We start from the raw sequence: 59,918 nt of genomic DNA, 5'->3' as shown, positions 1-59,918 counted from the left end.
TATCAAATGACCAAGTTCTCCAAAAAATATGACGTAGTGGTCATGGGAGATTTCAACTATCCAGACATTTGTTGGGAATCTCTGTCAAGTAAAACTAACAGGTCAAGCAAATTCTTATCCTCTCTTGCTGAAAACTTTATCTTGTAGGGGAGAAAACAAGTGGATCTGCTACTTTGGATCTAATCCTTATAAACAGGGAGGAAATGGTTGAGGAGGTAAAGGTGGCTGGGACCCTAGGAGGCAGCGATCATGCTATTATAGAATTTTGGATAACTAGAGGAGGAAGACATGTGAAGACTCAAACTTCAAGGTTAGATTTTAGAAAGGCAGATTTTAAGAGACTCAGAAAGAGAATAGGAGGGATCCAATGGCTGGATGTCCTTAAGGACAAAAATGTCCAGGAAGGATGGGAAATTTTTAAAAATGAGATTCTCAAAGCACAATCGTTAACAATCCCGAAAAGTAGGAAGAATGGGAAGCATTTAAGGAAACCAGGATGGATGAACACAGAACTTAAACACATGCTAAAAAGAAAGAAAGAAATGTTTATTAAATGGAAAGAGGGAGGCATATCTAAAGAAGATTATAATGCAGTCTGCAGATCCAGTAGGGCACGTATCAGGTTAGCTAAAGCTGACAATGAGTTAAGGCTTGTAAGAGATGTCAAAAGCAATAAAAAAGGATTTTGGGGGTATGTCAAAAGTAAAAGAAAAGTCAAAGATGCTATAGGATTTTTACAGGATGAAAATGGAGAAATGGTAAGAGAGGATGTTGAGAAGGCCGAACGTTTTAATTCTTATTTTGCATCTGTTTTCTCTCAGAAAGAAAATGTAACATCAACTGATCTCCACTGTCCTTTTAAAGGAATAGAGGAATCCAAGTTATCTGTAAACAGAAAGATTGAGAGGGAATAAAATGATATAACATAAATGAGTTCAAGTCTCCAGGTCCAGATGAATTACACCCCAGAGTACTGAAGGAGATCGTAGAAGAAATTTTAGAACCACTCTCCATAATCTTTGAAAATTCTTGGAGAACAGGAGAAGTCCCAGAAGACTGGAGAAGAGCAAATGTTGTTCCTATCTTCAAAAAGGGGAAGAAGGTGGACCCAGGGAACTATAGGCCGGTGAGTCTGACTTCTATACCAGGAAAGATCTTTGAACAAATTATTAAACAACATGTATGTAAGTACATGGATAAGAATGAAGTGATTAAACAGAGTCAGCATGGGTTTGTAACTAACAAGTCATGTCAGACTAACTTAATTTCCTTCTATGACAGAATCACTGACTGGGTGGATCAGGGAAATGCTGTAGATATAGTATATCTTGACTTCAGCAAAGCATTTGACAAAGTATCTCACACCATCCTTATTGAAAAAATGACCAAGTATGCAATGGACCAGGCAACTGTTAGGTGGATTCATAACTGGCTTAGTGATCGGACTCAAAGGGTGGTTGTAAATGGCTTCACATACAGCTGGATGAATGTCTCAAGTGGGGTACCACAGGGCTCCGTCCTGGGACCTGTATTGTTCAACATCTTTATCAATGATTTAGATGAAGGAATTGAGGGTAAACTGATTAAATTTGCTGATGACACAAAGCTAGGAGGGATAGCTAATACTAGAGAAGAGAGAGAGAGGATTCAAAAAGACCTAAATAAACTGGAGCAGTGGGCAGCAACCAACAGAATGGTTTTTAACAGGGAAAAATGCAAAGTACTACATCTGGGCAATAAAAAATGAAAAAAGCATATACAGAATGGGAGGAATAGAGCTAAGCAACAGTACATGTGAAAAAGACTTAGGTATACTAATAGATCATAGACTGAACATGAGTCAACAGTGTGATGCAGCAGCAAAAAAGGCAAATACAATTCTGGGATGTATTAACAGAAGCATACAGTCTAGATCACGTGAAGTCATTATCGGTCTTTACTCCTCTTTGGTCAGACCTCATCTGGAATAATGTGTACAGTTTTGGGCACCACATTTTAAAAAAGACATAGACAAACTGGAGCAAGTTCAGAGAAGAGCGACCAGAATGGTGACTGGTCTGCAAACCATGTCCTATGAGGAACGGTTGCAGGATTTGGGAATGTTTAGCTTGCAGAAAAGAAGACTGAGAGGAGACTTAATAGCTGTCTACAAATATGTCAAGGGCTGTCACATTGTAGAAGGATCATCTTTATTCTCATTTGCACAAGGAAAGACTAGAAGCAATGGGATGAAAGTAAATGGGAGGAGACACAGATTAGATATTAGAAAAAGCTTTTTGACAGTTAGGGTGATTAATGAGTGGAACAGGCTGCCACGAGAGGTGGTGAGTTCCCCTTCAATGGACGTCTTCAAACAGAGGCTGGACAGACATCTGTCTGAGATGATCTAGTGAATCCTGCTTTGAGCAGGGGGTTGGACCAGATGACCAGGAGGTCCCTTCCAACTCTACCATTCTATGATTCTATGATTCTATTTCTTTGAATATTCCCCAAGTACATATTATATAATATGAGAGTAAGTCACTGGAATTTCAGACACTTGAAAAAACTCTTGTCTTAGATTCTTTTTTCACTGGCTGCCCGGTCTTAAGTTACATCAGTTGAAAATAGAATGAATGGGATCCTATACTATTAGCTCAAAGTTCAAAGGCCACAGCTGTCACACGTCATGCTGTAAAGATACTTTAATTTGCACGAACACTTCATGCACAGAAAATATTAGCAACACAAAAGAATTAATAAGTATTACATATATATTATAGTTCAACTAGATATATTGTTATTATTTTAAAATGTTATACACATAAAATCATGAATTTTTTCACTTCCTGTGTGAATAAAGAAATAAATCCATTTTAGAGTTCTTTGATCAAATCCTGCTTTGGAATGAAAACTCTAAGGAAATATAAGAAAATAAAATTAAATATCAAATTCATACAGAAACAGAATTATTTAAATATCTTATACATATATTGGTTGGTTCTAATGTAATTCAAAATATTGCTACTTAAATTTATATATATGAAGTTCTAATTTATAAATTAATATATATATATATATTTTATAAACGTATATATAAATACAATTATACGCAATCTCTACTTAGACAAGTGTATATATATATATATATATATATATATATATATGAACTATTACAAACTATGTAACTACAATTTTACTGTATAAGATTATAAATAAATATTGAGACATTGTATTACATTTTGATACAACATTATAATTACAGTTTTTCCTTAGCCACTCCCTAAACCAAATCTTCTGTCTCTCTCAAATATCTCCAGGAACGCCCAATTTAGGAAAGACATTTTTCTATCCTTCAAAACCTCAGAGAACTGCCTGTTCTTCTGTCCATATTCCATGACGTCACTGTGAGTTGGTCGTCTCACCTGTCTCTGTCCATCAGTTTCAGCCATTTTCCTTTTTAGAGAATCACAGTTCTGACTGAGAATTAACTCATTCTGTGGAGAGATGGATCTTTGCACTGGCTGATATGGCTTATAACATATATGAAATCTTCTTCGTATTTGATAGAGTTCACTATGGGGATGACTCAGTCTAGGAGAGTTTGATATTGGCTTTTGGTAAGATTTTACCTTTCCTGGTTTTATAAATTTAGCTTGATTTATTTTCTTTTCACGATTCTCATGTTTTCTAACAAAATCCAGCATCTGCGCACATTCAAATAATGAATTTTTTTGTGATGCCATAACTTGGGAAACTGAATTTAGGAATTTGAATTTTTGTACAAAAGTTGTTATCATATGTTGTACTTTTCCATTTTTGATGAGAGCTTTGTACAACCGTTCAAATATGGACATGAATGTATATGTACATTCCTTCCTACCAATCCTTAGTTTCTGCAGATCTTCTATTTTGGGAAAATCCTTTGTGACACAATAAATCAAATATCTTAATCTGTCCGAATCATTTTCCCATCCATTAGGAGAGTCATTTTCACAGGGCATTAAATGTAAACGTCTGGACAATGTCACAGGAATCCATATTTTAAATAATTGATTCCTCTCCTCATTGGATAAATCAAACGTATCAGAGAAGCTCTCAAATGTCTCTGAATTTCTACAGGCATGGATTTTGACATCATATTTTGGCATGATTTTGTATAATTTCAGCAAATTTTTCCTCATTTTAATTTGGAGTTGAGCCTGGGTAATTCCAGAATTCTCTGATATTTTTAGTGGCTCTTTTACGTCCGTTCCTCCTACGTCACTCAAGTCTCCTCCCACATCACCTAGTATGTCGGTTTCTCGTATGTCAGTCATGTCTCCTCCCATGTCAGGTTTCTGTATGTCCGTCTCTTGGTCAGACCCAAGGTCACCTTCAGTTACAGACACGTGTCTTACTTCTTGTTCATTTTCCACATTACAGTCAGAATCAGTATCACCGTCTGACACTTCTACACTATTTTCCTGCTTAGAAATCTCTAACACAAGACTATGAAAAAAATCTACCAAATGTAGAATATTTCTCAATTTCTGTTTGTCTCTATTTACCAATTTAGAAGTTAACTGTAAATTCTGCAATTCACATTCTTTGTATAAACTGAGCCACAAAACTTCTATGTCATCTCCTATATTAACTTTGAAATTAATATTACTTTGTTTAGCAAAAGAAGAAATTATATCCATATTTTGCTTACCTTAAGATTCCTTGGCTTCTCTTTATCAGCACGTCCTGTCTTCAGTTTGTCTGATTCTTTTCCTGTGTGATTCTGTTCCTTGTTAGTACCTCTTTTTCCTGTCTTTCCTCAGTCTGTAGGTCCTTTATGCTTCTCGTGACAAACTAGTGAATTTACTGACACGTGAACAACAGCTGTTCAGCTCGTCAGGACTCCCCCCTTGTTCACGGAAGAAATTCACTTACTTAATTTAAAAAACAAAAAAACAGGACTGGCTGGCTCACCATTGTAAAATAATACTCTTCCTGTATTATTTTTTTCTACTGAGGACTTCTCAAAGTATCAATATCACGATATTCTTATAAAAAAGTGTATCTATTTATTCTTGGATTGTCCATTAAAAAGAATCAGATTGCAGCAGGTACATACAATAATTAGTTATAAAGTAATTGTCCATTTGTCCATAATTAGCTTAATTGTTGAGATTCACCCATCTTTGATTGGATCCTGGCTGGTAAATCATGTCTTTGTCCAGCATGTGTCCAGACCTACATGTCATCTGCTTCTCAGCATGAAGATTCTGTGTCTTGTGGGGTGGGCAGAGCAAGAGAGCCCCCCCTTTCTGTACCATGGGCTTTTATAGCCAGTCGTATGGACACCTGTTCTACATATGGTAGTGAACCAAAAATACACACACAAATATCGCATGTCAACTAGACACGATGGCTGAGGCATAGAACTCAGAAAAATGATTATCGATTAACATTCCAAATGAATTTCCATAATTAACCATTTAACAGAGACCGCCTGGGAATACCAGGTGCTGTAGGCTTTTGCTTTTTCCTTCCTTCCACCAGCAGGGGGCACTCTCTTCTATGCCTTTTTTCCATTCCCTTTCACAAGTGCACACATTCATTCTCTTTTCTTTTTTTCATTTGCTTTCTCTCTTGCGCTATTTCATCTCTGCAAAATACCAGCATCCTTCTGATCACCGTGGGCCTCCAGCATTGTTGCTTATTTACTTTTAATACTAGGCTCCTTTTCACCAGGACCAGCATCTCCCGGGTGGCTGGAGGCAACCACTGGTAACCCCAAGCAGAAGACCTTTGCAAGCAACACGACCCTCCCCCCTGAAGAGCAGCTCAAAGTCACTGGCAACCATCTCACCCTCTTCCTTCATTCACCCCTGGACGTCTCGCTCCACCCCCAAGTTACGGGTCCATCTTGCTCTTTCTGTCACATTACCGCGATGAAGGGTTTAGCCTGCAGGAGACCCTGCGCCGAGCCATTTTTGAAGACACCTGATGCGGCGGGTGAATCACTGCTAAACAAACCACACCTGTAGGGACGGCACAGCCTTTGCATGGACCCTTCGGAGCCCGCCCCGTCACGGCCAGAATGCTCTCCACCAAGCGTGTTACAACTCTCCTGTTAGGTTTTTTTTAGTTTGCTGGTCACATGACCATTTTGCCTATTTAATCCGGCTCCGCCCTCCTGGACTTCATTTGTATTTACTACTGTTGAGCTAGCTTGTTGCTCTGTTGCCGTTCTCTGTTAGTTTTGCTAGGTCTTCTGACCCCTATGCCTTTTTGTTGTGTGTTTGTCTTTGACTGCTACTATTTCTGCTAGGAGGTGTCCAACTTTTCCCAGTCCCTAGATCTTGTAGGGATCCCTCCCTCACATCTATATGTCTGCGTTCAGACTAGCCGAGGACTTTAGCGGTTCTGATCGCAGGATCAGGTTCCCCGTTACATCGTAGGGATCTAGTTTAGTTCTATTGTAGGGATAGATCTCCTTTCTTTCCTTAGTCTCTGTAGCAGATCATAACAGTAATTCCAGCAATAAAAAAAAAAAAAAAAAAAAAAAATTCTCTAAGGAAAGACCTCCAGTTTTCCATCATGGTCTCGGTGCAAGATTTGGCTCAACGCTTGCAGGGACTCTCTCTGGAGGTGACCAAGCTCCAACAACACGTGAGCAGCTGTTCTGGAGCGCATTTTGTGGAACCTAAGGTACGTCTGCCTGATCTATTTTTTGGCAAACAACAAGATTTTTTTTCTTTTAAAAATGCTTGTCTATTATATTTTCGTTTGAGACCCGGATCCTCTGGTGATGAATCACAGCGCATAGGGATCATAATGTCACTTTTGCGCAAAGATCCTCAGGGATGGGCTTTCTCTCTCCAACCTAGCGATCCGTGCTTTAGATCAGTGGATTGTTTTTTTTCTGCTTTGGGTTTGTTGTACGATGATCCTGATCGTGTCTCATCTGCTGAGTCTGAATTAAGACGTTTGAGGCAGGGATCAGGTAATGTGGAAAAATATTGTTCTCACTTCCGTCGGTGGTCTGCCCAGGTGGGGTGGAACGATTCTGCTTTGAAAAGCTTGTTTCTTGCAGGGCTATGTGAAAGGGTAAAGGATTTACTGATTGCTTATCCCACACCTGGAAACTTGCAGGAGGCAATGCAATTAGCTATACGGGTGGACAGGAGACTGCGTGAAAGGTTTAATGAGAGCAAATCCTCTGCTATGTCAGCTTCGAGTCCTGAGAGGTTCTGTGCTGAGAATGGAGAGCCGATGGAAATTGGGGCGATGGCACCCCGCTCTCAGAAAAAAGACCGCCGACTTTCTGAAGGCTTGTGTTTCTATTGCGGAAATTCTGGTCATTTTATTAAGAGCTGTGTGCTTCGTAAGAAGAAAGAAATAAAATGGTCAGTCATGCTCGTATTGCCTGTTTAAATTCTAAGGGAGTATTCCTATCTGCCACTACTGCTGCTCAGGATGAATTAATTGAATTTCGGGTATTTGTGGATTGTGGATCTACTCTGAATGTGATTGATGGGGGATTCTTGGAAAAACTTAGATTAGAACCTAAAACTTTGTCATCCCCTATTGCTGTGGTTTCTGTCGATGGCTCTCCCTTGAAGAGTGTTACTCACAAGGTCTGTGAATTTCCCCTCACTATTAATGGTATTCATCAAGAGAATTTGGATTTGGTGGTATTGGATAATTTGCCTTCTCCAGTAATATTGGGGTTACCCTGGTTAAAATTGCACAATCCTGTACTGGATTGGTCTACCAATGAAATTAAGTCCTGGAGCCCTAAGTGTTATGACAAGTGTTGTAATGGGAACAATACTGCTGTGGCTAGAGGGGAATTGCCTGTACCTATTCAGGATTTTTGGAGAGTTTTTTCTGAGGAGGAGTCGCAGGTTTTGCCTCCCCATAGAGACTATGATTGTACCATTGAATTTGTCCCTGGCGCGACTCTTCCTAAGAGTCGTTTATTTAATCTTACTATTCCTGAAAGAAAGGCTTTGGAAGAATACATACAGACAAGCTTGGCCGCCGGTCACATTAGGCCTTCCAAGTCTCCTGTGGCTGTTGGATTTTTTTTTGTAAAAAAAAAAGATGGCGGTTTACGTCCTTGTCTGGACTTTCGTGAGATTAATAAAATTACTGTACGCAATCCTTACCCACTGCCATTGATTCCTGATTTATTTAACCAGTTAGTGGGGGCCAAGTGGTTTTCTAAAATTGATCTCCGGGGGGCATACAATTTGTTGCGCATGAAGGAGGGTGATGAATGGAAGACTGCTTTTAACACTCCTGTGGGTCATTTTGAGAATCTGGTTATGCCTTTTGGTCTCACCAATGCTCCAGCATTTTTTCAGAATCTTATTAATGATATCCTTAGACCTTTAATCGGCAAAAATGTGGTTGTGTATTTGGATGACATTTTGATTTATTCGCCGGATCTGGAGTCTCATTGGCGGAGCGTACGTGAGGTATTACAGTTATTAATGGACAATTCGCTTTTTGCTAAGCTGGAGAAATGTGAGTTCGCTGTACAGAGAATTAGTTTTTTGGGCTACATTATCTCCAGTGAAGGTTTTGAGATGGACCCGGTTAAAGTTCAAGCTGTGCAGGAATGGCCTAGGCCTATTGGTTTGAAATCGATACAGAGGTTTTTGGGTTTCGCCAATTATTACAGAAAATTCATAAAAAAATTTTCTATTATTGTCAAACCGCTGACCGATCTCACCAGGAAAGGTGCTAATGCGGTTCAGTGGACTTCTGAGGCCATTGAAGCTTTTGTGTTTCTAAAGGAGAGGTTCACCTCTGTTCCCATCCTTATGCAGCCTGATGTGACTAAGCCGTTTTTGGTTGAGGTTGATGCTTCTTCGGTGGGGGTTGGTGCGGTGTTGTCTCAGGAAAACAAGGATGGAGTACATCCCTGTGCCTTTTTTCAAAAAAATTTTCCGAGACTGAACTTAATTACGATATTGATAATCGGGAATTGCTGGCGATTAAACTCGCATTTGAACACTGGCGTCATCTCTTGGAAGGTGCTGAATTTCCCATTCAGGTTTTCACTGATCATAAAAATCTGATCTATCTTGATGCTGCCAAGCGCTTGAATGCCCGTCAGGCTAGGTGGGCACTTTTTTTCTCGCGGTTTAATTTTTCCGTTACTTACATCCCGGGTACCAAGAATGTTAAAGCGGATGCTTTGTCTCGCAGCTTTTCTCCCATGGTCGGTGTTGAGGAGGAAGAGGAGACCATTTTACAAGAAGGTGTTGTGATTGCTGCTTTGGACTCCGTTTTGGAGGATGAGATTCTTAAAGCACAGGAGAATGCCCCATCTAACACTCCCCATGGGAGGTTGTTTGTGCCTAGGACCTTTAGGAGAGATTTGTTTGTTGAGTGTCATGAGTCTCGGTTGGCAGGTCATCCAGGAATTTCTGAGACCAAGAGACTTGTGGGTCAGAGTTTTTGGTGGCCTGGATTGCAGAAGGAAGTCATTAAGTGGGTGCGCCAATGTACTGTGTGTGCAAGATCCAAGTCTTCGCATGCTCCTGCTGCGGGGTTGCTTTGCCCTCTGGAGGTTCCTAGTGCACCTTGGACACATCTGGCTATGGACTTTATTACTGACCTTCCTCCCTCTGAAGGTTTCACGGTCATCTGGGTGGTTGTGGACCATTTTAGCAAGATCTGTCACTTGGTTCCCTTCATCAAACTGCCTTGCGCTAAGACACTCGCTAAGGCCTTTGTCAAGGGGATTGTCAGACTACATGGTGTTCCTACTGACATTATTTCTGATAGGGGACCTCAGTTCGTGGCTCGTTTTTGGCGTGCCTTTTGTGACAGGTTGGGAGTTCATTTGTCGTTTTCATCCGGATATCATCCTGAGTCTAATGGCCAGACAGAAAGGAAGAACCAGGATGTTGAGCAGTTCTTGCGTTGTTTTGTGGCAGACAATCAAGAGGGGTGGTCTGAGTTTCTGCCACTTGCTGAATTTGCTCTTAACAACCTTACATCCTCTTCTGCTAGGTGTTCGCCTTTTTTTTGTTGTTCTGGGAGACATCCGTCTTTTGGGTCATTTTCCAAATTGGTTTCGGCTGTGCCTGAGGAGGAGAGTTTTTCCGGTGATTTGGAGAGAGTTTGGACGGATGTGCGTGGTAATCTTCAGGAGGCTAACAAAAAATCTAAGAGGTACTTTGATAGGAAACGGCAAGAGATTTTGTTTGCGGTTGGTGACATGGTTTGGTTGTCCTCTAAGAATCTGCGATTGAGGATTCCTTCTAAAAAATTGGGTCCCAAGTTCGTAGGGCCCTTTAAGGTACTTCAGATAGTTAACCAATCTGCTGTTAGGCTGGAGGTTCATACGTCCTGGAGGATTAATCCGGTGTTTCATGTTTCTCTGTTGAAAAAAGCTGATGTGTCGGATGGTGACGCCTCTGCCACTGTTCCTCCGGTGGTGGAGGACGGGGAATATGAAATTTCCCGCATCCTAAATTCTAGACGGTATAGAGGGAGTTTGCAGTATCTCGTCGCTTGGAAGGGTTTCGGACCTGAGGATAACTCATGGGTGAGAGCGGATTATGTTTCTGCCCCCAGACTTGTCCAAGCGTTTCACAGCAGGTTTCCTGGTAAGCCTGGGCCTAGGGGATCCGGAGGATCCTCTTAGAAGAGGGGGTACTGTTACAACTCTCCTGTTAGTTTTTTTTTAGTTTGCTGGTCACATGACCATTTTGCCTATTTAATCCGGCTCCACCCACCTGGCTTTGCTGGACTTCATTTGTATTTACTACTGTTGAGCTAGCTTGTTGCTCTGTTGCCGTTCTCTGTTAGTTTTGCTAGGTCTTCTGACCCCTATGCCTTTTTGTTGTATGTTTGTCTTTGACTGCTACTATTTCTGCTAGGAGGTGTCCAACTTTTCCCAGTCCCTAGATCTTGTAGGGATCCCTCCCTCACATCTATAGGTCTGCGTTCAGACTAGCCGAGGACTTTAGCGGGTCTGATCGCAGGATCAGGTTCCCCGTTACATCGTAGGGATCTAGCTTAGTTCTATTGTAGGGATAGATCTCCTTTCTTTCCTTAGTCTCTGTAGCAGATCATAACAAAGCGATCCTGACAAAGGCTGGCCGGGCGATGGATCGAGCAGCGTCTACTGGCCATACCACCTTGGATGCGCCTGATCTCGTCTGATCTCAGAAGCAAAGCAGGGCTGGGCTCGAACTGTACTTGGATGGGATACCACCTGGGAACACCGGGTGCTGTAGACCATTTTGATGACGTTTTGCCCTACTGCCCAGCTCGGCTAGCATGGAATGGCGCCTTGCCGGACACCGACCTTAAGTAACTTAGATGATGGAAGCCCCAAGGTCTCTGAGCCAGTTGGCAGCTAAGTACGCTACCCCGCCGCCCTTCACGCAAGCCTGACACCGAGCTCCTTGCCCCGGCTAGGAGTGCTTATTGACTCCGCATCTCGCCGTGTGGAAATGATGGCTTTAAAAGCACCCGGGGCCGTGAAGGGGCAGGCTTTCAGCAGGTGCCCAGGGAAGGTTTTGGATGCCGGCCGCCTTGCGAGGGCCAGCAGAAGTAACATGTTTCTCTGCAAAGAAGCTTGTGTAACCAAGCCAGACGGCTGCCAAACAGCTAACCTCAGTGCAAGGAAGGCAAGGAAGGTGCGGAAGGAATTGGGGAGGGGGGGGTGATTCCTGCTAGGGCCCTGAAATCATAAAACAGGCAGGAGAGTCTGACGCATGGTGACGTAGAGGTTGTAGGGGCAGATAGGGGGTGTTGTCACGTGCGAGCACGTGTGCATGCTGGCTTGTGTGTGAGAGTGCGCTTCCTAGGTGTGGCGCGCTGCAGACAGTCAAAGGGATTGTTCCCTTTCATTAAAAGTTAATCCCCGGCTGCAGGCTATTAGAAAGCAACTAACCGCGCTCTACTCACCCTACCCAGGTCTACCGGTAAGTCTCGCCTCTGCTCCCGGCCTGTGGCATTGGCCGTGAAGCTGACGTTCCGTCGACAGCGCTGCAGCCGATCAGTGAGCTCAGCGGCTCTGAGTGGGGCGTTGTGTCTACAAGACCTTTTAAGGAAGCCAGCAAAAAAATTGAAGAGAAGGGAAAGCACAAAAAGACCTGGTCTTGCTGAGCACTGGAAAGGGCATCCGGCAGCCAGCATTCAAAGTAGAAGAGCAGAAAGTGAGACGCTTGTCTCTGCCTACGTCCACACCACCCTGAACACGCCCGATCTCGTCTGATCTCAGAAGCTAAGCAGAGTTGGGCCTGGTTAGTACTTGGATGGGAGACCACCTGGGAATACCAGGTGCTGTAGGCTTTTGCTTTTTCCATCTTTCCACCAGCAGGGGGCACTCTCTTCTATGCCTTTTTTCCATTCCCTTTCAAAAGTGCACACATTCATTCTCTTTTCTTTTTTTCATTTGCTTTCTCTCTTGCGCTATTTCATCTCTGCAAAATACCAGCATCCTTCTGATCACCGTAGGCCTCCAGCATTGTTGCTTCTTTACTTTTAATACTAGGCTCCTTTTCACCAGGACCAGCGTCTCCCAAGTGGCTGGAGGCAACCACCGGTAACCCCAAGCAGAAGACCTTTGCAGGCAACACGACCCTCCCCCCTGAAGAGCAGCTCAATGTCACTGGCAACCATCTCACCCTCTTCCTTCATTCACCCCTGGACGTCTCGCTCCGCCCCCAAGTAACGGGTCCAGCTTGCTCTTTCTGTCACATTACCCCAATTAAGGGTTTAGCCTGCAGGAGACCCTGCGCCAAGCCATTTTTGAAGACACCTGATGTGGCGGGTGAATCACTGCTAAACAAACCACACCTGTAGGGACGGCACAGCCTTTGCATGGACCCTTCGGAGCCCGCCCCGTCACGGCCAGATTGCTCGCCACCAAGCGATCCTGAGAAAGGCTGGCCGGGCGATGGATCAAGCAGTGTCTACTGGCCATACCACCTTGGATACGCCTGATCTCGTATGATCTTGGAAGCAAAGCAGGGCTGGGCTTGGACAGTACTTGGATGGGAGACCTCCTGGGAACACCAGGTGCTGTAGACCATTTTGATGACGTTTTGCCCTACTGCCCAGCTCGGCTAGCATTCAACGGCACCTTGCCGGACACCGACCTTAAGTATCTTAGATGATGGAAGCCCCAAGGCCTCTGAGCCAGTTGGCAGCTAAGTACACTACCTCAGCGCCTTCACGCAGGGCTGACACCGAGCTCCTTGCCACGGCTAGGAGTGCTTATTGACTCTGCAGCTCGCCGTGTGGAAATGATGGCATTAACACTAGAACTACTGATGGAGTCATTTTGACTCCTTTCGTTTTTTATTTCTCTTCTGTGACTACATTTTTCAGAATTCCGGCTTGAAACTTGGTGACTTTTCCTCAAATATGATGTGAAAAAAGATTTTGTGAGAATAAATAATTTTGGTGAAAAACTTGCGCGTTTTTTTCAAAATTTACCAAGAACTACTGAAGGGAGTCATTTTGACTCCCTACTATATTTTGAGGTCCTTTTGGCACTAAATGTTGCTATAAAGTTTTGTGCATAATTTTTTCACTCTGTCTTATTTACCCTGATGTTCATATAGATGTAGTTCAATTTACATGTCAACTTTTCACATTTTCCTTGTGTTTTACCTGCTTGTATTACTGTGTAATGCTGAACAAAATAGCTTGTTTACTCTAGGCTCTTATCTTATGCTAATGAAGGGTGGTGTTTTTCTAAGGTCCTAGCAGGAGACAGTATTCTGGATAGTAACTTTACTTTCAGTTCAGCTGAAGAGACAAAGAGAACAGACGCAGACATACGAGCTCTGAAGACTCATACAGGTATGAATTGTTATGAAATAGTTTAGCTGTCTGTCAACTGATTCAGCCCACCTACTTTTGAAGGTGGCAGAACAGTTATTATTTCTTTTAGTTTTCATTTCATTTCTATTTTTCAGCAGGGAACTATATAGAATTATGGAATTTGTGAGGAATATGGAGAGAAGACGTTTGATAAAGCCTCAGGATATTCTGGCTACTTTGCAATCCATACCGGAGGATGAATGGGAATCCGAATTGCAGGAACATGTATTTGATTCTGACCGTGATGAAGATTTCATTCCTCAGAACATATCAAGTGAATCTGAAGACTCAGAAGGAACAAATCCAGAAGGTAAGTAGTTATGTGTATTTATTTGTTCTTCCACACACTGAGTTAGGGCCTGTGCACACTAGCAGAATTCTGGCTGAATAGCCATCTGGATATTCTTGCCGCAATACAGGCCGTACCTGCCCGCTCATGCCTGAAGCTCCGCTCCGAACCCCGGGCTGGAGCCGCTGTCAGGAAAAGAGCAGCGCTTGCTTACGCGCGAGCACGGCTCCGTCCCAGACAGCGGCTCCAGCCCGGGGTTCGGAGCGGAGCTTCAGGTATGAAACTCCGCTCTGTACCTGAGCGGGCAGGTACGGGCCGGATTGTGGTGTGAATATCCGGTCGGATATTCCGCCGCTAATCCAGCCAGTGTGCACGGACCCTTACAAAACAAAAATTCTAAATATTCGTCAACTTTTTTACAGATATTCCAAGCACATCAACTGGGAATCGGGCTCATGCAGTTATGTTGCCTCGTGACCATCCTCCTGGTCGTGGACAGAAAAAATCAGCAAAACGTCCCAGAAATGAAAGAACAACAGATAACGATGGCGGCGAAGGTAATGCAACAACAAACACCAGAGAAGGCGAATCTGAAGGAATACTAGTTTCAGCGGATGGTATTCAATGGAAACCTGTTGAAATTGGAGAACACTTGCCTGGTAGGCGTGACAGCCAAAATATTCTTCGAGAAGCACCTGGCCCTACAGGATACGCCAGAAGAAATATCATTATCGATAGTCCTTTGAGCGCATGGCGTTTATTTTTTGATTCATATATATTGACACATATAAAGAACTGTACGCTTGCAGAAGCATGCAGGAACAATAATTTACAGTTTACTCTATCTGATGAGGAGCTAGATGCATTCATTGCGATATTCTATGCTCGTGAAATATCTGGCACGAACCGTCACTCGATTAGCAGTATTTGGTGTAATGACTGGGGAATACCGTTTTGCAAAGCGACAATGTCTAGGGACCGCTTTGTTGAAATTATGAGGTTTCTCAGATTTGATGAGAAATCTACTCGATCGGAGAGACTGCAAACGGACAAGTTTGCTCTATTTTCTACTGTGTGGGACAGGTTTATTGAAAATTGTATTGCGTGTTACAAACCTGGCCCATACATAACGGTGGATGAGCAACTTTTCCCAAGCAAAACTAGGTGTCCATTCACGCAGTACATGCCTTCCAAACCAGATAAATATGGCCACAAATATTGGCTAGCTGTTGATAAGAGGAGCAAATATCTGGCAAATGGCTTCCCTTATCTAGGCAAAGATGACACACGCCGTGCTGAGGACCGTTTAGCTGACCATGTGGTAATGAAGTTATTGGACCCGTTTTTGAAAAAAGGTCTCAATGTTACAACCGATAATTATTTTACTTCAGTAAAATTAGCTAAACAGCTAAAAAGCAAAGGAACAACCATCGTGGGAACACTGAACAAGATAAGGCGAGAAGTGCCTAAAGAAATAAAATCCATGAAAGAGGAATTGTACAACACTAAAGTGTTTAGAAATGAAGACAATTTTACACTAACAGTATATCAAGGAAAACCCAACAAAAATGTTGTCATTTTGAGTTCCGTCCATCCAGATGTTGTTGTTGCGTCTGATTCTGCTAAAAAAACTCCAGAAACGGTAAAGTTTTACAATGAAACAAAATATGGAGTAGATGTAGTGGATCAGATGGCACGAAAATATAGCACACGAACATGCACAAGGAGATGGCCTGTTCATGCATTTGAAAATGCCTTAGACTTTGCGGGTATAAATGCATTGATAATATTCAAGGAGATTACCCACCAAAAAATGTCACGCAAGGCATTTTTGCAAACGCTTGTGAGAGAGTTGAGTGGTCCTTATGTCACAGATAGGGCAAAGGGTTCCACGTCCCAAGTTTCTACATGCTCAGAAGTGATGGTTCAAACAAAATTTTGCCAGATCAAAGAAAAGTGCAAGAAAAATAGATCTGTCGGAAATTGTAAGACTTGTGGTAAGTCTTTGTGTGGGCAATATACTGCCATAAATCAAAGGCAATGCCTAAAATGCGAAACACCAAATGTTTAGAAGGTGAATTCTGCGCCATATTTTCATTTTTATGCTCCTCCACCTACATTTTCTCTGCTTTTTGTTCTTCAGTTGTTGTTTATATGTGTGCAACGTCTATTATAATTATTGTTATTTTCTGTAGAAAAATAAGAAAAGCAGAAAAAAAACAATCAAAAGCATTACTGTTGGATCTCACAATAATAATACATTACAAAAAATATAATTATTAATAAATAACCACAAATGAAACTCTAAAAATAAACGAAAACAAGCAAGGAGTCAAAATGACTCCTTTCAGTAGTTCTAGGCGGGGTCACGAGTCCAGTAGTCCTAGTGTTAAAAGCACCCGGGGCCGTGAAGGGGCCAGGCTTTCAGCAGGTGCCCAGGGAAGGTTTTGGATGCCGGCCGCCTAGCGAGGGCCAGCAGAAGTAACATGTTTCTCTGCAAAGAAGCTTGTGTAACCAAGCCAGACGGCTGACAAAGAGCTAACCTCAGTGCAAGGAAGGCAAGGAAGGTGCGGAAGGAATTGGGGAGGGGGGGTGATTCCTGCTAGGGCCCTGAAATCATAAAACAGGCAGGAGTGTCTGACGCATGGTGACGGAGAGGTTGTAGGGGCAGATAGGGGGTGTTGTCACGTGCGAGCACGTGTGCATGCTGGCTTGTGTGTGAGAGTGCGCTTCCTAGGTGTGGCGCGCTGCAGACAGTCAAAGGGATTGTTCCCTTTCATTAAAAGTTAATCCCCGGCTGCAGCCTATTAGAAAGCAACTAACCGCGCTCTACTCACCCTACCCGGTTCTACCGGTGAGTCTCGACTCTGCTCCCGGCCTGTGGCATTGGCCGTGAAGCTGACGTTCCGTCGACAGCGCTGCAGCCGATCAGTGAGCTCAGCGGCTCTGAGTGGGGCGTTGTGTCTACAAGACCTTTTAAGGAAGCCAGCAAAAAAATTGAAGAGAAGGGCAAGCACAAAAGGACCTGGTCTTGCTGAGCACTGGAAAGGGCAGCTGGCAGCCAGACGTCAAAGTTGAAAAGCAGCAAGTGAGAGGCTTGTCTCTGCCTATGGCTACACCACCCTGAACACGTCCGATCTCATCTGATCTTGGAAGCTAAGCAGGGTCAGGCCTGGTTGGTACTTGAATGGGAGTCTGTAAAATAATACTCTTTTCCTGTATTACTTTTTTCTACTGAGGACTTCTCAAAGAATCAATATCACGATATTCTTATAAAAAATGTATCTATTTATTCTTGGATTGTCCATTAAAAAGAATCAGATTGCAGCAGGTACATACAATAATTAGTTATAAAGTAATTGTCCATTTGTCCATAATTAGCTTAATTGTTTAATTGTTGAGATTCACCCATCTTTCCTTGGATCCTGGCTGGTAAATCATGTCTTTTTCCAGCATGTGTCCAGGCCTACATGTCATCTGCTTCTCAGCATGAAGATTCTGTGTCTTGTGGGGTGGGCAGAGCAAGAGAGCCCCCCCTTTCTGTACCATGGGCTTTTATAGCCAGTCGTATGGACACCTGTTCTACATATGGTAGTGAACCAAAAATACACACATAAATAGCGCATGTCAACTAGACACGATGGCTGAGGCATAGAACTCAGAAAAATGATTATCGATTAACATTTCAAATGAATTTCCATAATTAACCATTTAACATTTCCCGCTTTTTTGAGAATAAAAGGACTTTAACTGAAATTTCTCAAAAGAAGATACATTCATCAATCATTTTTTCTTTCCTTCTTCCTTGGCAATATCATTAAATTTCCATAATAATAATAATAGTAATAATAGTATCAATATCGGATTATTGTTATATAATGATGTGAATTCATGTTATGGTAAGCATTGACTAATATTAATTTAATATGTATAATTATACTTCCCTATATCTAAATTGAAGCAATCGCGGGTTCAATCGTCATCATCTGATGTCATCGGGTCGTCGTCTCGTCTTCTTCTTGGTTCTTTTATAACACAGTCTTTAGATGAAAACTCTTTTGAAATAAATTACAGCATGTAGATATTGTACAGTCCATAATTGTGTTCATTATTGTTCAGTCCATAAACTGTACTCTTTATTAGAAAGATCATGTGTGTCAGTTGATAAGAAAACAAAGTCCATGGATGAAATGTAGCTTTAATATCTGTGCAGTGTCACCTGGACTTACGTTGGATCGTCTTTGGAATCTTCCGTGTGTCCGCACTGGTCTCGTGTCACTTTTGGAACAGATGTGACGTCTTTGGTCAGTAAAGCAAGGGTTAACTTGACACTTTCCTGCTTTATATAGCACCATAACCAGTACTCAGTCCTTTATATACAACACACATATGCCAGGTATTACCTGTTCACCAGCTTTCATTGAAGCGTTGCAGGTGATAAGAAACCACTGGAATGTGATGAAACTTGAACACAACACAGTACATATAGGATCATCGTCCTCTGCCGTCCTGGTGATCAGTGGTGTGAATTGTATTGTATGTAATGGACACAGTCTATTATAACACTCAGCATTCACACCTGTTACCTTCTAAGACGTCCGGATATCAGTTTCTTCTTCTTGTAACTTTTGAGAATCTCTTTGATTTATAAAAATTAAAAGTCTTTATTAAGATAGAATTCATAATTGCGATGTCTTGATTGAAGTCTTCATTCCCTAATCTGATACCAAATCTGGCAGTTTTTCCTAACCTATAATATCACAGCGTACCATAGCAATCAGTAATATCCATCTAATTATTATCAAAATATTAAAATAAATTATGTTTGGAATAATAAACAATAATAGATAATAATTCATTATCAATCAAGTTCTCCATATGATAGAACATTTTTATGTCATAGGTGTAATTACCTTTTCCAACCCATAGGTGTCAGTGTATTTTGAAAAAACAAGTTTTTATATCTATATTAAACCAATAATATCAAAGAATGTATACTCCTGAACCAAAATGAATAAATATATGAATGTATGAATGAATGAATGAATGAATAAATGAATGAATGAATTGTTGTGTTTACTCAGAAAATGTAAACATTTTTTTCCTTAGCAATATATATTTAATGAAGCAATACTCTTGTATTAGACATTACTTTATTAAATATTAATGTGTTTTCTCAATTGAGATATTGAACTCAAATAAAATCAAATGAGAATTAAAAAATGAAAAAATAGAAAAATAAGAAGTATAAAGTAAGAATAAAATTTTAAAAATGAAAAATAAAATTAAGAGTAAAAATAAGAATAAAAATAAAAATAAGGCCTTTAAATTTTAATGACAAATGCAGAGTAATTATATTCTCCATAAAAAATACCCTTATATCTCCATTATCTGGATGATTTCATATTTGTCATAACCTTGTACCACCAAAAATTATTAAATTATGCAACTTTGCATGTAATACCCTTCTTAATTATACCATAGTACCTTATTATTATTTCTTCTTTATTAAAATGTGTGGAAAATAAGTATTGATCAAAAGTGATTATGTAATCAGGATCAAAAACACATTTTCCCCCTTAATACCAAAAATATTATTTTATAAAATTTATGAATATATCAGAACCAAATTAAAAATAATTATTCTTCTAGAAATATTGTGCATAAATTTCATATCGATGAGTAGCATAGATTTGACTAAAGAGAGGTGTGTACGTATTTAGGTAACCATTAAAAATAATATTATAGTTATTCAAGAATATTATCATGTGGAAAATTATTCTAAATATAAATTTGCTTTGTAAACCATTTTGATGTGTAGTTGCCCTTATCCACTATTAGTTAAATCAAGAAATAATAATTATTAAAGAAATATAGAAATATATATATGTAGATAATACCTAATTATGTATTATAATTTCCTCAGAATTAAATATATTTTGTACCTTCACATAAAGAAACATTTTTTTTTTTCAAACATACAAACATACGAGGCCTCTGTCACATCAATCACACTTAGCAGCTGCTGATTTACTCATCTGTCACCTTCACTCTGACATTCACAGATCTGTTCAACTCAAACATTCCACATATGAAGTTTTAGATATATATATATATATATTTAACCCAAAATTGTTGTATCCCAATTTATTAATGCTCATTGCCATATCAATTGAATATCTTTATATTTCTTTGAATATTCCCCAAGTACATATTATATAATATGAGAGTAAGTCACTGGAATTTCAGACACTTGAAAAAACTCTTGTCTTAGATTCTTTTTTCACTGGCTGCCCGGTCTTAAGTTACATCAGTTGAAAATAGAATGAATGGGATCCTATACTATTAGCTCAAAGTTCAAAGGCCGCAGCTGTCACACGTCATGCTGTAAAGCTACTTTAATTTGCACGAACACTTCATGCACAGAAAATATTAGCAACACAAAAGAATTAATAAGTATTACATATATATTATAGTTCAACTAGATATATTGTTATTATTTTAAAATGTTATACACAAAAAAAAAATTCAATTTTTCACTTCCTGTGTGAATAAAGAAATAAATCCATTTTAGAGTTCTTTGATCAAATCCTGCTTTGGAATGAAAACTCTAAGGAAATATAAGAAAATAAAATTAAATATCAAATTCATACAGAAACAGAATTATTTAAATATCTTATACATATATTGGTTGGTTCTAATGTAATTCAAAATATTGCTACTTAAATTTATATATATGAAGTTCTAATTTATTAATTAATATATATATATATTTTATAAACGTATATATAAATACAATTACACGCAATCTCTACATAGACAAGTGTATATATATATATATATATATATATATATATATATATATATATATGAACTATTAGAAACTATGTACAGTACAGACCAAAAGTTTGGACACACCTTCTCATTTAAAGATTTTTCTGTATTTTCATGACTATGAAAATTGTACATTCACACTGAAGGCATCAAAACTATGAATTAACACATGTGGAATCATATACTTAACAAAAAAGTGTGAAACAACTGAAAATATGTCTTATATTCTAGGTTCTTCAAAGTAGCCACCTTTTGCTTTGATGACTGCTTTGCACACTCTTGGCAAGCTCTTGATGAGCTTCAAGAGGTAGTCACCGGAAATGGTTTTCACTTCACAGGTGTGCCCTGTCAGGTTTAATAAGTAGGATTTCTTGCCTTATAAATGGGGTTGGGACCATCAGTTGTGTTGTGCAGAAGTCAGGTGGATACACAGCTGATAGTCCTACTGAATAGACTGTTAGAATTTGTATTATGGCAAGAAAAAAGCAGCTAAGTAAAGAAAAACGAGTGGCCATCATTACTTTAAGAAATGAAGGTCAGTCAGTCCGAAAAATTTAGAAAACTTTGAAAGTCTCCCCAAGTGCAGTTGCAAAAACCATCAAGCGCTACAAAGAAACGGTCTCACATGAGTACCGCCCCAGGAAAGGAAGACCAAGAGTCACCTCTGCTTCTGAGAATAAGTTTATCCAAGTCACCAGCCTCAGAAATCGCAGGTTAACAGCAGCTCAGATTAGAGACCAGGTCAATGCCACACAGAGTTCTAGCATCAGACACATCTCTTCAACAACTGTTAAGAGGAGACTTTGTGCAGCAGGCCTTCATGGTAAAATAGCTGTAGGAAACCACTGCTAAGGACAGGCAACAAGCAGAAGGGACTTGTTTGGGCTAAAGAACACAAGGAATGGACATTAGACCAGTGGAAATCTGTGCTTTGGTCTGATGAGTCCAAATTTGAGATCTTTGGTTTCAACCACCGTGTCTTTGTGCGACGCAGAAAAGGTGAACGGATGGACTCTACATGCCTGGTTCCCACCGTGAAGCATGGAGAAGGAGGTGTGATGGTGTGGGGGTGCTTTGCTGGTGACACTGTTGGGGATTTATTCAAAATTGAAGGCATACTGAACCAGCATGGCTACCACAGCATCTTGCAGCGGCATGCTATTTCATCCGGTTTGCGTTTAGTTGGACCATCATTTATTTTTCAACAGGACAATGACCTCAAACACTCCTCCAGGCTGTGTAAGGGCTATTTGACCAAGAAGGAGAGTGATGGGGTGCTACCCCAGATGACCTGGCCTCCACAGTCACCAGACCTGAACCCAATCGAGATGGTTTGGGGTGAACGGGACCGCAGAGTGAAGGCAAAAGGGCCAACAAGTGCTAAGCATCTCTGGGAACTCCTTCAAGATTGTTGAAAGACCATTTCCGGTGACTACCTCTTGAAGCTCATCAAGAAAATGCCAAGAGTGTGCAAAGCAGTCATCAAAGCAAAAGGTGGCTACTTTGAAGAACCTAGAATATAAGACATATTTTCAGTTGTTTCACACTTTTTTGTTAAGTATATAATTCCACATGTGTTAATTCATAGTTTTGATGCCTTCAGTGTGAATGAACAATTTTCATAGTCATGAAAATACCGAAAAATCTTTAAATGAGAAGGTGTGTCCAAACTTTTGGTCTGTACTGTAACTACAATTTTACTGTATAAGATTATAAATAAATATTGAGACATTGTATTACATTTTGATACAACATTATAATTGCAGTTTTTCCTTAGCCACTCCCTAAACCAAATCTTCTGTCTCTCTCAAATATCCCCATTAACGCCCTATTTAGTAAAGACATTTTTCTATCCTTCAAAACCTCAGAGAACTGCCTGTTCTTCTGTCCAGATTCCATGACGTCACTGTGAGTTGGTCGTCTCACCTGTCTCTGTCCATCAGTTTCAGCCATTTTCCTTTTTAGAGAATCACAGTTCTGACTGAGAATTAACTCATTCTGTGGAGAGATGGATCTTTGCACTGGCTGATATGGCTTATAACATATATGAAATCTTCTGCGTATTTGATAGAGTTCACTATGGGGATGACTCAGTCTAGGAGAGTTTGATATTGGCTTTTGGTAAGATTTTACCTTTCCTGGTTTTATAAATTTAGCTTGATTTATTTTCTTTTCACGATTCTCATGTTTTCTAACAAAATCCAGCATCTGCGCACATTCAAATAATGAATTTTTTTGTGATGCCATAACTTGGGAAACTGAATTTAGGAATTTGAATTTTTGTACAAAAGTTGTTATCATATGTTGTACTTTTCCATTTTTGATGAGAGCTTTGTACAACCATTCAAATATGGACATGAATGTATATGTACATTCCTTCCTACCAATCCTTAGTTTCTGCAGATCTTCTATGTTGGGAAAATCCGTTGTGACACAATAAATCAAATATCTTAATCTGTCCGAATCATTTTCCCATCGATTAGGAGAGTCATTTTCACAGGGCATTAAATGTAAACGTCTGGACAATGTCACAGGAATCCACATTTTAAATAATTGATTCCTCTCCTCATTGGATAAATCAAACTTATCAGAGAAGCTCTCAAATGTCTCTGAATTTCTACAGGCATGGATTTTGACATCATATTTTGGCATGATTTTGTATAATTTCAGCAAATTTTTCCTCATTTTAATTTGGAGTTGAGCCTGGGTAATTCCAAAATTCTCTGATATTTTTAGTGGCTCTTGTACGTCCGTTCCTCCTACGTCACTCACGTCTCCTCCCACATCACCTAGTATTTCGGTTTCTCGTATGTCAGTCATGTCTCCTCCCATGTCAGGTTTCTGTATGTCCGTCTCTTGTTCAGACCCAAGGTCACCTTCAGTTACAGACACGTGTCTTACTTCTTGTTCATTTTCCACATTACAGTCAGAATCAGTATCACCGTCTGACACTTCTACACTATTTTCCTGCTTAGAAATCTCTAACACAAGACTATGAAAAAAATCTACCAAATGTAGAATATTTCTCAATTTCTGTTTGTCTCTATTTACCAATTTAGAAGTTAACTGTAAATTCTGCATTTCACATTCTTTGTATAAACTGAGCCACAAAACTTCTATGTCATCTCCTACATTAACTTTGAAATTAATATTACTTTGTTTAGCAAAAGAAGAAATTATATCCATATTTTGCTTACCTTAAGATTCCTTGGCTTCTCTTTATCAGCACGTCCTGTCTTCAGTTCGTCTGATTCTTTTGCTGTGTGATTCTGTTCCTTGATAGTACCTCTGCTTCCTGTCTTTCCTCAGTCTGTAGGTCTTTTCTGCTTCTCGTGACAAACTAGTGAATTTACTGACATGTGAACAACAGCTGTTCAGCTCGTCAGGACTCCCCCCTTGTTCACGGAAGAAATTCACTTACTTAATTTAAAAAACAAAAAAACAGGACTGGCTGGCTCACCATTGTAAAATAATACTCTTCCTGTATTATTTTTTTCTACTGAGGACTTTTCAAAGTATCAATATCACGATATTCTTATAAAAAAATGTATCTATTTATTCTTGGATTGTCCATTAAAAAGAATCAGATTGCAGCAGGTACATACAATAATTAGTTATAAAGTAATTGTCCATTTGTCCATAATTAGCTTAATTGTTGAGATTCACCCATCTTTCCTTGGATCCTGGCTGGTAAATCATGTCTTTGTCCAGCATGTGTCCAGGCCTACATGTCATCTGCTTCTCAGCATGAAGATTCTGTGTCTTGTGGGGTGGGCAGAGCAAGAGAGCCCCCCCTTTCTGTACCATGGGCTTTTATAGCCAGTCGTATGGACACCTGTTCTACATATGGTAGTGAACCAAAAGTACACACAAATAGCGCATGTCAACTAGACACGATGGCTGAGGCATAGAACTCAGAAAAAAGATTATAGATTAACATTCCAAATGAATTTCCATAATTAACCATTTAACAGAGACCGCCTGGGAATGCCAGGTGCTGTAGGCTTTTGCTTTTTCCTTCCTTCCACCAGCAGGGGGCACTCTCTTTTATGCCTTTTTTCCATTCCCTTTCACAAGTGCACACATTCATTCTCTTTTCTTTTTTTCATTTGCTTTCTCTCTTGCGCTATTTCATCTCTGCAAAATACCAGCATCCTTCTGATCACCGTGGGCCTCCAGCATTGTTGCTTATTTACTTTTAATACTAGGCTCCTTTTCACCAGGACCAGCGTCTCCCGGGTGGCTGGAGGCAACCACCGGTAACCCCAAGCAGAAGACCTTTGCAGGCAACACGACCCTCCCCCCTGAAGAGCAGCTCAAAGTCACTGGCAACCATCTCACCCTCTTCCTTCATTCACCCCTGGACGTCTCGCTCCGCCCCCAAGTTATGGGTCCAGCTTGCTCTTTCTGTCACATTACCGCGATGAAGGGTTTAGCCTGCAGGAGACCCTGCGCCGAGCCATTTTTGAAGAAACATGATGCGGCGGGTGAATCACTGCTAAACAAACCACACCTGTAGGGATGGCACAGCCTTTGCATGGACCCTTCGGAGCCCGCCCCATCACGGCCAGATTGCTCGCCATCAAGCGATTCTGAGAAAGGCTGGCCGGGCGATGGATCGAGCAGCGTCTACTGGCCATACCACCTTGGATACGCCCGATTTCGTCTGATCTCGGAAGCAAAGCAGGGCTGGGCTCAGACAGTACTTGAATGGGAGACCACCTGGGAACACCGGGTGCTGTAGACCATTTTGATGACGTTTTGCCCTACTGCCCAGCTCGGCTAGCATGGAACGGCGCCTTGCCGGACACCGACCTTAAGTACCTTAGATGATGGAAGCCCCAAGGCCTCTGAGTCAGTTGGCAGCTAAGTACGCTACCCCGCTGCCCTTCACGCAGGCCTGACACCGAGCTCCTTACCACGGCTAGGAGTGCTTATTGACTCCGCAGCTCGCCGTGTGGAAATGATGGCGTTAAAAGCACCCGGGGCCGTGAAGGGGCCAGGCTTTCAGCAGGTGCCCAGGGAAGGTTTTGGATGCCGGCCGCCTAGCGAGGGCCAGCAGAAGTAACATGTATCTCTGCAAAGAAGCTTGTGTAACCAAGCCAGACGACTGCCAAAAAGCTAACCTCAGTGCAAGGAAGGCAAGGAAGGTAAGGAAGGTGCGGAAGGAATTGGGGAGGGGTGGGTGATTCCTGCTAGGGCCCTGAAATCATAAAACAGGCAGGAGAGTCTGACGCATGGTGACGGAGCGGTTGAAGGGGCAGATAGGTGGTGTTGTCACGTGCGAGCACGTGTGCATGCTGGCTTGTGTGTGAGAGTGCGCTTCCTAGGTGTGGCGCGCTGCAGACAGTCAAGGGGATTGTTCCCTTTCATTAAAAGTTAATCCCCGGCTGCAGGCTATTAGAAAGCAACTAACCGCGCTCTACTCACCCTACCCGGGTCTACCGGTGAGTCTCGCCTCTGCTCCCGGCCTGTGGCATTGGCCGTGAAGCTGACGTTCCGTCGACAGTGCTGCAGCCGATCAGTGAGCTCAGCGGCTCTGAGTGGGGCGTTGTGTCTACAAGACCTTTTAAGGAAGCCAGCAAAAAAATTGAAGAGAAGGGAAAGCACAAAAGGACCTGGTCTTGCTGAGCACTGGAAAGGGCAGCCGGCAGCCAGACGTCAAAGTAGAAAAGCAGCAAGTGAGAGTCTTGTCTCAGGCTACGGCCACACCACCCTGAACATGCCCGATCTCGTCTGATCTCAGAAGCTAAGCAGGGCTGGGCCTGGTTAGTACTTGGATGGTAGACCGCCTGGGAATACCAGGTGCTGTAGGCTTTTGCTTTTTCCTTCCTTCCACCAGCAGGGGGCACTCTCTTCTATGCCTTTTTTCCATTCCCTTTCACAAGTGCACACATTCTTTCTCTTTTCTTTTTTTCATTTGCTTTCTCTCTTGCGCTATTTCATCTCTGCAAAATACCAGCATCCTTCTGATCACCGTGGGCCTCCAGCATTGTTGCTTCTTTACTTTTAATACTAGGACCAGCGTCTCCCGCGTGGCTGGAGGCAACCACCGGTAACCCCAAGCAGAAGACCTTTGCAGGCAACACGACCCTCCCCCCTGAAGAGCAGCTCAAAGTCACTGGCAACCATCTCACCCTCTTCCTTCATTCACCCCTGGACGTCTCGCTCCGCCCCCAAGTTACGGGTCCAGCTTGCTCTTTCTGTCACATTACCGCGATGAAGGGTTTAGCCTGCAGGAGACCCTGCGCCGAGACATTTTTGAAGACACCTGATGCGGCGGGTAAATCACTGCTAAACAAACCACACCTGTAGGGATGGCACAGCCTTTGCATGGACCCTTCGGAGCCCGCCCTGTCACGGCCAGATTGCTCGCCACCAAGCGATCCTGAGAAAGGCTGGCCGGGCGATGGATCGACCAAGGTCTACTGGCCATACCACCTTGGATAAGCCCGATGTCATCTGATCTCGGAAGCAAAGCAGGGCTGGGCTCAGACAGTACTTGGATGGGATACCTCCTGGGAACACCGGGTGCTGTAGACCATTTTGATGACGTTTTGCCCTACTGCCAAGCTCGGCTAGCATGGAACGGCGCCTTGCCGGACACCGACCTTAAGTAACTTAGATGATGGAAGCCCCAAGGCCTCTTAGCCAGTTGGCAGCTAAGTACGCTACCCTGCCGCCTTCACGCAGGCCTGACACCGAGCTCCTTGCCACGGCTAGGAGTGCTTATTGACTCCACAGCTCGCCGTGTGGAAATGATGGCGTTAAAAGCACTCAGGGCCGTGAAGGGGCCAGGCTTTCAGCAGGTGCCCAGGGAAGGTTTTGGATGCCGGCCGCCTAGCGAGGGCCAGCAGAAGTAACATGTTTCTCTGCAAACAAGCTTGTGTAACCAAGCCAGACGGCTGCCAAAGAGCTAACCTCAGTGCAAGGAAGGCAAGGAAGGTGCGGAAGGAATTGGGGAGGGGGGGTGATTCCTGCTAGGCCCCTGAAATCATAAAACAGGCAGGAGAGTTTGACACATGGTGACGGAGAGGTTGTAGGGGCAGATAGGGGGTGTTGTCACGTGCGAGCACGTGTGCATGCTGGCTTGTGTGTGAGAGTGCGCTTCCTAGGTGTGGCGCACTGCAGACAGTCAAAGGGATTGTTCCCTTTCATTAAAAGTTAATCCCCGGCTGCAAGCTATTAGAAAGCAACTAATCGCGCTCTACTCACCCTACCCGGGTCTACCGGTGAGTCTCGCCTCTGCTCCCGGCCTGTGGCATTGGCCGTGAAGCTGACGTTCCGTCGACAGCGCTGCAGCCGATCAGTGTCTACAAGACCTTTTAAGGAAGCCAGCAAAAAAATTGAAGAGAAGGGAAAGCACAAAAGGACCTGGTCTTGCTGAGCACTGGAAAGGGCAGCCGGCAGCCAGACGTCAAAGTAGAAAAGCAGCAAGTGAGAGACTTGTCTCTGTCTATGGCCACACCACCCTGAACATGCCTGATCTCATCTGATTTCGGAAGCTAAGCAGGGTCGGGCCTGGTTATTACTTGGATGGGAGACTGTAAAATAATACTCTTCCTGTATTATTTTTTTCTACTGAGGACTTCTCAAAGTATCAATATCACGATATTCTTATAAAAAAATGTATCTATTTATTCTTGGATTGTCCATTAAAAAGAATCAGATTGCAGCAGGTACATACAATAATTAGTTATAAAGTAATTGTCCATTTGTCCATAATTAGCTTAATTGTTGAGATTCACCCATCTTTCCTTGGATCCTGGCTGGTAAATCATGTCTTTGTCCAGCATGTGTCCAGGCCTACATGTCATCTGCTTCTCAGCATGAAGATTCTGTGTCTTGTGGGGTGGGCAGAGCAAGAGAGCCCCCCCTTTCTGTACCATGGGCTTTTATAGCCAGTCGTATGGCACACCTGTTCTACATATGGTAGTTGATATGGAATAACGTCTCAGTCTCCCAAAGGATGAGTGCACACACTATCTCTGCAGATTAAAGAAAGTTTTATTGTAGCCACAAGAGCTCTGATCAATATTAGAACAGAACTGCCTCCATTGTATTGGGGCACAATTCTTATAGTATAAATTGTGGGTTGTACATAGTAGGTGGGACATAGGAAGATTATAACATAACCAATCATCTTACAATATAAACAACTAGCATCCAATCATTAGTAATCAGGCGATTACATAAAATGCTTACCTATGTACTTATATAATTACTTGATGCAATGTACCTGTTTTGTTGGTCAATGTGCTTTCCCTAGATCAACCTGACCTCAAAAGGGCATTTTGACTAAGATAAGCAACCCCTGCAAATTCCACAGTGGCTTGGGTAAACTTTACATCTTTGCTTAGAGATTATTGATTAATCTTCTTATAATTTAGTTGTTTAAGCAGCATATTTTACTACATTGGTTTATAGGAGTGTTAAAGGGTTATATTAAAAGGGATTAATTGATATGGTATACTAATTTTCCTATCATTTTCCTCTCTCTGATAATAATATTATCACTTGTCACTTACACCTCTACATCAAAGTAATAGTATCTTCTGCCCTCTCTCCGAAAAGGAGGGGGAGGAGCAAGGAGAGGTATTTCAGAATTTTCATTTACCGGAAGGAGATGAACGTTTAAGACGTTCTTGGGTCTTCGGATTTTGTTTATGGCCCACTTACATAATTTTATGAGCAATATGATGATGAAAGCAAACAGACAAATTTGTAGGAACATGTGACCTACACCGACAATCCATCCTCCTATACCTTTAAACCAGTTAGCAGGGTTCAACCATTGTAACCAACTGCTAAAAATGGTTTCATCATCATGGGAATGTTCTTCTCTGAATCTTTCTTTTAATTCCATGGCTTTGGCGATGTGTTTATCTACTCTGACTGAAAAATTGGCATCTACATAGTTGCAACAGGCAGGACCGATTATCTGACACATACCTCCTTGACTGGCCGTTAAATAGTCTAATACTATAGTATGTTGATTTAGTACTTTTGCATGAAACCGTGTTTGATTGTTTAGTATTAGTATGGCATCGAATACTTCATCTGTGACATTATCAAACAATTCTGCTAATTGTTCAATGTTATGAGAATTGTGGATAGCCAATCCTGTAATTGTGAGAGTGAGTCCAAACTTTGTGTACCATGGAGTGTGTATCAAAGGCTGGGTTTTAGCTCTTCTCTTCTGCATCATATGTCTTGGCATCTGATCAAGGTCTATCTCATCATGGGCGATGGTCCATGTAGCTAGGGTCAATCTTGCTAGGGTACATGTACCAACTAGTGTTGAGCCACCCCCGTAGTGTTCGAGTTCGGTTCGGTTCGTCGAACACCCGTGTGTTCGCCGAACTGTTCGTCGAACTGTTCGTCGAACACCTTCGAACACCGTTAAAACCAATGGCAGGCAAACAAAAACACATAGAAACACATAGAAAACACCTTCAAAGGTGTCCAAAAGCTGACAAACTGCTCAGAAGACACAACTAACACATGGAAAAGTGACAAGTACATATAGTCATGCGAAAAGAAAAGAGGTGGAGGAGTAAAAGGAGGGGGAGACACAGATATAGGCATGTCATGCCCTTCTAAAATCCAAAAAGTGAGAAGCCGAGACGGCCAGTCCGCTCCTGCCCGTGCCACCTCCGTGTCGCCGGGTTTGTGCCAGAGCCGCGGTGAACCCTGACGGCCAGCCCCCCTCTCCCAATACTGGTGCCTGTCCGCTGGTGGGTCGAGAGAGCCCCCCTGTGGTGGAGGCAGCTCTAAGCTTTTTAATTTAAATTGTCCCTCTAATTTGAATGAATACACTTTAAATCCATTTACAAGGATCTATTGGAGGGCAAGTCTCATGCCAGCAGCCGCGTAATTCCAGCTCCAGTAGCGTCCACTAAAGCTGCTGCAGTTAAAAAGCTTTTATAAGGATCGAGTTCGGCTGTCCACCGCAAGGCATCCTAGTGCCAGTCCCAGCCCCTATGCCTTGGGGTGCCTCCTGATGCTCTTCACTGAGTATCCCGTGGTCCCGAAGCATTTCCTTTGAAAAAATTAAGTGTCCAAACTACAGGTGGTGTAGCTTGCTTAACAGCCGGGATAATCCGCTGACTAGCAGACACTGCTACTAGGCACAAAGTATTTCCTGGGCTAGATGCAGTTAAAAATTTGTAAGTAGATACTCTCGTTGGATGCTGAGAAAGCATTCCATAGAGTCTCCTGGCACGCCATATATGATTCTCTTAAAAAGCTTGGGGTAGGGGTCTAGGGGACCCTTTTATAGCCAAAATCACGGCCCTGTATCACAATACGTCACCTAGGCTGAAGATAAATGGAACTGTAGCACCGAGGGATCGGTTGCTACAGACGTATTGCACCTCACCCAGAGGTGTGATATCTCACTCTCAGATAAGGATGGAGTGTGGATCAGGACCCGACACCTGCATGCATTACACCACATTGCCGTGGGGCAGGGCGACCAATATACCCCTGAGATGGGCACGACAGTCCCTGTCCCTGGCTGGAGTGGGGGGAGGGAACACTGAGGAAGGGGAACCCTGCAGTGCAGGAGCAGGGAGGAAGCAGTTCCTGGGTGCATTGAGAAGGGAGTATAAAAGGTGGGCACCATCTTAGTTCAGTGCAGAGAAGTCTGAGCAGAAGTGGCAGGGAGCAGGGGCTCTGCATGAGCTCTGCTCCGGAGGCGGGCCTAGTAACAGAGGCCCAGGCCTGCAAGAGGGAGAAGGAAGGAAGAGGAGCGGAGAAGGCTCCAGGAACGAGGAATGAAGGGATCCCAGGGGTGCGGACGGGCGAGTCGCCACTGCACGCCCGAATCCACCTGCGTGGAGGGGTCAGGCCAAAGGGGGAGACCGGTCCCCGAACTAGTGGAGGCAGGAAACGACCCTCAGCTAGAAACCAGAGGCTCTGACATTTTATGTGGCGCAGCCCCTTGCTCCACCCGCTAGGAAGGCACCACATAGGGTCAGGGAAACTGGCGCCAAGTTTACCAAGAGGAGGCCCGAGGCAGCCGGACAGAAGTGTTGGTAAGAAAGGCCAGACAAAGGACACACAAAGGGGGTCCTGTGAAGCGCTCCAAAGTTATCTGGGAGTTGTCTGAGCCCCTCACCTGGTGAGCACAGTACGACGTGGGCAGCCGTTACCTGCAGACGTGGTCTGGATAATAAGAACTGTGAGTAAAGGCCCTGAACTGCATCACTGACTCCGTGTCGTTACTGCTGCTGCCCTGCACCATCACCCCCATCCTCCGCATACACTGCCCTGAGGCTATACTCCTCCCGTGGGGAGTTATGCTACGCTCTGCTGCACCCACAACACCAGCCTTAGCGGTCTGCCCAGTAGCGGCGGTTCACTCTGACCGCAATCCACGGGTGGCGTAGTCGGACATTTAAACATCAAAACCACATAAATAGTTCCGCCACTGGTTTGACCGCCCTGAGCCACAGAACCGGATCGCCGCCACGAAGACTACAACCACCAGCATCCACCAAAAAGGGTCCGGCTCCGGGTGTCCCAAGGCCCAGGGGGTGCGTCAGAACATTTTCATCACCTTTCACAATCACCAATGGGACAAGGCAGGGATGTCCTCTGTCCCCTCTCTTATACATCCTAGTGACGGAGCACCTGCTCTCATCAATTCGCCATAACCCCAATATTAGGTGGATTGAGGTGGGAGGCACCGAGTACAAGTGCTCTCTATTTGCTGATGATGTCCTAGTATATATCACTCAATCACATATATCCATCCCTGCTGTTATGGCTGAAATAGATCACTTTGTTACATGGTAAAATTTTAAAATCAATGCAGCGAAGTCTGAGGCCCTCGATGTCTCCCTCCCTAAATCCATATAGGATTCCATCCAGTCCAACTTTCCCTTTGCCTGGCCCTCACAGGGTATCAAATACTTAGGAATTCCTATTCATAGAGACCTCTCCCATCTATGTTATCTTAATTTTGGGCCCTTTATTGAACAATTCCATACAGACCACGGTTGGCAAGTTAGAACTGTAAGATTCACTACGTGAACCACTGGTGTTTTGTGGAAAAGCACATGTACACCGCGTTCCAAATTATTATGCAAAAAGTGTTTAGGAGTGATAAGGGAAGAATTTGTTTGTTTGTCAGTTAAACTCATTGATGGTGATGTGTGTCAGGGCTCTTTATATCACTGTAAGCAATTGCAGACACCTGTGCTAATTAGTTTGGCAGGTGTGTCCAATGAAAGGCAAGACTACTTAAGAAGGCTCTCTCACATTATTAAGCAGCCTACATTTTCTGCCAAAATGGGAAAGAAAAAGGATGTGTCGGCTGCTGAGAAGCAACAAATTGTGGAGTGTTTAGGTCAAGGCATGACTACAATCAACATTGTGCGATGATCAGGATGAAGTGTCTTGGCAATCAAGAAGTATGTAGCTGATTCACAGTACACACGTGTGCGTGCTGATAAGGGCAATTTGAGGACTCTTTCCTACAGGCAATTACGTCAGGTTGAAAGAGCAGCGGCAAAAAAGCCTTGTCATAGCAGCAGACAAGTTTTTGAAGCTGCTTGTGCCTCCAACGTCCCCCGAACAACAAGATGCAGGGTCCTTCAGAGGTTTGCAGCTGTGCATACGCCATCCTGTCGACCTCCTCTATCCACTTCACACAAGCAGAAACGGCTCCAGTGGGCCAAACATTACATGAAGACTGATTTCAAAACTGTTTTGTTCACGGATGAGTGCCGTGCAGCGCTCGATGGTCCAGATGAATGGAGTGGAGGATGGCTGGTTGATGGACACCCCACGCAAACACGGCTACAGCGCCAACAAGGAGGAGGTGGAGTAATGTTTTGGGCTGGAATCATGGGGAGAGAGATTGTCGGCCCCTTTAGGATCCCTGAAGGCGCTAAAGATGAACTCCATAATGTATGTGGATTTTCTCAAACAGCACTTCCTGCCATGGTTCAAGAAGAAGAACCGTGTATTTCACAGCAAGATCATTTTTCTGCATGATAATGCACCATCTCATGCTGCACATAAAACATCTGCATCTCTGGCTGATATGGGCATAAAAGGGGACAAACTTATGGTGTGACCCCCATGCTCCCCTGACCTCTACCCCATTCAGAACCTTTGGAGCATCATTAAAAGGAGTGTCTATGATGGCGGGAGGCAGTTCACATCTAAGCAATAGCTCTGGGAGGGTATTCTGTCCTCATGCAAAACAATTGAAGCAGAAACCATCCAAAACCTGACAAATTCAATGGACAAGAGAGTTCAGAAGCTCCTTTCGAACAAGGGGTCCTATGTGAAAATGTAACATCACCTAGAATAAAGTTTTGAGTTGAAAACTGTTTGATTTCAGTTTCTAACAACCTGCTAATGCTTATAATTTCAAAAATGACCATTTTTTTTGGTCTTTATTAAAATGAAAAGGTTGATCGAAAAGTTTGGGGGATCTAAGAGTGTGGCAACCCAGTAGTCATGATTACTTCGAATTCTGACAATATGAGGGTCATGCTGCAGGTAGTGCAGCAAGAAGGCACTTATGTGTCTTGCGCATCTCGGAGCCCCAAAATTATTTTCCGGGCTAGATGCAGCTAAAAATTATTTTTAATTTTAAATCTGGTGAATCTTATTATAGATGGCCTAATAGGATCAGTGCTGCACACTGCTACAAAGCCCAAATTATTTTCCAGTCAAGATACAGATAAACATGATTAGTAATTTGAAAGCTTAAAACGGTTGGTAGGGTGATTTTAACCAATCATCAAGCTTTTACTCTCCCCAGGATGACACAGGGGTAGAAAAGTCGTTTCGGATCCATGATTTGTTCATCTTTATGAACGTGAGTCTGTCTACATTATCAGTGGAGAGCCGCGTGCGCTTATCTGTCAGCACACCACCAGCAGCGCTGAACACACGTTCAGACCGAACGCTGGCTGCGGGGCATGACAAGATCTCCAAGGCGTAAGTGGCTAGCTCCGGCCATTTATCCAGATTGGAAGCCCAAAAAGAGCAAGGGTCCAGTGACACAGTCGTGGCTTCAATGTTTACTTGGAGATACTCCTGTACCATCGTCTCTAGGCGTTGACTATGTGTCAGACTTCTTGTCTCCTGTGGCCTTGCAAAGGATGGGCTAAAAAAGTGGTGAAATGATTCCGCAAAATTGATGTTACCAGCAGATACTGTGGTTCTGTTACGGTTTGAGTGCTGAACACTTGACGGTCCCACGGTTGGCAAGTTGGAACTGTGAGATTCACTACGTGCACCACTGGTATTTTGTGGAAAAGCACATGTAAGATTCTGCAACAGTCTCTGCTGATACTCCTGCATGCGTGCATCCCTTTCTATGGCAGGAATAATTTCTGCAAATTTACTTTTGTACCGGGGATCTAACAGTGTGGCAACCCAGTAGTCAGGATTATTTCTATTTCTCACAATTCGAGGGTCATGTTGCAGGTAGTGCAGCAAGAAGGCACTCATGTGTGTTGCGCATCCAGGAGCACCAAGTCCCTGTTGTGTTGGTGGCGAGGTAACAATCATGCTTCCTTCCTCTGTCCTCTCCCCCCAACCTCGCACAACAGAAATGTGATCAAGGTCTCCCTCATCTGATGAGTCTTCCATCAGTTCGTCCTCCACTTCTTCCTGGGCTCCTGCACCTTCCTCACTAGTTTGGCTGCTACCATGCGCCCTGGTAAAATCATCTCCCCCACCCTCACATGCCTGCCGCCTTGGTGCTGCCGACCGTCTGGACCTTGCAGATGTTAGCCCTTCCGCATACAACTCCTCCTCCTCTACTTCCTCCACCTCCTCTTGTGCCACCACCTGACTCCGAATTCTGTTTAACATGTGCTCCAGCATGTAAATCACCGGAATAGTCATGCTGATAATGGCATCGTCAGCACTAAACATCTTCGTCGCCATTTCAAAACTGTGCAGAAGGGTGCATAGGTCCCTGATCTGAGACCACTCCTCCAGCGTGATTTGCCCCACCTCTGAATCTCGTTGGCCCAGGCTATACGTCAGAACGTATTGCACCAGGGCTTGTCGGTGCTGCCACAGTCGCTGCAACATGTGCAGAGTTGAATTCCACCGGGTAGGCACATCGCATTTTAGCCGGTGAAGTGGCAGGCCCAACGACTTCTGTAGATATGTAAGTCGCTGAGCTGCGGGATGCGAACGGCGGAAGTGAGCACACAGCGACCGTGCCCTCTGCAGAAGGCCATCTAGTCTGGGATAGTGGGCTAAAAATTGCTGGACAACCAGGTTCAACACGTGAGCCATACAAGGCACGTGTGTGACATTGCCCCGGCGAATGGCCGCACCCAGGTTTGCAGCATTGTCGCACACGGCCTTCCCTGGTTTCAGGTCCAGTGGAGACAACCATTCATGAAATTGGTTCTCCAGAGCTGACCACAACTCCTCAGCTGTGTGACTCACATTTCCCAGACATTTCAATGTAAAAACCGCCTGATGACGTTGAGCCCTACTGCCAGCATAGTAAGGAGGTGTGCAGGATCCCTTCTGCGCAGTTAGAAAGCTTGTGGCATGACCAGACAGGCTTTGGGTGCAGGTGGAAGACCGAGAGGAGGTTGAGGAGGCAGAAGCAGTGGAGGAACTTTGACATAAAGAGGATTGATGCACAACTCGTGGGGACGGCAAGACTTGGACAGCAGCCCCTTGTCCTGCTGTCACCATAGTTACCCAGTGCCCAGTCAGCGACATGTAACGCCCCTGTCCATGCCTACTCGTCCAAGTGTCTGTGGTGAAATGCACCCTGTCACACACAGAGTTTCTCAAAGAAGCGGTGATGTTGTGTGCGACATGCTGGTGGAGCGCAGGCACACCTTTCTTTGAGAAGTAGTGCCGACTGGGCATCTGGTACTGGGGCACTGCGACGGACATAAGGTCTCGAAAATCCTCTGTGTCCACCAGGCGGAAAGGCAGCATTTCTGTAGCCAAGAGCTTGCAGATGGTGAAATTCAACCTCTTAGCTTTCTCATGGCTAGGAGGAAATGGTCTTTTACTTGTCCACATCTGAGGGACCGAGGGCTGGCTATTGTGCTTAGACGGGGTTGATAAGGGTGTCCCCGGCAAACTGCCGGTCTGTGAGGAAGATGCAGGCGGACATGTTAGGTTGCCTTGATCCAAAGGTGGTGCTATCGATGTCGGACAGCGCTCAAGACCAGCTGGTGTTACCACCTCCAAAGAAAATGATGATCTGCCAATCACGCTGGCTGTTGCGGGTAAAGAGGTGGCAGGTCTGCGCCCCAAAACAGGTGTGACTGCTGTCCCCCCAGTCACAGAGGATGAAGAGGCCGCGGATGCACAAGATATGGCAGACGGTGGTTGGCCCGGCCGGCTAGGCCGCATTGTAGCACACTGAGCTTCCCACTGCAACTTATGCTTCATGTCCATGTGCCGGTTCATGCATGAAGTACTCAAACTATGTATTTTTTGGCCTCTACTTAGCTTTTGCTGACAAATGTTACAGATAACACGAGTTGGGTCATCTTTATCGATCTGAAAAAATGCCCAGGCTATGCAAGGCTTAGCACCCATGCGACCTGAAGAGCCACCACGACTTGTGGTGAGAGGCAGAGTTGTGTTTGAGGATGCAGTTGTTGACGTGCTTCCAGTACTACGTCTCTGTCCAGGAAGGCGCAACCTGACCTCATCGTCACTAGCATCTTCCTCCACCTCCTCTGCTGACCTCATCTCTTGGCTGACTGTGGGTTGACAGTAAGTGGGATCTCCGACCTCATCATCATCACCCTGTGCGTTATCACACCCGTCGTCCTCAGAGCCAACCTGTTCCTGCCCTGACAAAAAACTAAAGTTGTCGCTCCAATCAGGTATTTGAGTCTTATCATCGTCTTCCTCATTGTCTCCACCAACAGGAGTTACAGTTTGGGAATGAGGGTCTACATTATGGTCAGAACCTTCTGCGTCTGGTCCTGGATCCGACTCATAAAGATTCTGGGCATCAGTGCAGATCATTTCCTCGTCTGGATTCACAGAAGCGCTGGAGTCGACCTCTGATTCCCAGGCTATAGTATGAGTAAACAGCTCTGCAGACTCAACCATCTGTTCTACTTCATACTCAGACGGGCAGCTGGAGATTTGGGAACTGTGAGGAAGCAAGTGCGATTTGGGTGACACCTTTGAGGACTGGAGTATTTGTGATGTTGAAGTTGATGTGGAGGAGAGCCCACTTAAAGGAGCACTTGATATCCGTTGAAGCACCTGCTGTTTTTGTGCCTCATCTGGAATTTGTAGCGATTGGCGTGGCCGTAAGAAAGGGATCTTATCACATTGTCCGCTAAAAGAACTAGACATTTTAGTTTGGCTGGAAGATGGTCTTTCTTCTGCACCTACCCCACGGACACAACCTTTTTTCCCCTTCCCAACACGCCTATTCCCCTTTCCACCAGCAGCAGGCCTTTTTCCACTCATTTTGGTGGTTAACTAATTCACAACTCTGGAGTTGTTTGCACAAAAAAACAATGGATGGTAACCGAGCAGAGCTGAGTGGCCAAACTGTGGTATTAGGCCAAAACTATTGGCTGGGTTAGATGCAGAAAAAAATTATTTTTAATTTGCAACCTGATGGAGGTCAGTATAGATGGACTAATAGACCAAGTCCCACACACCGCTAGAAGCCCAAATATTTTTTCAGAGCTAGATGCAGAAAATTTTTTTATTCAATTTGCAACCTGATGGAGGTCAGTATAGATGGACTAATAGACCAAGTCCCACACACTGCTAGAAGCCCAAATATTTTTTCAGAGCTAGATGCAGAAAAAAATTATTTTTAATTTGCAACCTGATGGAGGTCAGTATAGATGGACTAATAGACCAAGTCCCACACACCGCTAGAAGCCCAAATATTTTTTCAGAGCTAGATGCAGAAAAAAATTATATTCAATTTGCAACCTGCTGGAGGTCAGTATAGAAGGACTAATAGAACAAGTCCCACACACTGCTAGAAGCCCAAATATTTTTTCAGAGCTAGATGCAGAAATTTTTTTTATTCAATTTGCAACCTGATGGAGGTCAGTATAGATGGACTAATAGACCAAGTCCCACACACTGCTAGAAGCCCAAATATTTTTTCAGAGCTAGATGCAGAAAAAAATTATTTTTAATTTGCAACCTGATGGAGGTCAGTATAGATGGACAAATAGACCAAGTCCCACACACTGCTAGAAGCCCAAATATTTTTTCAGAGCTAGATGCAGAAAAAAATTATTTTTAATTTGCAACCTGATGGAGGTCAGTATAGATGGACTAATAGAACAAGTCCCACACGCTGCTAGAAGCCCAAATATTTTTTCAGAGATAAATGAAGAAAAAAATTATTTTTAATTTGCAACCTGATGGAGGTCAGTATAGATGGACTAATAGACCAAGTCCCACACACTGCTAGAAGCCCAAATATTTTTTCAGAGCTAGATGCAGAAAATTTTTTTATTCAATTTGCAACCTGATGGAGGTCAGTATAGATGGACTAATAGACCAAGTCCCACACACTGCTAGAAGCCCAAATATTTTTTCAGAGCTAGATGCAGAAAAAAATTATTTTTAATTTGCAACCTGATGGAGGTCAGTATAGATGGACTAATAGACCAAGTCCCACACACCGCTAGAAGCCCAAATATTTTTTCAGAGCTAGGTGCAGAAAAAAATTATATTCAATTTGCAACCTGCTGGAGGTCAGTATAGAAGGACTAATAGAACAAGTCCCACACACTGCTAGAAGCCCAAATATTTTTTCAGAGCTAAATGAAGAAAAAAATTATTTTTAATTTGCAACCTGATGGAGGTCAATATAGATGGACTAATAGACCAAGTCCCACACACTGCTAGAAGCCAAAATATTTTTTCAGAGCTAGATGCAGAAAAAAATTATTTTTAATTTGCAACCTGATGGAGGTCAGTATAGATGGACTAATAGACCAAGTCCCACACACTGCTAGAAGCCCAAATATTTTTTCAGAGCTAGATGCAGAAAAAAATTATTTTTAATTTGCAACCTGATGGAGGTCAGTATAGATGGACTAATAGACCAAGTCCCACACACCGCTAGAAGCCCAAATATTTTTTCAGAGCTAGATGCAGAAATTTTTTTTATTCAATTTGCAACCTGATGGAGGTCAGTATAGATGGACTAATAGACCAAGTCCCACACACTGCTAGAAGCCCAAATATTTTTTCAGAGCTAGATGCAGAAAAAAATTATTTTTAATTTGCAACCTGATGGAGGTCAGTATAGATGGACTAATAGACCAAGTCCCACACACTGCTAGAAGCCCAAATATTTTTTCAGAGCTAGATGCAGAAAAAAATTATTTTTAATTTGCAACCTGATGGAGGTCAGTATAGATGGACTAATAGAACAAGTCCCACACGCTGCTAGAAGCCCAAATATTTTTTCAGAGATAAATGAAGAAAAAAAATATTTTTAATTTGCAACCTGATGGAGGTCAGTATAGATGGACTAATAGACCAAGTCCCACACACTGCTAGAAGCCCAAATATTTTTTCAGAGCTAGATGCAGAAAAAAATTATTTTTAATTTGCAACCTGATGGAGGTCAGTATAGATGGACTAATAGACCAAGTCCCACACACCGCTAGATGCCCAAATATTTTTTCAGAGCTAGATGCAGAAAAAAATTATATTCAATTTGCAACCTGCTGGAGGTCAGTATAGAAGGACTAATAGAACAAGTCCCACACACTGCTAGAAGCCCAAATATTTTTTCAGAGCTAAATGAAGAAAAAAATTATTTTTAATTTGCAACCTGGTGGAGGTCAGTATAGATGGACTAATAGACCAAGTCCCACACACTGCTAGAAGCCCAAATATTTTTTCAGAGCTAGATGCAGAAAAAAATTATATTCAGTTTGCAACCTGATGGAGGTCAGTATAGATGGACTAATAGAATGATGCTATGCCCAAAAGATTTTACTTCACTAGGTGCAGTAAAAAAATTGGTATTCTATACACAGGTGGTATATCTTGCAACACAGATAGGCTACTCCACTGACTAACACACTCTGCAATAGGCCAAAAAGGATTACCTTTGCTAGATTCAGCCAAATGCTGTGAAAAAAACTTGCACAGCACTGGCACAGACCTGCCTGGCAAAAACTGATAGGAACTGATGTAACCTAGTCCTGAAAAGGACTCCAATTACAATTAGTCTTTACTCCCACAATCTATCTATTTAAGAGCACAGACCTGCTTGATAAAAGTCGTAGGAAATGCTGTAACCTAGTCCTTAAAAGGACTGCAATCACAACTATTCCCTACTCCCAAGCTATCTGTATATTTGTGCGAAAATTGGCTTGAAATTAACAAGGTATAGCGCACACAGCAACAGCGGTGCCGTCTAACACACAGCTGCAGCAGTGAGAAAATGGTGGCGACGGGGAAAATGGCTTGGTCTTATAGGGCAAGGACATGTGACATACACTGCCAATCACACATGCCCTTGCTTGTGTGAAAAAAAGCACTTCGCTCCGTGTGTGCGCTGCTGATAGGCTGACAGATTGCACCTCCCCACTGCAAATGCGGTAAAGAGAAAAAAAAATGGAGATCTTCATTGTTCCTGCAGAGATCCATCCCCTGCCCCTCCCCCCGCCCCGCTGTACACTCAAACTGCGTATTAACATTAATTTTCATCATTACTGAGAAAAAATCCAGTTATGATTTTGGTGCACGAACAGTTATCGAACATAACCTCGAACAGCCGAATTTTTCTCAAATTGTTCGTGTTCGCCGACCGGCTCGAACACCGCCCAAAACAGCTCGAATTTGAGATTGGCGAACAGTTCGAGTAGAACAACGCTCATCTCTAGTACCAACACCATCATAAGGTAGAAATTTGTAAGCAAAAGTTCCACAAACATAATACATATTTTCTGGAAGAATGATATGTTCTCCACCTAAATGGGATAGTAACCTATAAGAAATTTCAGATGCATACCATATGAGGGGTTGTAACCTCGGGGACGGGCACCAGGGGTGTCTTAGTATTCCTCTTACTGTTTGATTGCATGTATTCGTATCTTCATTATATCCTGAACTATTTATTAAATCATGCAACAAACCTGATGTTCCTTCGGTTAATTCGTATACTAGGCCCCCGAATAGAGTAGATCCTTCATTATTTTCTGATGTATAGGGGACATGACTTGGTAGAAATATAACCTGTAATGATTCTAGATTAACAGGTATGGATCCCAAATCATTATTTGTAATATTAATTCTATTACATCATATGTTGGTAGATCCTGGACCACATACAGCTATGCAGTGGGGTGTAATGAGGGATAGATCTAGAATCTCTACCCACCATGGTGGAGCTGTCCATCCTGCTATTGGAAGGGACACACGAGTGTTGTTATATCGTGAAGCACTTAGATTTGTGGGGAATGTGAAAGTTTCTTCCAATGACAGGATAAGTTCCTCCATTGGTACAGGAGTAGCTAAGAAAGGCATAGATTTTGAGGATATTGGTGAATGAGTGTGTAACGGGTCTGGGAGGCGGAACCTCTGAGCTACTATACAAGGGGGCGGTCCTTGTAAGGGAGCGGGTGGCGACCAGGGTAGACGGGCAGGCAGTCACAGCAGGTGACTGGGACAGTCTCTGAATGAACGGACAGGAGGTCACGGCAAGTGACCGGGGCAGTCTCTGGATGAACGGGCAGGAGGTCACGGCAAGTGACCGGGGCAGTCTCTGGATGAACGGGCAGGAGGTCACAGCAAGTGACCGGGGCAGTCTCTGGATGAACGGGCAGGAAGTCACGGCAAGTGACCGGGGCAGTCTCTGGGTAAAGGATTGGTACGACCTGTGGCGGCAGATGATAGACGTGAGCTCCCAGGTGAGCAGGCGAGAGTCTCTGGATAATCGGGTGGTCACAGCATGTGACGGCGGAGCCTCCAGGAAGACCAACAGACAGGTAGCAGATGAGCGCTCCCAGGTGAGCGGGCAGGAGTCACTGGACAAGCGGGTGGTCACAGCACGTGACGGCAGAGCCTCCTGGTAGGCTAGCAGACAGGCAGTAGATGAGCGCTCCCAGGTGAGCGGGCAAGCTGGTCCTTAGACAGACTGACAGGAGTTGGAAGGCAGACCGTCGGACCTCAGGCTAGCAGGCAGGTAGCAGGATAACAGGCAGGAATTAGACAGCAGACTGGCAGGAATCTGGCAGGTATCTGGCAGGTAACTGGAAACGGGACCTGAGGGCTGAAGCAGAGTAGTGAACAGTGCTACAACATTGCTCGGGCACCTCCATTTTGGAGGAGGTGCCTTTTATATGGGAGGTCCTCCGGCAATTGGCCGGGGACTCCTTAGGACGGCGCGCGCGGTCCCTTTAAGAGAGGGGGAGCGCGCGCGCGCGCGCCCTAAGCACACTGCCGGGGAAGGAGCGCGTGCCGGAAGAAGCGGGGAGAGAAGCGCTGGAGGACGCCGCGCCAGGAGCGGGGAGGTGAGAGGGACGGCGTCTCTGCCTAGAGCGGGGCAGAGACGCCGATGCTACAGAGTGCATATCCAACAATCTTTAGTTCCTGTGCGCTTGGCTATAGTGTCATGCATATTTAACAATTTATTGTCCCAGGGCTCTTGTAGGTGTTCATGTAACTCCCGTTTACCTCGAAGGAATTCTCTATCATCAAAACACCAAACTATGCACCGGGCTTCATAACCATTAGGTTTACAATAGTACTCTATACAGTCATGAACATCTGGGATACCTCTTTTCTTCCTCCCTCCCAAGAATGGATCTAGTGGTATTATTGGATTATCAGTATCTGTGGACGTAGAACATTCACTTAAACTGTGTAAACACACCATTATCACCAAAAGACTACATAGGCCTATCACGGCTCCCCAGAGTCTTTTGCTCGCATGTGGTCCATATAACTGCTCATAGAGTGACATCTTCTTCTTTGTTTTATCCTCTTCACGCGATGGAAGAACAGCGCTGGAATTATCTTCAGCTGTTACAGCAGCGACTTAGGTGGCAGCCTGAGAGAAGCGTATTTCTGCTTTGTCTCAGACCACAAAAACTTACTTAGGGGTGCAGCTCAGGGTGTGTGGTACAGATGATGTCAGCTGGATCTTCTTTATCTGGCGCAGATGAAGATGTCGTCTCGGCAGTGGGTTGCACTCTTTTGCAGTGAGATGCGTGGATCCACGTCCCTCTTCCTTCTACCTTAACGCTGATAGGGGTTGTCAACAGGACTTGGTATGGACCTTCCCACCGTTCTGTAAGGGAACCAGATCTCAAGAATTTACGTACCAACACGTAGTCTCCTGGCTGCACCTTGTGACAGGACAAAGTGACTTGTGGTTGCTGTAGATGTACACTCTGGGCAATGTCTTTTAGTTGTTTTTGCAAGCGTAAGACGTAGTCCACATTCAAGGTATTCTGAGCAGCCTGGGCAGTTTCTGGGGGTGAAAGTGGGTGATTAGGTATCTTGCCATACAGAATCTCAAAAGGTGATAACTGTAAAAGACCTCGTGGTGTTATTCTGATATCCATTAATACCAGAGGTAGGGCATCTGGCCACTTCATACCTGTTTCTTTACAACATTTTGCTAGTTTCTCTTTTATGGTTCGGTTATACCTTTCCACTTTCCCACTAGCTTGTCGGTGATAAGGAGTATGCAATTGTTGTTTTACTCCTATCATTGAACATACTTTTTGGAACACTTTACCTGTAAATGCAGGACCTTGATCACTAGATATTATCTGTGGAATACCATATCTACACACAAATTCCTTACATATCTTTGAAGCAGTTATTTCTGCTGTCTGTGAGGCTGTTGGATAAGCCTCTACCCACCCTGAGAATTGATCAACACATACCAAGACATATTGCAATCTACCAACTTTAGGTAGTTGAATGTAATCAATCTGCAGAATTTGGAAAGGACCCGTGGTTGATGGGAGGTGAGAAGGTGGGGCTTTCACAGCTCCTCCAGCATTTTGCTGGAGACATGTTTGACAAGACAAACATTTTCTTTTTGCAATAACTGTGAAACCTGGTGCACACCAGTACGTATATACCAAATTTCGCATCGCGGTTTTACCTCCATGGGTTAAACCATGTGCAGCATCTGCTAACGCTGTCAGCAGAGATTTTGGGGCCACTGGTTTACCTTCACCATTTCTCCAGAGGCCTTCTGAATCCTGGGTGCATCCTATGTCCTTCCATCGGGCCTTTTCCTGAGGAGAACAATTATTTTGCATTGTTTGCAGTTTTTCCCAATTTGGGATTTCAATCAGATTCATCATATGGGTGTTTAAAACTTTGCTTGCTGCCGTTTTTGCAGCTGCATCAGCTCTGTTGTTTCCTTTTGCTACTGGATCTTGTCCAGTGGTATGAGCCTGACACTTGATGACAGCAATCTCCTTTGGGAGATTCACTGCATCAAGTAACTGAGCAATTTCTCCTGAGTGGCTTATTGGAGAACCATTAGCAGTGAGAAAATTTCTCATTTTCCATATAGTACCAAAATCATATATTACACCAAATGCGTACCTTGAGTCTGAATAAATGTTAACACGTTGTCCTTCTGCTAGCTGGCATGCTTTTGTGAGTGCAATTAGTTCTGCTCTTTGTGCTGAGTGTGGTGTTCCTAATGCTTCAGCATGGACCACATTGTGGTCATCCACTTCTGTAAACCCAGAATTCAATTCTCCTGTGTCTGTTTGCCTGTGGCAACTTCCATCAACGTAAAACACCAGATCTGGGTTTTGCAGCGGTTCTTCTTGTAAATCTGCCCTAGGCAGTGTCAATGTTTGCGTGTGAAATACACAATCATGTTCATCAGGGCATGCCATTCTGTCAAACTCACTGTCTGTGTCAAATTCACCAGTCTCACCATTCACTCCCTCTCTCTGAGACAAGAGTGTCTCATATGGTAGTAAAGTAGCAGGGTTCAACTGGGAACATCTGCGTAAAGTGATGTGACTTGGCTGTAAGAGTGTCACTTCCCATCTGGTAAGTCTGGCCTGGGTGACATGCTTGGTCCTCTGGCAGTTGAGCAGTGCATACACAGAGTGGGGGACCCATACAATCAAGGAGTGCATGAGAACCAGGTCTGCAGATTTCTCCACAGAAAATGCTGCTGCTGCAACGGCCTTAAGACAAGCATGCATTCCTCGTGCAACCGGGTCTAGTTCTGAGCTGTAGTAGGCAATTGGTCTGTTAGCATCATTATGACGTTGAGTCAATACAGCTTGAGCATGCCCTTGTACTTCATGGCAAAAAAGATGAAAAGGGAGAGCATAATTGGGTAAACCAAGAGCAGGGGCAGAGATCAAGGCTTCCTTCAGTTCTACAAAAGCAGTTTGAACTTCCTCTGTATGCTCAAAAGGTTCTGGGACAGTATCTTTGGTAAGGGCATACAGTGGTGTGGAATATAAAGAAAAACAAGGAATCCACTGTCTACAGTATCCAACCATCCCTAAAAACTGTCTCCTCTGTTTCTTGTTATAGGGAATGGTCATATGTTTAATGGCCATTACTCTTTCTGTCAAGAGATGTCTTAGTCCTTTTGTCCAACAGTGTCCAATGTATACTACCTTAGTCTGGCACAGTTGCAACTTGGCAAGTGCTGCTTTGTGTCCGTTTTCTGCTAGAAAGCACAGAAGGGCTTCTGCATCTTCCAGACTCTCATCTTTTGAAACAGAACACAGCAACAGGTCATCCACATACTGAATCAAGATGGATCCGCATGGGAGCACTAGATCTGCCAGGTTGTTACTGAGTGCTTGACTGAAGATGGTAGGTGAGTTTAGAAAACCTTGTGGCAACCGAGTCCATGTATACTGCTGTCCTCTGTAAGTAAAGGCAAAAAGGTACTGGGAGTCAGGGTGAATGGGGATGGAGAAGAAAGCGGAACACAGATCTATGACAGAAAAATAAGAACTATTTGCTGGGATCTGCATTAAGATAGTAGCTGGATTTGGAACGACTGGGTGTAATGGTACAACCACTTCATTTATGGTCCTTAGATCTTGAACCATCCTCCACTGTCCCTTACTACCAGGTTTCTTGATGGGGAAAATAGGACTGTTACATGGACTCTGAATTTTCTTCAACACACCTTGTATCAAGAGTGATTTAATAGTTGGGGCTATGCCAACTTCAGCTTCTGGTTTTAATGGGTATTGAGGTTTACAGGGGAGGATACAGTGAGGTTTTAAGTCAATTTGTACAGGTTGGACATGATTCATGTTACCAACCTCAGTAGAATCAGTATTCCACAATTTAGGTGGGACCTTTGTCAACATTGATTCTACCGCCGGATCCAATATTTTGGAGACCAATATGGTATCTGGACTCATGTACAATAAATTCACTGCATCCTCCGTATGACCCTTGGGTACCTGTAAATGTACTCCATCCGGGGTACAAAATATGGTACAATTCAGTTTACATAGCAGGTCCCGTCCCAGGAGGCTTATCGGGGCATCTGCTGACAACAGAAAAGAATGTTCAGTTGTAATGGGACCTATAGTAACCCTAGTTGGATCTGAAATAGAAAGAAAATTAGGTTTTCCTGTGACTCCAACCGTTTTCAATTTTTCTCCTGTTTTGGGAAGGAATGAGTTATCATTAATTAGAGACACTGAAGCACCTGTGTCAATAAGAAAAGGTACAGTTTCTCCTGCCACTTCACAGTGTAAAACTGGTTCTCTAGAGGAAAAGGAAGAAGTGTTTAAAGGCATTAAAGGGTTAACCATATATTGCACAGTTTCAATATCATCTAGTCAACTCTGTTTATCTTCTTCCTGCTTTTGTTGTTTCTTTGGTTTCTTGCAATACCTGGCAATGTGACCCTTCCCATTGCAATTGAAACACCTAAAATCCTTCCCTTTTGAGTTGTCATCCTTGTTAGCAGTGCCTGTGGTTTTCAGAGTTCTCTCTGTAGCAGATATTTGTAACTGCATTAATCTTTCTTCCTTTTTCTTTTGTGCCCCCTCTAGATTTTTCTCGTGATGATATAAATCAGCTAACACACTATCCATAGTTAAAGTTTTCCAATGAGGCATCTGAGTGGTTAATCTGCTTTTTAACACCTTAGTTAACCCATCAACAAATGTTTGGATAAGAATTATAGCTACTTCAGGAACTTCAAATAGACTTTTTTCACCACTCTGATCTTTCACCAACTGACTGAATCTGTGATAATACTCTCTTACTGATTCAGTTGACCCTTGTTGTATATTGCTTATAGTATTCCAATCAGGGGTTTGCTTAAACATTTCCTTATAATTGTGACGAATTTTATCCCACTGATTTTGTACGTCATCAATTTTGAACTCTGGATTAGGTCCAGTATATTGAGTATTTTTAAGTAATTCTACAACCTCTGCAGGTGTAAATACAGTATGCAAGATTTGTAGAATATCTTGACCATATAGTTGATGTGTATGAAAGATCTTATCTAACATTTCCCAAGATCTTCAGGGATTTTTCCTATATTCACCCACTTGCTTATTTATCTCAAACAAATCAGTGCAAGTGTAAGGTTTTCTCATCTTCCATGACTGGTTACCTGGGCCTGTGATTTCTTGCATGGGGTACATTTGAGCAGGGGGATTGTTTTGTAGGCGCCTTCTACCTTCAGTTATAATGTTATCTGTGCTTACATTGGTATAATTTTTATCTATTATTGGTGTTTTGTCAGAATATTCTTCCAATTCCCTATTTGGGTATAATTCTTCTCTTACTACAGTGGTCCTAGCAAGTGTTCCTTCAAGCACCTTCTCATCTATACTAGCACCAGATGATGATGGGCTTGTTTTTATAAAACCAGTATCTGTGATCATGGATAAAGGTGCATCGGGACCTATTGGGGCAGAAGCTTGCAATGGGGAAGGTGTGGTTACGGATGCATAAGGCTGAGCTGCTTGTGCAACTCTGGCAGCCCGGGCTTGGTCTATCAGGCTCTGGGCCATGCAGGCTATCATTTGTTCATCATCACAATCCATCATATTTAATAATTTTGGTTTACTAGAATAATATGATGGTGGGGCACGAGGCATAAGAGGAGTCACGGATACTGGATTAGTGGTAGATGCAGCTACTTCTAACCAAGAACAGTACATTTTCTGTTCTTCCTCACTGATACAGCAAGGTGATATAGTCTTTAATAGAGTAATATCTAATGTGCCTTCGATTGGTAGATCAGGCAAAACAGATCTCCATCTAGTCTATATATTGAATGCTGGTTGCCCATATGTATCAATCATATAAATCATCGGACTCCCTTCTGAGTATTGAACACATTTAATTTCCTTCTGTGGGGTTTTGCCGGGTTTAGCACAATTGCTATGGACATTCCCCATTTCCTCTTTGGAGTTATTTTATTACAGGAAATAAATGTGGGTCTCGTCAGACCAACTTATGAGTTAACAATATTCAGTGTAAATATATATATATATGAATGATACTAAGTTTCTTATCATTTTTCAAACTTATTTTTCTAAACTAAGTTATTAGTTCAAACAATTAATGACAATAACCGTATGTCTATTTGTAATTTTTATCTGGTTATTCCAATATGTTTGCTCAGAGTGCTGTGCAATATTAATACCACTGTCCCGTCTCATTAGCTTGTGCTTGTGAAACGTTCACTGAACAGGAGAAACTGGCAGTGAGTGTGAGTGATATATTGATTAGGTAAACAATAGTAACAATAGCATATTACACAGCTCTCTCAGGAAACAGACCAGAAATATCAGCAATATTTACATGACAGTAAAACTTTATAACATTGAAATAAACTCTAATACCTTACGTACATTTACTATATACCCTTTGGGAGAGTGGATAAAATAAAGGCTAAAATAAATACCTCAGACGCTACTGGACAGGAACAAGAAGTTACTGACAGGCCAAAGTGGATGACCACCCAAACAACAGGGAATTCTCACCTGCAGCGCACTTTTGTAGTAGTGATCCACCTGTCCAGCCAGCATACAGCTTGCAATTCTCCCGTCCAAAGTAGCGGCGTGAGGTCCCGGGTTTCGGCACCAACTGATATGGAATAACGTCTCAGTCTCCCAAAGGATGAGTGCACACACTATCTCTGCAGATTAAAGAAAGTTTTATTGTAGCCACAAGAGCTCTGATCAATATTAGAACAGAACTGCCTCCATTGTATTGGGGCACAATTCTTATAGTATAAATTGTGGGTTGTACATAGTAGGTGGGACATAGGAAGATTATAACATAACCAATCATCTTACAATATAAACAACTAGCATCCAATCATTAGTAGTCAGGCGATTACATAAAATACTTACCTATGTACTTATATAATTACTTGATGCAATGTACCTGTTTTGTTGGTCAATGTGCTTTCCCTAGATCAACCTGACCTCAAAAGGGCATTTTGACTAAGATAAGCAACCCCTGCAAATTCCACAGTGGCTTGGGTAAACTTTACATCTTTGCTTAGAGATTATTGATTAATCTTATTATAATTTAGTTGTTTAAGCAGCATATTTTACTACATTGGTTTATAGGAGTGTTAAAGGGTTATATTAAAAGGGATTAATTGATATGGTATACTAATTTTCCTATCAGTAGTGAACCAAAAATACACACACAACTAGCGCATGTCAACTAGACACGATGGCTGAGGCATAGAACTCAGAAAAATGATTATCGATTAACATTCCAAATGAATTTCCATAATTAACCATTTAACATTTCCCCCTTTTTTGAGAATAAAAGGACTTTAACTGAAATTTCTCAAAAGAAGATACATTCATCAATCATTTTTTCTTTCCTTCTTCCTTGGCAATATCATTAAATTTCCATAATAATAATAATAGTAATAATAGTATCAATATCGGATTATTGTTATATAATGATGTGAATTCATGTTATGGTAAGCCGCGACTAATATTCATTTAATATGTATAATTATACTTCCCTATATCTAAATTGAAGCAATCGCGGGTTCAATCGTCATCATCTGATGTCATCGGGTCGTCGTCTCGTCTTCTTCTTGGTTCTTTTATAACACAGTATTTAGATGAAAACTCCTTTGAAATAAATTACAGCATGTAGATATTGTACAGTCCATAATTGTGTTCATTATTGTTCAGTCCATAAACTGTACTCTTTATTAGAAAGATCATGTGTGTCAGTTGATAAGAAAACAAAGTCCATGGATGAAATGTAGCTTTAATATCTGTGCAGTGTCACCTGGACTTACGTTGGATCGTCTTTGGAATCTTCCGTGTGTCCGCACTGGTCTCGTGTCACTTTTGGAACAGATGTGAAGTCTTTGGTCAGTAAAGCAAGGGTTAACTTGACACTTTCCTGCTTTATATAGCACCATAACCAGTACTCAGTCCTTTATATACAGGACACATATGCCAGGTATTACCTGTTCACCAGCTTTCATTGAAGCGTTGCAGGTGATAAGAAACCAGTGGAACGTGATGAAACTTGAACACAACACAGTACATATAGGATCATCGTCCTCTGCCGTCCTGGTGATCAGTGGTGTGAATTGTATTGTATGTAATGGACACAGTCTATTATAACACTCAGCATTCACACCTGTTACCTTCTGAGACGTCTGGATATCAGTTGCTTCTTCTTGTAACTTTTGAGAATCTCTTTTATTTATAAAAATTAAAAGTCTTTATTAAGATAGAATTCATAATTGCGATGTCTTGATTGAAGTCTTCATTCCCTAATCTGATACCAAATCTGGCAGTTTTTCCTAACCTATAATATCACAGCGTACCATAGCAATCAGTAATATCCATCTAATTATTATCAAAATATTAAAATAAATTATGTTTGGAATAATAAACAATAATAGATAATAATTCATTATCAATCAAGTTCTCCATATGATAGAACATTTTTATGTCATAGGTGTAATTACCTTTTCCAACCCATAGGTGTCAGTGTATTTTGAAAAAACAAGTTTTTATATCTTTATTAAACCAATAATATCAAAGAATGTATACTCCTGAACCAAAATGAATAAATATATGAATGTATGAATGAATGAATGAATGAATAAATGAATGAATGAATTGTTGTGTTTACTCAGAAAATGTAAACATTTTTTTCCTTAGCAATATATATTTAATGAAGCAATACTCTTGTATTAGACATTACTTTATTAAATATTAATGTGTTTTCTCAATTGAGATATTGAACTCAAATAAAATCAAATGAGAATTAAAAAATGAAAAAATAGAAAAATAAGAAGTATAAAGTAAGAATAAAATTTTAAAAATGAAAAATAAAATTAAGAGTAAAAATAAGAATAAAAATAAAAATAAGGCCTTTAAATTTTAATGACAAATGCAGAGTAATTATATTCTCCATAAAAAATACCCTTATATCTCCATTATCTGGATGATTTCATATTTGTCATAACCTTGTACCACCAAAAAATATTAAATTATGCAACTTTGCATGTAATACCCTTCTTAATTATACCATAGTACGTTATTATTATTTCTTCTTTATTAAAATGTGTGGAAAATAAGTATTGATCAAAAGTGATTATGTAATCAGGATCAAAAACACATTTTCCCCCTTAATACCAAAAATATTATTTTATAAAATTTATGTATATATCAGAACCAAATTAAAAATAATTATTCTTCTAGAAATATTGTGCATAAATTTCATATCGATGAGTAGCATAGATTTGACTAAAGAGAGGTGTGTACCTATTTAGGTAACCATTAAAAATAATATTATAGTTATTCAAGAATATTATCATGTGGAAAATTATTCTAAATATAAATTTGCTTTGTAAACCATTTTGATGTGTGGTTGCCCTTATCCACTATTAGTTCAATCAAGAAATAATAATTATTAAAGAAATATAGAAATATACATATGTAGATAATACCTAATTATGTATTATAATTTCCTCAGAATTAAATATATTTTTGTACCTTCACATAAAGAAACATTTTTTTTTTTCAAACATACAAACATACGAGGCCTCTGTCACATCAATCACACTTAGCAGCTGCTGATTTACTCATCTGTCACCTTCACTCTGACATTCACAGATCTGTTCAACTCAAACATTCCACATATGAAGTTTTAGATATATATATATATATTTTACCCAAAATTGTTGTATCCCAATTTATTAATGCGCATTGCCATATCAATTGAATATCTTTATATTTCTTTGAATATTCCCCAAGTACATATTATATAATATGAGAGTAAGTCACTGGAATTTCAGACACTTGAAAAAACTCTTGTCTTAGATTCTTTTTTCACTGGCTGCCCGGTCTTAAGTTACATCAGTTGAAAATAGAATGAATGGGATCCTATACTATTAGCTCAAAGTTCAAAGGCCGCAGCTGTCACACGTCATGCTGTAAAGCTACTTTAATTTGCACGAACACATCATGCACAGAAAATATTAGCAACACAAAAGAATTAATAAGTATTACATATATATTATAGTTCAACTAGATATATTGTTATTATTTTAAAATGTTATACACATAAAATCATGCAATTTCTTCACATCCTGTGTGAATAAAGAAATAAATCAATTTTAGAGTTCTTTGATCAAATCCTGCTTTGGAATGAAAACTCTAAGGAAATATAAGAAAATAAAATTAAATATCAAATTCATACAGAAACAGAATTATTTAAATATCTTATACATATATTGGTTGGTTCTAATGTAATTCAAAATATTGCTACTTAAATTTATATATATGAAGTTCTAATTTATTAATTAGTATATATATATATATATATATTTTATAAACGTATATATAAATACAATTATACTCAATCTCTACTTAGACAAGCGTATATATATATATATGTATATATATATATATGAACTATTAGAAACTATGTAACTACAATTTTACTGTATGAGATTATAAATAAATATTGAGATATTGTATTACATTTTGATACAACATTATAATTACAGTTTTTCCTTAGCCACTCCCTAAACCAAATCTTCTGTCTCTCTCAAATATCTCCAGGAACGCCCTATTTAGGAAAGACATTTTTCTATCCTTCAAAACCTCAGAGAACTGCCTGTTCTTCTGTCCACATTACATTACGTCACAGTGAGTTGGTCGTCTCACCTGTCTCTGTCCATCAGTTTCAGCCATTTTCCTTTTTAGAGAATCACAGTTCTGACTGAGAATGAACTCATTCTGTGGAGAGATGGATCTTTGCACTGGCTGATATGGCTTATAACATATATGAAATCTTCTGCGTATTTGATAGAGTTCACTATGGGGATGACTCAGTCTAGGAGAGTTTGATATTGGCTTTTGGTAAGATTTTACCTTTCTTGGTTTTATAAATTTAGCTTGATTTATTTTCTTTTCACGATTCTCATGTTTTCTAACAAAATCCAGCATCTGCGTACATTCAAATAATGAATTTTTTTGTGATGCCATAACTTGGGAAACTGAATTTAGGAATTTGAATTTTTGTACAAAAGTTGTTATCATATGTTGTACTTTTTCATTTTTGATGAGAGCTTTGTACAACCGTTCAAATATGGACATGCATGTATATGTACATTCCTTCCTACCAATCCTTAGTTTCTGCAGATCTTCTATGTTGGGAAAATCCTTTGTGACACAATAATTCAAATATCTTAATCTGTCCGAATCATTTTCCCATCCATTAGGAGAGTCATTTTCACAGGGCATTAAATGTAAACGTCTGGACAATGTCACAGGAATCCATATTTTAAATAATTGATTCCTCTCCTCATTGGATAAATCAAACTTATCAGAGAAGCTCTCAAATGTCTCTGAATTTCTACAGGCATGGATTTTGACATCATATTTTGGCATGATTTTGTACAATTTCAGCAAATTTTTCCTCATTTTAATTTGGAGTTGAGCCTGGGTAATTCCAGAATTCTCTGATATTTTTAGTGGCTCTTGTACGTCCGTTCCTCCTACGTCACTCACGTCTCCTCCCACATCACCTAGTATGTCGGTTTCTCGTATGTCAGTCATGTCTCCTCCCATGTCAGGTTTCTGTATGTCCGTCTCTTGGTCAGACCCAAGGTCACCTTCAGTTACAGACACGTGTCTTACTTCTTGTTCATTTTTCACATTACAGTCAGAATCAGTATCACCGTCTGACACTTCTACACTATTTTCCTGCTTAGAAATCTCTAACACAAGACTATGAAAAAAATCTACCAAATGTAGAATATTTCTCAATTTCTGTTTGTCTCTATTTACCAATTTAGAAGTTAACTGTAAATTCTGCAATTCACATTCTTTGTATAAACTGAGCCACAAAACTTCTATGTCATCTCCTACATTACCTTTGAAATTAATATTACTTTGTTTAGCAAAAGAAGAAATTATATCCATATTTTGCTTACCTTAAGATTCCTTGGCTTCTCTTTATCAGCACGTCCTGTCTTCAGTTCGTCTGATTCTTTTCCTGTGTGATTCTGTTCCTTGTTAGTACCTCTGCTTCCTGTCTTTCCTCAGTCTGTAGGTCCTTTCTGCTTCTCGTGACAAACTAGTGAATTTACTGACACGTGAACAACAGCTGTTCAGCTCGTCAGGACTCCCCACTTGTTCACGGAAGAAATTCACTTACTTAATTTAAAAAACAAAAAAACAGGACTGGCTGGCTCACCATTGTAAAATAATACTCTTCCTGTATTATTTTTTTCTACTGAGGACTTCTCAAAGTATCAATATCACAATATTCTTATAAAAAAATGTATCTATTTATTCTTGGATTGTCCATTAAAAAGAATCAGATTGCAGCAGGTACATACAATAATTAGTTATAAAGTAATTGTCCATTTGTCCATAATTAGCTTAATTGTTGAGATTCACCCATCTTTCCTTGGATCCTGGCTGGTAAATCATGTCTTTATCCAGCATGTGTCCAGGCCTACATGTCATCTGCTTCTCAGCATGAAGATTCTGTGTCTTGTGGGGTGGGCAGAGCAAGAGAGCCCCCCCTTTCTGTACCATGGGCTTTTATAGCCAGTCGTATGGACACCTGTTCTACATATGGTAGTGAACCAAAAATACACACACAAATAGCGCATGTCAACTAGACACGATGGCTGAGGCATAGAACTCAGAAAAATGATTATCGATTAACATTCCAAATGAATTTCCATAATTAACCATTTAACAGAGACGGCCTGGGAATGCCAGGTGCTGTAGGCTTTTGCTTTTTCTTTCCTTACACCAGCAGGGGGCACTCTCTTCTATGCCTTTTTTCCATTCCCTTTCACAAGTGCACACATTCATTCTCTTTTCTTTTTTTCATTTGCTTTCTCTCTTGCGCTATTTCATCTCTGCAAAATACCAGCATCCTTCTGATCACCGTGGGCCTCCAGCATTGTTGCTTCTTTACTTTTAATACTAGGCTCCTTTTCACCAGGACCAGCGTCTCCCGCGTGGCTGGAGGCAACCACCGGTAACCCCAAGCATAAGACCTTTGCAGGCAACACGACCCTCCCCCCTGAAGAGCAGCTCAAAGTCACTGGCAACCATCTCACCCTCTTCCTTCATTCACCCCTGGACGTCTCGCTCCGCCCCCAAGTTACAGGTCCAGCTTGCTCTTTCTGTCACATTACCGCGATGAAGGGTTTAGCCTGCAGGAGACCCTGCGCCGAGACATTTTTGAAGACACCTGATGCGGCGGGTGAATCACTGCTAAACAAACCACACCTGTAGGGACGGCACAGCCTTTGCATGGACCCTTCGGAGCCCGCCCCATCACGGCCAGATTGCTCGCCACCAAGCGATCCTGAGAAAGGCTGGCCGGGCGATGGATCGAGCAGCGTCTACTGGCCATACCACCTTGGATACGCCTGATCTCGTCTGATCTCAGAAGCAAAGCAGGGCTGGGCTCGGACATTACTTGGATGGGAGACCTCCTGGGAACACCGGGTGCTGTAGACCATTTTGATGACATTTTGCCCTACTGCCCAGCTCGGCTAGCATGGAACGGCGCCTTGCCGGACACCGACCTTATGTAACTTAGATGATGGAAGCCCCAAGGCCTCTTAGCCAGTTGGCAGCTAAGTACGCTATCCCGCCGCATTCACGCAGGCCTGACACCGAGCTCCTTGCCACGGCTAGGAGTGCTTATTGACTCCGCAGCTCGCCGTGTGGAAATGATGGCGTTAAAAGCACCCGGGGCCGTGAAGGGGCCAGGCTTTCAGCAGGTGCCCAGGGAAGGATTTGGATGCCGGCCGCCTAGTGAGGGCCAGCAGAAGTAACATGTTTCTCTGCAAAGAAGCTTGTGTAACCAAGCCAGACGGCTGACAAAGAGCTAACCTCAGTGCAAGGAAGGCAAGGAAGGAATTGGGGAGGGAGGGGAGGTGATTCCTGCTAGGGCCCTGAAATCATAAAACAGGCAGGAGAGTCTGACGCATGGTGACGGAGAGGTTGTAGGGGCAGATAGGGGGTGTTGTCACGTGCAAGCACGTGTGCATGCTGGCTTGTGTGTGAGAGTGCGCTTCCTAGGTGTGGCGCGCTGCAGACAGTCAAAGGGATTGTTCCCTTTCATTAAAAGTTAATCCCCGGCTGCAGCCTATTAGAAAGCAACTAACCGCGCTCTACTCACCCTACCCGGGTCTACCGGTGAGTATCGCCTCTGCTCCCGGCCTGTGGCATTGGCCGTGAAGCTGACGTTCAGTCGACAGCGCTGCAGCCGATCAGTGAGCTCAGCGGCTCTGAGTGGGGCGTTGTGTCTACAAGACCTTTTAAGGAAGCCAGCAAAAAAATTGAAGAGAAGGGAAAGCACAAAAGGACCTGGTCTTGCTGAGCACTGGAAAGGGCAGCCGGCAGCCAGACGTCAAAGTAGAAAAGCAGCAAGTGAGAGGCTTGTCTCTGCCTACGGCCACACCACCCTGAACACGCCCGATCTCATTTGATCTCGGAAGCTAAGCAGGGTCGGGCCTGGTTAGTACTTGGATGGGAGACTGTAAAATAATACTCTTCCTGTATTATTTTTTTCTACTGAGGACTTCTCAAAGTATCAATATCACGATATTCTTATAAAAAAATGTATCTATTTATTCTTGGATTGTCCATTAAAAAGAATCAGATTGCAGCAGGTACATACAATAATTAGTTATAAAGTAATTGTCCATTTGTCCATAATTAGCTTAATTGTTGAGATTCACCCATCTTTCCTTGGATCCTGGCTGGTAAATCATGTTTTTGTCCAGCATGTGTCCAGGCCTACATGTCATCTGCTTCTCAGCATGAAGATTCTGTGTCTTGTGGGGTGGGCAGAGCAAGAGAGCCCCCCTTTTCTGTACCATGGGCTTTTATAGCCAGTCGTATGGACACGTGTTCTACATATGGTAGTGAACCAAAAATACACACACAAATAGCGCATGTCAACTAGACACGATGGCTGAGGCATAGAACTCAGAAAAATGAATATCGATTAACATTCCAAATGAATTTCCATAATTAACCATTTAACATTTCCCCCTTTTTTGAGAATAAAAGGACTTTAACTGAAATTTCTCAAAAGAAGATACATTCATCAATCATTTTTTCTTTCCTTCTTCCTTGGAAATATCATTAAATTTCTATAATAATAATAATAGTAATAATAGTATCAATATCGGATTATTGTTATATAATGATGTGAATTCACGTTATGGTAAGCCGTGACTAATATTCATTTAATATGTATAATTATCCTTCCCTATATCTAAATTGAAGCAATCGCGGGTTCAATCGTCATCATCTGATGTCATCGGGTCATCGTCTCGTCTTCTTCTTGGTTCTTTTATAACACAGTCTTTAGATGAAAACTCCTTTGAAATAAATTACAGCATGTAGATATTGTACAGTCCATAATTGTGTTCATTATTGTTCAGTCCTTAAACTGTACTCTTTATTAGAAAGATCATGTGTGTCAGTTGATAAGAAAACAAAGTCCATGGATGAAATTTAGCTTTAATATCTGTGCAGTGTCACTTGGACTTACGTTGGATCGTCTTTGGAATCTTCCGTGTGTCCGCACTGGTCTCGTGTCACTTTTGGAACAGATGTGACGTCTTTGGTCAGTAAAGCAAGGGTTAACTTGACACTTTCCTGCTTTATATAGCACCATAACCAGTACTCAGTCCTTTATATACAGGACACATATGCCAGGTATTACCTGTTCACCAGCTTTCATTGAAGCGTTGCAGGTGATAAGAAACCACTGGAACGTGATGAAACTTAAACACAACACAGTACATATAGGATCATCGTCCTCTGCCGTCCTGGTGATCAGTGGTGTGAATTGTATTGTATGTAATGGACACAGTCTATTATAACACTCAGCATTCACACCTGTTACCTTCTGAGACGTCCGGATATCAGTTGCTTCTTCTTGTAACTTTTGAGAATCTCTTTGATTTATAAAAATTAAAAGTCTTTATTAAGATAGAATTCATAATTGCGATGTCTTGATTGAAGTCTTCACTCCCTAATCTGATACCAAATCTGGCAGTTTTTCCTAACCTATAATATCACAGCGTAACATAGCAATCAGTAATATCCATCTAATTATTATCAAAATATTTAAATAAATTATGTTTGGAATAATAAACAATAATAGATAATAATTCATTATCAATCAAGTTCTCCATATGATAGAACATTTTTATGTCATAGGTGTAATTACCTTTTCCAACCCATAGGTGTCAGTGTATTTTGAAAAAACAAGTTTTTATATCTTTATTAAACCAATAATATCAAAGAATGTATACTCCTGAACCAAAATGAATAAATATATGAATGTATGAATGAATGAATGAATGAATAAATGAATGAATGAATTGTTGTGTTTACTCAGAAAATGTAAACATTTTTTTCCTTAGCAATATATATTTAATGAAGCAATACTCTTGTATTAGACATTACTTTATTAAATATTAATGTGTTTTCTCAATTGAGATATTGAA

At 42.0% G+C, this 59,918-nt stretch overlaps 2 non-coding genes and 5 pseudogenes across 2 annotated transcripts; all 7 read left to right on the top strand.

Moving 5' to 3' along the window:
* The first annotated feature begins 11,099 nt into the window (after window positions 1–11,099).
* Window positions 11,100–11,219, top strand: LOC141267566 (5S ribosomal RNA; annotated as a pseudogene).
* A 941-nt stretch (window positions 11,220–12,160) lies between these two features.
* LOC141266587 (5S ribosomal RNA) lies at window positions 12,161–12,279 on the top strand. The gene has a single exon (XR_012320619.1). It is a non-coding gene; the product is annotated as a 5S ribosomal RNA (ribosomal RNA).
* Window positions 12,280–12,900: 621 nt separating this feature from the next.
* LOC141267676 (5S ribosomal RNA) lies at window positions 12,901–13,020 on the top strand (annotated as a pseudogene).
* A 12,548-nt stretch (window positions 13,021–25,568) lies between these two features.
* LOC141268090 (5S ribosomal RNA) lies at window positions 25,569–25,688 on the top strand (annotated as a pseudogene).
* Window positions 25,689–26,639: 951 nt separating this feature from the next.
* Window positions 26,640–26,758, top strand: LOC141266786 (5S ribosomal RNA). The gene has a single exon (XR_012320810.1). It is a non-coding gene; the product is annotated as a 5S ribosomal RNA (ribosomal RNA).
* A 606-nt stretch (window positions 26,759–27,364) lies between these two features.
* On the top strand, window positions 27,365–27,484 carry LOC141269470 (5S ribosomal RNA; annotated as a pseudogene).
* Window positions 27,485–56,784: 29,300 nt separating this feature from the next.
* LOC141267507 (5S ribosomal RNA) lies at window positions 56,785–56,904 on the top strand (annotated as a pseudogene).
* Window positions 56,905–59,918: the final 3,014 nt, after the last annotated feature.

This window comes from Phyllobates terribilis, unplaced genomic scaffold (assembly GCF_046119375.1).
Source record: "Phyllobates terribilis strain yellow unplaced genomic scaffold, ASM4611937v1 Scaffold_4__5_contigs__length_816908805, whole genome shotgun sequence".
In the NCBI taxonomy this organism is placed as follows: Eukaryota; Metazoa; Chordata; class Amphibia; order Anura; family Dendrobatidae; genus Phyllobates; species Phyllobates terribilis.
This window is presented reverse-complemented; position numbering and strand designations above follow the sequence as displayed.